Source organism: Adiantum capillus-veneris, chromosome 8 (genome assembly GCF_014529385.1).
Source record: "Adiantum capillus-veneris isolate H3 chromosome 8, ASM1452938v2, whole genome shotgun sequence".
NCBI classification, from domain to species: domain Eukaryota; kingdom Viridiplantae; phylum Streptophyta; class Polypodiopsida; order Polypodiales; family Pteridaceae; genus Adiantum; species Adiantum capillus-veneris.
In genome coordinates this window covers 147,520,589-147,592,677 of record NC_140938.1, presented here as the reverse complement: position 1 = coordinate 147,592,677, position 72,089 = coordinate 147,520,589, and the positions used below count along the sequence as shown (strand labels likewise).

The window sequence follows — 72,089 nt, the reverse complement described above, 5'->3', positions numbered from 1 at the left end:
GGAGCTTGGCGTCATATTCCTGAAGAATCTCGGCCCACTTGGCTTTCCGGCCCTTCAAATCCGTTTGTTGTGTAAACCATTTGATGCTTTCATGGTCAAACACAATCTCAAACTGAGCCGCCATGTTTTTAAGGCAGACACTATTGCATAGAGTTCGCGCTCATAGGCAGAGTAGTTCTGCAGAGCTGCATCAAGCTTCTTGCTTTCAAATGGAATTGGCCGTCCGTCTTGTAACATGACTACTCCAATAGCACGGTTACTGGCATCCGTTTCCAAAACAAATGGTTTCTAAGGATCTACAATAGCTGTAGCCAAAGCATCCTTGAGTGTATCGAAACTGTGATGTTCAGCGGGTCCCCACTGAAAAGCTTTGCCTTTGCCTTTCAGTTGATCCGTCATGGGAACAAAAATATTAGCATAGTTTTTAACGAACTTGCGGTAAAAACCTTCAAATCCTTAAAAAATCTGTAACTCTTCCATATTTTTAGGAGAAGTCCTTTGCCGGATTGTATCCACTTTGGATTGATCCATATATAGCCCATTAGCTGAAATAACATGCCCTAGATAGTGAATTTCTTCTTTCAAAAAATCACACTTAGATTCATTGGCATATAATTTGTTTGTTCGTAACAACTTGAACACCTGTCTGAGATGTTGTAAGTGTTCTTCTTCAGAAGCACTATAGACTAGAATGTCATTGAGGAGAACGATGACAAATTTGCCCAAGTACGGCTTCAAGACACTATCCATAAGTGTCATGAATGTTGCGGGCGCATTGGTTAACCCAAAGGGCATCACCAAAAACTCGTAGTGTCCAAACCTTGCTCGGAATGCAGTTTTGGGTATATCAGCAAGTCGAATACGGACTTGTGATAACCTGACCGCAAGTCTATTTTCGTAAAAATGCAAGCATGAGTGAGTTTGTCAAAAAACTCATCTACTCATGGCAATGGGTACTTGTTCCTAACCGGAACCGCATCTAAGCCACAGTAGTCTACACACATGCGCATACTGCCGTCTTTTTTCTTCACTAATAGGATAGGAGAAGTCCATGGTGAAGAACAAGGTTGTATAAACCCTCTGCTAAGGTAGTCAACAAGCTGACATTCTACCTCAGCAGCTTTATAATAACTCATACGGTAGGGCGGTTTACTGGCAGGTTTACAGCCTGCAACCACATCGATGCTATGTTGCACCGATCGTGTCGGTGGTAATCTTGGTGGCAAATCATTAGGAAAAACGTCTTGAAATTCCTTTAATAATTTCTGTAACTCACTAAAAACATTTGCTTGTTTGGAAGTAGCCATTCGTGTAAGAGATGAGAGAGAAGCATGCGGCGTTGAGGAATGTTCAACAAATTCAATGTTAGAGAGAAAATGAGACAGTGAGTAACACAAGAAAACTTGATCTATTTCATTATCAGAAACGAGCTACATAAGCTCAGTTGTGCAAATCAATGGTGAAGAAGGTACATCCTTCTCTCCTAACAACAACACATGTGCACCATGGGATTCGAACATCAAGCTGTTGTGCTCATAGCTACGCTTCAGTGATGGTCCTAGGCTATGAAACCACTCCCTACCAAGGACCACGTCTGCCCTCTCCATGTTCATAACCTGAAAATCCAAGGATGTGAAGTAACCTTGTACTTCCAACGGAATAGCTCGGACTTGAGTATCCCAGATTTTGGTATCATGTCCATTCATCATTGCTACCTTGTAGCGGTGGGTACTCGGAGTGTGAGGCAATTTGAGTTTTTTCACCAATTCGTAATTGATGAAATTGTGAGTAGCACCGTCATCTACCAAGATGCACACCTTGTGCCCTTGCAGAGATCCGTGCATACGTACTAACTCACGTGGTCCGAAGTCATCTACCAAGATGCACATCTTGTGCCCTTGCAGAGATCCGTGCATACGTACTAACTCATGTGGTCTGTTGCCACATGGAAGCTGTGAGACAACATTCATGCACCACCTCGGTGTGTGTTACTTCCACTGTAGAGAATTGTGAGGAAGACTCAAGAGGCAGCAGTTGCACCGTGTGCACTGCTTTCTCCTTGCCATGTGCAACAGATTTTCCCTTGGGACAATCCTTTTTGCCATGACCGCTTCCTAAACATTGAAAACATAATTTCTCTTTCTTAGCTTTATCAAAGTCCTCGGGAGAGAGAGGACCTCTACACCCCTTGGGTTTTTTAGATGCTTCTGAATTGGCTACTATAAATTTCCTTTTATTGTGCCCATACTGCGTGTGTGTATTACCATGTGTATTAGCAGGCACGTGAATATTGTGTGCTTTCTTTTAATCTGGATCATCCTGAATATGTGCTTTCACTATGGCTTCCTCAAGTGTTTTAGGGTCTTGGGTCTTGACGTGCTTCTTAAGCTCTAGTGTCAGACCACGTATAAACCCCCGTACTTGTTGAAAGTTATCTAATCCTTCCAACTTGAGGATAACATCCCGATAGTGAGATATATATTCAAGCAATGATCGGTATTGGCACATGGAAAACGTGTCCCAAGCCGTCCAATTCCGATCTGCCTCATTTGTAGGCAAAAATTCTTTGCGAAACATAGCTTCAAAAGCTGCCCAACTCTATGGTATGATATTCTTCTCCTTGAGAGACATCCACCATTTGTAGGCCTTGCCTTTCAGAGTTAAGCTCGTTTGCAGAGCTTTGACTACGTCCGGAGTACGCTGTAAGGTGTGAATTCCATCCCACTTGCTGAGAAAGATATTCACTGCATCCTTATTGCGATCTCGGTCTTCTCCCTTAAAAGTCGGTGGTTTGGTGTTTTTCAACAGCTCATCCACCTCTTTTGCAGTTAGAGTGTGCAAAGTATCAGCAGTTGGGCCTTGCCCTTGATTAAAAGGGCCTTGACCTTGATTAGAAGGGCCTTGCCCTTGTGTAGCAACGTGCTCATGCATGTGCGTGTCAGCAGGATCCTTGGACTGTTGTTGCATTAATTGAATCACTAATGTGGATAGTTTAGTGACATTTTCAATTAAAGCTTTAAAATTTTCGTCCATGACTGACATGTGTGTCTGAAGTGCACAAAATTCTTGAATGTCGAGCAATTCATAAGTGTCATCACCTACTGTAGCGTCACGGGTACTCTCCTTGAGAGGATGCGATTGTGGGCCATCATGGGCAGGATCAAGCGTATTTTGCTCAAAATCAAAAGTCATATTGATATTTGAATCCATGGCGACACAGTGCGGTGCAAGGAATAGTCAGAAAAATACCTGAGATTGAGAGCACTTGCAAAGTTTAATTAGCCTTGCTAATTCCGTCAAAGTCGATATTATCCAGGTGGAAATCCGTCCGAAATGTCCGTCGTATAGGGAATTCCTTAATCCCTTGTAGCCGAATCAATTATGCATTCAACCGTTGATTGATTTTGAAAAATAATGTCATTTGGAACTCCCCTCGAGATGCTTTTATTAAATTTTTGAGTTTCTGCCAATAATACGCAGAAAATGTGTGTGTCGAAGTACTTGCCGATCGTGTCGATATGCCGAGCCTTGCCGAACCTTGTGGAAGCTGCACAAAGAGGAAGGTGGGGCTACCCCACTATGGGTATCGTCCCTTGTGTTGAAAAAAAACTTTGGCCACTAACCCCCAAGGGGTTGCGCGCCCGTCGGGTGTGGGTGTGTAATTGGAATAGCTCAGCGGCTATGGCCGCTTGCAGACAGTGCAAGGGGTTGAGGCAAGCTCCCCCGGCCTCGTATGGTGCTCGCCTCCGCCTGCTCTGCAGGCACGTGAAAGTGCCGTAGAGCCCACAAGGGCGTGCTTTGATGCAAGTCGCCGACAGGTGGATTCTCCTTGCAAGGGCTGTTGCCCACGCCTTCGGGCTTTTTGTCCTCCTCACAGGGAGTGAGATCCACGCCCCCTTGACCCCAACATGTAAAAAAGCATGCACAATTGTGTGGCTCCCCTCCTCCACGACTGTGCCTTTCCCAAAAAAGGAACCTTGCTCTTGATACGAATGTTAGAGAAGGGGAACTGAACCTAGGAGTCCACCTCCCAACCACCCACTATATAGCATGGATCCTATCCCTTTGCCCTAGTTGGACTCCCTTTCCACACTGCCTAGCCCGGCCTTGTCGTTGTCCTGACATTTATTCCTTTCATGTTTATATATGGCTTTCAACCAAGGTCACCAATTATGGTGGGATTAGTGACTCAAAAGCTTCAGTAGGTCAAGGCTTTCCTCCAAGATTGATGGGTTAGTCGATGCGGAAGCGTACTCCCTAATCACCAATGGTTAGTGTTAGGCTATGGAGGGTGAAGCCTTAGCTTAACCATGGTGTTAGTGTTAGGGCTAGAGAGATGGTGATTAGGGTTGGGTTATGCCAAAAGCAAGAGCACACACACACACACACACACACACACAGAGAGAGAGAGAGAGAGAGAGAGTATAGACACAATGATAGGAGTCAAAGTGCAATTTATTGATAAGAAAGCAGCCTCTAATGTAGGCTTGGTGCTTTACAATCATTGGTTAGAGAGGTTGCATCCTCTTGCTATTGGACAATCTCATCTTCCTAGGTGGCTAGAGGTCTTCCTCACATGGTGCCACAACTTGGGCTTACCCTTACAATCACCCCCTTAAGCCAAACTTAGGCTTTTACAAAGACTTCGTATGTTTTGGATCACATGTCTTACACATAGGTTTTACATAGATAAGGGTATTGTTGCACATAATACAAAAGTTATTGCACTCACACAAACTATCTCCCCTCAAACACAAACAAGGATGAAGCTATGCAAATTTGCATCCCCTTTCACAATGGGTGTAGGCACACAAACTTCTCCTCACACGTCAGGGTGTAGGTCTTGCGGTGCAACAAACCCCGCACCGTAACAAGCCTCCCCTGCCACAAAAGAGTAAGCATACAAGTCTCCCAAACACAAGGATAGAAACACAAAGCTTCCCTATCATAAATGAGGGTGACACACAACTGAGTGCATGCAGATTCACATGGTTATTGTTGTTTGTAGTTTGAAGGAATTTCTCCCCCACATAAAATTGCAACAGGTTATTTGTTTGTTGTCGTCTTCTTCTTTATTTTCATGTGTATGTCAATGTTCTGCTTTGGTTTCTCGATTTTTGTTGGTCCAATTTGTTGAGAGTGCGGCCTTCTTGGCCAATGGTGCAAAGCATGCATACATAGAAAATGTGGTGCACATCTTGTGTGTGCTCATGTTTATGGGCAGTCTTACCGTATACATGATGTATAGGCAATGTCTAAAACCCACTTACATGTGTGTAGTGCCTTGAGAGTGCCTCTATGCACATGTCTTGCATACATATCAATTATGGTGCACATTGTGCACGTGTGCTCATGTGTGTTGTGCTTCCATACACATATATCTCATACATCCAACATCATTTGGGATTTGTTTGGTCTCTGGAGACTTGAGTCGAGGATATCGGACTTTATTGGCTCTCTACAAGCAGTAGAAACAATTGTCAATGAGAGGCTCTGTAGACATTCCGTGAGAAGGACCTCTAAAGAGGAGCTTGTGTCTTGGAGGTGCTAAGCCTTGGAGGCTATTGGTTCAAGCTTCTTGCTTGCTGATGATAAACGTCGGCAAGTTATTTTCACAAAAGGGGAAGAGGTAATTTTGCGAGTGCCAGAGCATTTAGAAAGTCTGAAGACTGGGCCAACACCTAAATTATCTCCGAGGTATTGTGGGCCTTTAACACTAGAATGGTAACAGGACACTTTTATGTCCTTGGACACTTTTGTGTCCTATTAAGTGACCATTTTGCTTGAATTATTTAAAGAGTATGAAAATGAATTTCTAGGTGCTATATATCCACAAAGTTGCCTTATGAGCTGAAAAAAACTTAGCTTTTTTTTTTTGAGTATCGATCTCACCATTAACCTTACTCTTGCACAACATTTTTGAACCTAAACTGTGTGAAAAAACGGGTCCTGTTTTTGGCTTTTTTTTCAATTTTTGGCAACTATACCACTCTAAACTTCATGTTTGTGAGGTTTAGATGGCTAGAGGTTAGGCCTTCATAGTTCTCAACATGTTTTGATGCTCGTAGGGAGAGCTAAGTGTTAAAATTGAAAGTTATGACCAATTTACAAGAATTGCATAATCCCGTTTTTTGGCCAAAATTAGCACTTTTATGATTTTTTTGGTGGCTTTCTTGACATCCAAATTCAATTTTGATTGTGTAAGTGTAATGTATAACATAAAGCTAATCTTCCTTGAGTTTTGGGGGTCTATATAGCATAGTATATGATGATGGTTGAGTTTTTTGATTGCTGAAGAATACGATACATTTTAGAGTAGCAAGTATAACTTTCTCAATATTGCTAGTTTCTTAGGCCAATTGTGTGTATTTTGTAGGTAGTAACCATATCTAATCATAGACTACAAACTTGGCTAGATATTGAGTAGTTTCTATGGGTTTCTAGAGGTCATAATGCTAAACCCAGTTTTTTCATGTTTGCTGTATTTAGCAATTTATCATTGCCCCCAAGGTTCCAATTGTAAGAGATCCATTATCCTTTTGACATGGTCCATGGCTCCTTTTGAATCCAGAGGCCCAAAGGGAACTAAGAAAACATGTATATAGTATCTGTATTGAGCGTAACTATAGAAACTTTGATGATAGGTCCGTAGAATGGCAAAAATGTAACTTTTTTGTACCTATTTTTTTTGCCCAAAAGAAAATTAATGAGGTAAAAGCAACCATATGTTTTGGTCACCAACCCATTGAAGTTAACGGGGCATTTTATCTCATGTCCTACAAAAATCTCCACTCTTATTTATATGCAATCAACCATAAGAAATTGTTGTTTTAGGCAAAATGCAGTGGTCCATCAACTTTGGAGGCTTGTAGTGACCAAGGGATGAGAAAAATTACAAGTTTCTCATTTTTTCCATACGTAGTAGTTATTGAACTATAAGCTCATGAAAGGATTTTTCAAAATGAGTGGATCTACTTTGGTTTTGGAATTTTTTCCCAAAACCCTGAAAGGACACTTTTATGTCCTGTTAGGTTACCATTCTAGTGTTAAGATACTCAAGCGAGTTGGTGATATGGCCTACAAATTCTCATTCCTACACACTCTTGCATTCATCCAATATTCCATGTAAGTCGTTCATCTAAATACTTACATAAGGACGACAATGTTATCGATCAACAGATTTTGGTTGATTTCATTGAACCTCCTACCCAACCGCATGAGCTTGAGCATATTCTCAATTACCATGATTTATGTACGCGTCATCCTGTACATCAACAAGCCTTAGCCAAGTGGAAAGACATACTTGAGAAAGGTGCCACGTGGAAAAACATTAGTGCTCTTAAAAAGAAATTTCCCCTTTTGTTTTCGAGGAAGAAAACACTTCTCCAAGGGGAGAGTAATGTTAGGCCAAGGGCCAGAGGCAACGGGTTAGTCTAAACGTGGCTTCGGGGTGTCTATAAGAGGCTATGACTAGGTGGAGAGTTGGCATTCATATCTCCTGCAGTCTCATAGGATCCAACTATATGTGAACTGAGGAATATAGTGAGGAGGAGGATGGATCCACTATATGCAAACTGAGGATGAAATTGAAGATATGGTGTTTGACCATGAGTTTTGATGCTTAGATATTGTGGCACATACCAAAGGATGTGCAGGTTCAGAGAGGGTGGATGTCATGGTACGCACATAATGTGAAATAAAAACATTCACCTCACTTTTGATACTTCTTGATGTATGGGGATAAAAGCAATAATGTACATATTATGATATACACGAAAGCGACTACTAGGATTGTTGTATGGCACCATTGTCTATTTTCTCACTTCATATCATGTTTAATTTGGTTTTAGAATATACATATGCAAAGTGTTTCGTGCTGGCACACTCGTCTCGCCTACAAAGTTCAATGCGAATAAAACTACCAAAAGTAGGAACTAGAAAGCGCGACTATCACACATGTGTTGAGTGATCATGACAAGTGGAAAATTGATGTTCAACATTAGATTTGATCTTTAGGGGAGTTTTCCATAATAGTAGGAATTTTTTCTCAGCTCGTTTGGGTTTTTAACGCTAAAAAACAATCAAATTTTGAACAAAAATGGCAAAAATAGCTATTTTTGAGAAAAAAACACTAAACATTTGACACATTAGCAAATTTTCACGAGTTTTTAAGCAAGGGGACTGCTTGCTTATGGTGGAAAATTCACAATTTTCCCCCTTATGTGTATTCACTTCATGGTTGCTCTATGAATGTGTAGTGCAGTCCCTTCTCTCTAGTATCTTGTATCTAAGCTTGTGAGAGAGTTTCCCTTCATCAAAATGGTGTGTGGGCTTCAGTATGGAAGCTCTTAATTCCCCGCAAAACCAGAAAATAGTTGATGTGAAGGTGGAAGCTTGGGATTTCCTTTCAACAGTTTGAATTTACGACTATGTAATTAGAGGCGAGGCTACGAGATTCCATGATAAAGGTTTGGGTTTTGAATGGGATTTGTGCTTGTATGTGAGTTGAAATTTCATGGCTGAAACTTAAGTGTTTTTCATTGCTCTTTTTAAAATAAAATTGGTTGTGAGTTTGTGATCCTTTAATCACGAACTCACTTAACAAAAGAAGCAGATTCCAAGTACAATAGGAAAGAGGGTTTGGAACTTCCTTATCACGAACACTCTTAGATTTTAAACCATTTTAAGGAAAAAGATTGTTGACTTTGACACTTTTTTATGAAGTGTTTGTGACTCTCATCACGACCTCTCACAGTCAAAGGTTTTGCACCTTCCTAGCTAGACCGCACACTTTTCAAAAACATTTGATGTCGAAATTCTACATGCAAAGCAACTAGATCGTGACTATCTAAATGCTGCTCTTCCTATTGTTATGTAAACACATTAAATCAAATGAGCTAGAACATTGTATGCTCATACACATAGAGGTAGTTATTAATGTTTGGTATGCAAGCCCTGGTGATCAATTGTCATCTGCCTGTGGGAACACCGCTTATAGCATGCAAATAAGAGTCAGTCCAAGTTTAGTGTGCATGGCAACTTTGTGGTCATATATATGTAATAGACTTTAATACATAAGCATAGAGCGTGAGTTTGTTTTTCCTGGCTGCTGTACCGAGTCTCTCTCTATATCACGTTTCTGCACCTGCACCTCACAATGTATTCCTCTAGCCGGTACCACCCACCATAGCTTGCTCCCATCAACTGGTATGAGAGCAAAGGCTGTTGGGGTATAGGCGCCTGTGCCTTGCCCGACCGCCCAGAGTCTGGGCGCCCACTGACTTGTATACCTTATACATAGCATAAGTGTATAGGGGGCTGCTCACTCTTTTGAGTCTCCCCACCCATATCTGTGTGTCGTGTTTCTTCTCTCTCTCTCACTCTCCGTCTGTGGTGCTCCCCAATCCCCTTCAATTGGTATCAGAGCTATGGTGAACGCGGAGAGCACGACGGCTTTGAGAGCTTCGAGGCGATAGCTCGCTCTCTCTCGACAGTGGAGAGATTAAGAAAGCTTGGAAGCTTTGTGAGAATGCAATGGGAGCTTGTGAGCTCAGTTGAGAGTGATGTATGCTCTTGTGGAAGCTCAGAAAGGAGTGTGGAAGATTGTGTGTAAGTGAAGGTGCTGCCCTAAAACTGTGTGCGTAGCAGCACAGTTTTCAGATTCGTTTTTCTCCTTGTAGAATGCAGATCTGAGAATTCTGCCCATGAGGCCCATCCGTTTCGACGTGGTCTACAACTTTGCAGAAGAAACTTTTTGCAAATTCCTCACCGTTTTGCTGATATTCAGCTCAGACTGACTGTATATAGAAATTCCATATTTTCTGTTGTCGCATTGTGTGCGAGTTTGATGCACTTTTGGAAGCACGGGAGATGCTTGAAGTTGAGTGCATAAATTCTGAGCTGAAGATGCAATTGCAGCTTGTGTTAAGCTTGTGGTTTGAGGGTTTTTGGTAGACTTGGGCAACGAAGTACGGAGGCGTTTACACACCACCGAAGCGGTCTCTTGAGAGACGCAGGTTTTTGGAGCACACAGGTGGAGCTTCTTTCACTGGTTTTCACAGGATACTTTGGCAGTGATTTTGTGCTTGGATTCATGGTCTTTGCGGATGGTTTGCATATGGTTATGGCACATGGTTGATGCCCATTATATATGCATTTTGGCGAGCACTTTCAAGTGCCGGTAAGCTCTCTTGAGAGCATTGTTTTCGCATTGAATAAGTTTCCGGATTGGCCATTGTGGCATATATTATTGTCTCTTTGAGGTTTACTGTTGAGATTTTGCTCCAGTTACAAAGGAGACTCTGCCAAAATTTTGTCAGATATTTATGCGCGATTAAGTCATATTGACTTGTGATTTTGTGCAAGGTTTTGCACGGTTATTGGTGCAACTTTGCATCAGGTTTTGAGCCATATTTTGCAGACTTTTGTTGATGCGATTCGAGCCAGTTTAGGGCTGATTTGGTTGACATTTGCTACTCATTGTTGGTTGCTCTTTTGAGAGCATTATGGCTGATTTTTCATTTGACTTCCAGCGTTATGGTCTGACACAGTTTGATGGTGTAGATTTTGTTTCTTGGAAGGAACATATGCTTGTTGCATTGGCGGATTTGGGGCAGGATAAACCCTTTCGTGGTTTATCGGCGAAGCCCAATTCTATGCGTGATGATGATTGGCAGGATCTTGATGAGTTAGCCATGTCTACGATTTGTTTGCATCTGGTTGAGTCTGTTTACTGGCAGGTCTCGAGGGAGACTACAACTCATGCTTTATGGCAGAGTTTACATGCTATGTACGCGACATCCATGTCTACAGGGAAGTCTAGTCCCACTTCTATGTCCATGGGAGAGATTGGTCCCACACGCAAGTCTCGACGGCATAGAGACTTGACATGTTGGCATTGTGGACATAGACGTTTCAGGCGTTTGAGACAACGGAGGCGACAGATGTGTGATGTAGATTTGGGCATGACAGATGCTAGTGAGATTAGTATGGTGGTTACTGAGTATGCTTGTGACGGTGATATCACATTTACATCTAGCTTGTCTTCAGACGATCTTATGTCTACGGATTGCATATCAAATTGCACATTGTCTTCACATTGGTTACTAGATTCAGATGCTACTTTTCATGTCACGTCGCATCGTGAGTGGTTTAGCACGTTTTCTAGTGGGAGACTTGGTTGTGTACACATGGCTGATGGTGTTGTGTATGACATTGAGGGTACAGGAGACGTATGTTTGTCCTTGCCCAGTGGTATGAGATTTACCCTGCATCATGTGCGTTATGTGCCAGATCTGAGACGGGATTTGATCTCAGTCAGACAGTTACGGGATAGTGGATGTCAGATTTCGCTACGAGAGCGAGATTTTGTGATGCATTTGGGTTCGCTAGTGATTGCGAGAGGTGCCAGGAGTGGTACAGGTTACCCATTGCATGTGGATAACGAGAGAGACGGTGTTGTCTCTGTGATCATGCAGCCAGGTAGAGAGCGAGAGAGCAGGCGAGTCTCTTTTGCTTGTGGGTTGCAGGATGCTTTGCATGGAGTGCAAAGTAGTGAGCTCGTTGTGCACACAGTTGGGGCACAACTTGAGCAGTCACACAGAGAGGTGACAGAGTCAGACATGCATGCTTTGCTAGTGACTGAGCAAAGCAGAGAGTCAGTCGTGCGAGATACTTCTATGCAGGATAGACAGGTAGAGCGGTCTTGCTCTAGTGAGTCACGACAGGAGGACGTTGTGCAAGAGTCTATGCATACGGAGTTAGAGCATGAGAGCTCTAGTGAGTCACAGCAGATTGAGTGGTCATGTTTGCAGTGGAGGCTAAGATGTCAGCGATTATGCAGTCATTCCTTTCTATGCTCGAAAGTGAGCATGGGGATATAGTTGTGCAGGATATGTCTTCCAGCAGACACCTAGAGCAGCTGGTTTGCTCTGAGATTGCACAAAAAAGTGATGCGTCTTTTGCGGACAGTCAGGAGATGCATGTGGCTGACACGCCTTGTCAGTCAGAGATGCCTATTGCCAGGGATATATATGTTGATGCATGCTCCGTAGAGCTAGCAGGGCCCGCTAGCATTGCATCGGCATTCGGTGGTCTCATGTATGAGATGTTGATCTTGAGACCGGATATCGCAGCTACAGTGGGAGCATTTGCAGTTGGGGTTGTCAGTTGTTTGTTGACTGATGATGGCATAGTGCACGAGGGAGATATGCAGGTATTGCGTACATACTTGCAGTACGTGTGCGGTACGTCTGGTGGTGTATGGACTTACACGGGAGTAGGACAGCCGGATGCACACGATCACAGCCAGCCAGTGGGTATCGGTTGAGAGCGGTTTTCTCTCACCTTTTGTAGTCTTTAGACTAGGTTCTCTTGCTTAAAGGCACAGTCGCCTTTAAGTGGGAGGTTGTTGGGGTATAGGCGCCTGTGCCTTGCCTGACCCCCCAGAGTCTGGGCGCCCACTGACTTGTATACCTTATACATAGCATAAGTGTATAGGGGGCAGCTCACTCTTTTGAGTCTCCCCACCCATATCTGTGTGTCGTGTTTCTTCTCTCTCTCTCACTCTCCGTCTGTGGTGCTCCCCGATCCCCTTCAAAGGCCTGGTCTTGGGATTGTGCAGCTTGAAGAAAGTCAAGATAAGGTTGAGAAGGAGATTGAAGAAAAAGCTACAGCAAGCGGGCAACAGATCGGTGTGTGGCAAAGAATCCTCAAAGGGCGGCTCACTTGAAGACGAGCCAGAGCATCGGGGCTCGCTCTTAGGCGGCAGTGAAGAAGGGTGTTTCAAAAGGCATGCAGAATCTAGCCTCGTCATCGTCCTCCTCTTAGGGGATTGTGCAGAGACTGAGGCCAACTCGGGCGGTGGCATCTGCAAAGCCTTAGGCGCTTTAGACTCAGTCTCATCCATAGTGCAGTGAAGCGTGGATTGCAAGCTTATCAATTCGTCCTAAAACTCTGCTCGCTGCTCGCAGTGCTTTAGAGCGACTGCTGTCTGCAGATTACTCGTTTTAAAAAAAAAAAGGTTTTGCTTAACACCCCCCCCCCCCCCCCCCCCCCCCCCTATTGAAGCTAGGGTTCACACACAATGTGATAATTCACTAAGGTCATTCACACCCCATTATTCATCGTCCATGGACAAGTAGTATTCGGCGGCTTTGTAGAACTTAAAGATTTCAAAAGGGTTTGCATATTGACATTGTTCAATGCAAGATATTGAAATCAAAGACAATAAAAGAAGAGAAAATATGTGACTCCACAATCAAAGTTTATCAATAAAGAAAGCAAGTGAAGAACGTTTTCAAGCACTCGATACATCAACAACTGCTACACATCTCACATGAGTATCTGCTTCGCGACTACAATACAAGTTTTCAAAACCAATTTAGTGTCACAGAATTGTCATCTTTTTGTCTATTGTCATAACAATAATACAAAGTCTTATTTCAGCCTTCCATTTGTCATTTATTGTCAATTCAAAATTTTGTACAGGGTTATAGACACTGCCACAAATAAAGTGGTAAGACTACCCTTTGCTGTTTGGTCGAGTTCTAGTTTGTTTCACACTAATAATTGTTTGAGGGAAGTGCACACACACACCTAGGTTATTGTCAAAGGGGGGGACTTCTACTCATGGTTTCAAGTGATTGGACTCTGCCATAGTCTGTCTCGAGTCCATTGTTGGGCATGCAAGCCCTGGTGATCAATTGTCATCTGCCTTTAGGAACACCGCTTATAGCATGCAGATAAGAGTCAGTCCAAGTTTAGTGTGCATGGCAAGTTTGTGGTCCTATATATGTAATAGACTTTAATACACAAGCATAGAGCGTGAGTTTGTTTTTCCTGGCTGCTATACCGAGTCTCTCTCTATATCACATTTCTGCACTTGCACCTCGCAATGTCTTCCTCTAGTCGGTACCACCCACCATAGCTTGCTCCCATCAATTAATACAACCTGATAGAACTTGTATAAACTGCCTACCTTGGTGTTGCTCACGGGCCTCCCCTTTTGCTTTTATTGAAGTGAGGTCGCTCTACTTGGGCTTATATTCACGCTCAAAGGCACCATGTTAGCTCGTCTTGAAAAGCACTAGGTTCGTGTTTTGATAAATCATCAAATATCACTATTATTAATTATTTAATTCCTGGTGATACATGGATCACTGGGCTTCCAACAGTCACTCGAACACCCGAGAGCGTTTCGATAAAGTATAATCATTTAACCCCTGGTGACACGTGGATCACTGAGCTTCCAACACACCCGAACACCCCTAGAGAGTTACTAAAAGAAGTTTGCCATCATCAACTTGCCATGCAACACTAATCGACAAGCTTTATCCAAGATGCAGAATCGCTTCTAAGAGTTCAATGCTTTACTAAGGTGCTGTGTAGGCCCAAAAACTGACCTAGTCAAGAAGCTTTATCCAATTGTCAACAATTACTCCCAAGAGTTCAATGCTTTACTAAGGTGCTGTGTAGGCCCAAAAACCGACCTAGTCAATAAGCTTTATCCAATTGTCAACAATTGCTCCCAAGAGTCCAATGCTTTACTAAGACCCTATGTAGACCAAAAACTGACCTGCCAAATGCATAGGCACCAGCAATTGTCAAAACCTTCATATTCTCTCGCAGGCAGCTGTTCATCAGGATTCCAGACACCATGACTGTGAAAGCTGTGGCCGTTCTCTCTGGTAGCCCGGGCGTTTCTGGTGTTGTTCATTTCTACGAGGATGGCTCAGGTACGTAGGTGCAGCTTTCTGTTTCTGTGTGCGTAGGCTTGTTGTGAGTGTCTTTTCTGTAGATGCATCTGCCTTGCCCAGCCCTGCGTACACACTGTGTATGCGGGTGGTTGAGATGCCTCTTGCTGGGAGTGTTGTTTATTTTGGATAACTAGGGAACGGGTGAGTGGACTCATTGACCCAAAAACTTACGACACACAAGCACCAGACGTAACGGTGGAAGTTCTGTGCACAGGGCGTCAAGGCTGTGTGGCGAGAGTTGGATCGCTGCAGCTGGCCTCTCTCAACTGTGTCGCTCTTCCTCTTCCAACACCGTTCGGATGAGGTGACGGCAGACTTGCACCAAGCTTTTCTTCCTCCGGCCTCATCTGACCCAGCCTTAGATTGTCAAGAGGCGGATTACTTGGCGGTTAGCTCAGCTGAGGTGAAATCGCAGCCGCATGATGCGAGCTCCGACTCTCGCTGGCAACTGAGTTGCGAAATTGGCTTGCGGCTCTTCTACTATTGGCCCTTGCTTTTGATACACACGATCACGCTTATTAATGCTGTTCTTAGTCTATGAACTGTTGATCCCGCCAAGCCTTATGCTGCAAATATCTCTTGGTCCTCCCTATCGATTGCGCCTGTCCATGCTCAAAAAAGGAACAACATGGAGAAAAGGCACCGGGCAATTGCTTAGGGGTCTTTTAATATGGCCCCTTTACCCTACCTCTTAAGGTTACTGACATAAAAAGATCTCTCTCTCTCTTTTCTTTTCTCAAGATAAAGCATGTGTGTGTGCTCCATCCATTGGGAAAGGACAAAAATCCAAAGTAACAAAATGTGGTCGTGTGGTAGGGAGGGAGGGAGGGGGTGATCCAAGGGAGGCCAGGATACAAGATACATGGTATATGAGGAGGAGGAGGGAGGGGGGGGTAGAGCTCTATCTCTAGGAGGTATGGGTGCACATCTACATGCTTAAGGAAGTACAATCATGAGATGTTGAGTAGCGCCATCCTATGCCAAACTCGGGGTGCAAGATCTAGTACACGGGTGCTTGGCGGGTGTAGTGTTAGGGTTGCACTTTGGATCTGCAAGCATCTGAGCAAATCTTTCTTGGGCTACTTGGTGTTAGATTTAGACCACTCTGCTGCTTCACATAGATACTTGTACGGCTTGTATGTCTCCAGGCTGTCCACCCATGTATAGGTTGCACTTTTGTCTGGCTGTCCAGGTTTGGGGCGGCTGCTCACCTAGAATGGGCTGCTTGACCCCATATATATGGGGCCAAGAGGGTGCCCATTTCACATAGAATGAGATTACATTGCACAGGTCTTATGCTCTGGTAGTCAGGGGGGTGATCACCCCCTCTTTCCCTATAGAAGCGTTTGTGTTCTTGTTAGGTGCAGCGAAATGAATGTCTACGCTTTGCTCAAGATGAGTGCTCGGAACTGTGCTCAAGGTTCCTTTTGTTCTTATGGAAGGGAGAGCCTTCCGTTCTTAATGAGAGAATGCTATGATCACAAACAAAGTGAATGGACACAGTGAATGGAAGTGCATGAGACTGAGAGATAGAGAAGAGAATACGACACCATAGACGTTGTAAAATGCTCCTCCGAAGGCCCCACTCTCTATGGCGAGAGCGGTCTACTTATGATTGCACAATCTGGTGCAAAGTGAATACATGTGACTGATGCAAGTCTAGGCTATGTCGGCGATGACGACGAGACCGACACTAGGGCTGAAATCTGCAATCTTTCTATTGTTGTCCAAAAACGCTATGGGTTGAAATCTGCGACTAGCCAAAAAACGCTCATTCTGGGACTGTTTTTGTGGGTCTTTGACGTTGAAAATCTGCAAGTCTTATGGCTGAAAACTGAGGTTCTTAAGGCTGAATATTGTTGGTCTTTCCGGGCTGAATCTGCTACCTTCTTAGGGATTGATCTTACAGGTGCTTTATTGCTGAAAATGCTGCATTGCTGTGGCTGAAAACTGTCAAAACGCTAGGTATGTTGAACTTCGCAAAAACGCTAGCTGAAGGAATCTGTGGCGATGACATCCAGATGCAAAAACGTGTTAGGTGCAGCAGAATGAATGTTTGCGCTTTGCTCAAGATGAGTGCTCCGAGAACTGTGCTCAAGGTTCCTTTTGTTCTTATGGAAGGGAGAGCCTTCCGTTCTTAATGAGAATGCTATGATCACAAACAAAGTGAATGGACACTGTGCGTGCAAGTGTATGAGATTGAGAGATAGAGAGAAGAGAGATACGACACTAGAGACGTAAAACCCTCCTCCGAAGGCCCCGCTCTCGTTGGCGAGAGTGGTCTACTTATGATTGCACAAAGTGGTACAATGACGATGCAATGGACTGAGGCAGCCTGGGACTATGTTGGTGAGGACGACGACGACTTTAGGGCTGAAATCTGCGACCGTCTATCTGTTGTCCATAAAAACGCTATGGCTGAAAATCTGGGACCGATTTCGGTGGCTGAAAATGATTGTTTTGGCTGCATTTTTGAAGGCTGAATATGGGGTTCTTCTGCAATTCTCCAAGGCTGAATCTGCTGCTATCCGTGAGGCTGAAAAATGCTGAACTTCCTGTTGCAAAACAGATGGCTGAAAATGAAAAACGCAAGGTTGATTGTAGCGTTAGTGAAAACGCTGGGCTTCTGTAGAGGTTGGCGATGTGGTCATGCTGATAAACGCTAGCTTGGGAACTATGGCAATGATGAATACCCAAACTGAAAACGCTAGGCTTAGGGCTGGGAAAAACGCCAAGGTGCTTAGGGGTTCTTGCTGAGAAGATGCCTGTTGAGCGGGGAGCTCGTGCTGCCTCTTCTGCCATTTAGTGCTAACTTGGGTTTGCTTATATACAAACTTAGCAAAATTGCCCTACCTACTTTTGTTGGAAAGTCACTTAAATTAATAAGTGAAAAATGTCAAAAATAGGGAAAATAGGCTAAATGCACTGGAAAAATCCCGTAACTGATTCTAATGGATTTTGATGGGAATACTGATGATCATGCTGTGTGCAACCAGAGGATATGCATCTACACTAAGTGACTGGGCATGCATGGTCTACGAATAGACTCACAAAAGTGCCAGATCACTTCTAAATCTAGATTGACTAGTGATCTAAATCTAGATTGACTGGATTGACTGAACCCTTGTCTTGCTATAGCTTGTCCATGGACACATAGGGTTGGATGTGTCACGTGACATCCCCTCCTTTTCAAAGTAAGGTACTTGTACCGAACTGTATGGCGTCGAGGGAGATCGCCAATAGCATCTGGAATCCTGGAAGGGATTCTTCCATAGTTACATGGGACGGCGGGTCGGGGTTGGAACGTGGACGGGGATGGCGACGGGACGGCAAAAGTCGGGAAACGGAGACGGGGTCAGGATGTAAAAAAAGAAGAAGAGTTTTTTAGCATTTTTTAACCTATACACATGCCACACACATAGAGCATCACTTTGACCACAAATTTATACGAAATAGACCAAAGAACATGAGTCATATAGACGCAAATGTGCGAATAAAACATCGAGAAATGAGGACCCAAAGGGTGGCTTTTACAGCCATTGGTGTGCTTCAAAGTTCAAACATATGGCTATTGGAGAGAAACTAGCCTCTAGAAATGATCAGGTTTCAAATTTTAAAAAAAGTCCCCTCCCATCCCTTGCCGTCCCCTCCTTCCCCTGCCGTCCTCGAGACGTTTTGCCTGCGTTCCCACTTGGCAGCCCTTCTTCCATCCGTCCCCACCCGTCCCTGTCCTTGAAATGGGCGTCCCTCGTCCCTAGGGTCCGTCCCCTCTGTCCCCTGTAACTATGGATTCTTCGCCGGCCCACTCTGATGTGTGGGTCGTGCGGTACTTGAACTTCATAAAGGTCTGCAACGCCTGCTTCTTTGGGCCGCGCCGAAAGTGACAGTCTTCTGTGGCTCCTTCAATGCTTCAACTTCGTAGAGAGTCGTGCTTCTTCCATCTTCAAGAATCTCTATGGTTGAAAATTCCTGAAACCATTTCCAACACAAAACCATGAACATACCTATTCCATGTAAAGCGAATGGAAAAAATCGTGTCTTTCTCAAAGACTGTGCATGCAATGTAGATGAACAAATAGACAGAGTGACAACCCGTTCATCAAACACATGCACACAATGAGATCGAATCTTTCTCTTTTGATCTAGAGCAATCAATTGTGGCAATTCACAAAAGAAATGTCTATGCTTGGTGCTTATACTTTCATGTGCTCGTTCTACAAATGTGTCATGCCAAGGAAGAGACATGGAATGTGACTTTCCTTACATACATACTGTTCAACTTTTCATGAACATTTTGCATACATTCGTGCTCATTCATGAGAGAAACGTGCTCAACATACAATATGTCCTACCTAGGAAAAGGGATCACATAACGATGCTGACTAAAATACAGGAAACGATCACGAATGAAACACTCGAACAATGCGTGCGTATCAATCATGCGAACACTTAATACTTCCTGTGAGGGTTCTTTGGACTTAGGCTCGAGAGCCAAGATCGCTTCTTCCTAAATGATCGAATCGTCTTGTGGGGGTTCTTTGGACCTCGACTCGAAAGCCAAGATCGGTTCTTCGTGATTGATCGAATCTACAACGATCTACAACGAGGTTAGCTTCGCTAGAAAAAGCATCAATTAACACATCATCCTTGTGAACAATCAAATCATCTTCATGCAACTCATCATACTTGCGAGAAATCACATCGTGATCATGCAAATCATCATGCTTGTGAGAAATCACATCTTGATCATGTAAAGCATCATGCTTGTCATTGGAATCCAAATCATCATGCTCATCATTTTCAAGCAAATCATCATCATGCAAATCATTGTCATTCAAATCATCATGCTTATCATCATCATTCAATTCATCATGCTTCTCACAATCATGCAAATCCTGTGTGTCATGCTTTGGAGAAGAAGAGACTGTGAGACTCTGCGTCTCCTGAATCTCTTGCATCTGTGCCTGAACTTGAGAAAAGAGTCGCAAGAACTCTTGCATTCTTGCTTTGTTCTTGCGATCAAATCTTGCTTCTCTTTCTTTGTTCTCACGATCAAATTTTGCTTCTCTTGCTTTTGCTTCCAAGCCTGCTTGCTCGCTCTCACGCGCTATGGCTGCCATTCTTTCTTGGTATTTGTGCTCTATGGCTGCTATTCTTTCTTCGCATTCTAACTTCCTGTCCATCATCCTCTTGTTGAAAGCCTCCATAGGAGTTAGTGCAATCCTTGTTGTAGATGGTGAAGGGGGAGGGTCGGAAAAACCTCCTTGTGGGGAAAATTCTTCTTCGCCTCTCTCATGCTCATCACCTGTATGCGAAGTATTCATTCCGCTTCGAGTGATGACCATTCTGAAGTCGTGGGTTCGTGTGGTCTTGGGTTCTTAAGTTCACGAGGAACTTGGGTTCTTGGGGGTCTTGATTCTTGGGGTTCTTGAGTTCTTGAGGTTCTTGAGGTTCTTGAGGTTTTTTTTCGCTTGCAAACCATGCTCGAGAAGGATCTTCTCTTCACCCGAGTTCTACTCCTTTCTGCGGGCGCACCCCTTGGCGGCCTTGCGCTCACACCAAGGTTGCTTTTTCCCACCTCACGTCGATTGGCCGGCCGCTAAGTGCACGGTCTGCTCTCAATGAGTGAAAAGAGGCACAAGGGGAGGTTGGACAAGCCCTTCTTTCCTGGGATTCTTGTCACTATTCAATAAACACGATTAGGAATCGACACGCCCAAGCGAACTTGGGTTCGTGCGACCTCAACAAGCAAAAAAAATTCTTGTGATTCTTGTGGTTCTTTCCTTGAGTGATACAGAACACTGCCAAAGCTCCTATACCAATGTTAGGTGCAACGGAATGAATGTTTGCGCTTTGCTCAAGATGAGTGCTCCGAACTGTGCTCAAGGTTCCTTTTGTTCTTATGGAAGGGAAAGCCTTCCGTTCTTAATGAGAGAATGCTATGATCACAAACAAAGTGAATGGACACTGTGCGTGCAAGTGTATGAGACTGAGAGATCGAGAGAGAAGAGAGATATGACACCAGAGACGTTGTAAAACCCTCCTCCGAAGGCCCCACTCTCGTCGGCGAGAGTGGTCTACTTATGATTGCACAAAGTGGTACAATGACGATGCAATGGACTGAGGCAACGTGGGACTATGTCGGTGAGGACGACGTGATGACGACGACGACTTTAGGGCTGAAATTTGCGACCGTCTATCTGTTGTCCATAAAAACGCTATGGCTGAAAATCTGGGACTGATTTCGGTGGCTGAAAATGACTGTTTTGGCTGCGTTTTTGAAGGCTGAAAATGGGGTTCTTCTGTAGTTCTCCAAGGCTGAATCTGCTGCTATCCGTGAGGCTGAAAAACGCTGAACTTCCTGGTGCAACAGATGGCTGAAAATGGAAAACGCTGGGCTGATTGTAGCGTTAGTGAAAACGCTGGGCTTTTGTAGAGGTTGGTGATGTGGTCATGTTGATAAACGCTAGCTTGGGAACTATGGTGATGATGAAGACCCAAACTGAAAACGCTAGGCTTAGGGCTGGGAAAAACGCCAAGGACTTGAAGGTGCTTAGGGGTTCTTGCTGAGAAGATGCCGGTGAGAGGGGAGCTTGTAACAGACTTGGACACTCCAAGTCAAGAATCAACCCCGACAGCACCAAATAACCACTTCAAAACAATTCACAGATCACAATAGATTTGCACTGGCCCGACGGAGTTCCGTGCCTAGAGATATTGGCCCCAAAGACTAGCGCCCCTTTCGGTATTTCTTTTTATATTAATCAATCATCAAAGTACAAAAGAGCGGTTAGGGTTTCACTCTCAGACTCTGCGTCCAGATGCTCTGAGAAGTGAGACCCTCACCACTAATTTAAAGGTTACAAGGGATGCCCAAAAGCAGAGCCCCAAAAGCTTCAAATCAAAAGCAATTGCTCTCTCTCTCTCTCACAGAGAGTCAAAACATGAAAGCAAAAGCATTCTCTCTCTCTTTCTCATTTAAGTAGAGAAAAAGCGAAATTTGTGTCGCTCATCATTTTTCATTTTTTTTTTTAATAATAAATTTCAGCCTCCGCGATTTCCGGAAATTAGGGTTTCTGGCAAAAATTAGGGTTTGCAGGAATTTTAGGGTTTCTGGCAGAAATTAGGGTTTCTGCTGTCCGCCACGTCATCACTTTGTGACATACCCCCCTCTTGAAAGCATTGTAATCGACCGCGATTACGCCTGCAAAACCGACAAAAGCCATAAACCGTCTTATGAGACACTGACTGTTAGTACCTACGTACTAGGAACACACATCTAGCACATGTACAAAATCGACAGTCACATCACACGACATCACAGGACATCACCAGACATCACAGTACATCACATGACATTCAACATTCATTCGGATCTTAGACCATGATTTATCGGCAATGTAGCTAGCAATCACATCTAGGTCCAATCGGGACCTCATCGATGTCCGATTGACTAACCCCTATTGCAACCATGTCTATTCGAGATCAATCAGACCAAAATGCTGTAGTCATTTCGGCTATCAGTTCCTGCACTCACAAGAAGTCAAGAACAAATCAGTATCATAATCAGGAATTCCATTTCATAAAGTCATCCAGTAGAATACTGTCAGCTCTCAATATCCCTGAAGCTCAAAGAGACATCAGTGACTTTAGTATCAAAATCGAGGCATCTGTTGACAAAGGAGCGGAGTAACTCCCCTCTTGTGCATCCCACTGCACCAGATCTTCGGCCAAGCTGAGTTTCTGGGTTTCGTTTGGAGTAGACTATGCTAAACCAAAAGATCGAGGTAAAGTTTCACAATCCGAGGAGTATCTGCTAGGTCCTCCTCCTCCATCCACTTCGCATCAAATGCAGGAAAGTTCTTGAACTAAACCAAGAACCGCCTTCGGACTTTACCTTTCTTCGTATCATTATGTGCCAAAATCTGTTTAGGAACAAGGATCTCCTCGTTTTCTTCCACTGCGGGTTGCTCATCAGGCTCCCCATCATCAGGCACATCACCCTTAAAAGTTTTCAAGAGACTCACATGCAATGCATTGTGAATTCTCCAAGTATTTGGCAGTTTCAATCGGAAGGAGACATCATTTATCTTGTCATTAATCTGGAAAGGTCCGTAGTATCACATACTAAGCTTTGGAAAAAGCCTCTCCTTTCCCTTTTTCTTTCGTAGGCGTGCCTTCTCAAAAGTAAGAGCACCCAATCATCCTCCTTCAGTTTCAAGTCGCGACGATGGCAATCCGCTGCCTTTTTTTGTCGTTCTTGAGACTATTGCAAAGTCTCGCGAACCTTGGCAAAAGCCGTATCCAAATCTCGCGAATATTCATCCGCTTCAAATATCTAATCTTTCGTGCTCAGGAAGGATGGAACCTTCGCAGCACTTTCAACAATCTCACATGGCGTCTTTCCCGTCGAAGAGTGTATCGTGTTACTGTAGGCAAATTCCACCAAAGATAGGTTCTTTTCCCATTGAGTCTTCTGATCCGAGATACAAGACTTCAATAAATCTAAAGTCACTGAATTGGCAATCTCAAATTGCCCGTCAGTCTGCAAGTGGAACGATGACGAGAACTGCAACTGCGTGCCAATGTTCTCCCAAATTGCCTTCCAAAACAAACTCATAAATCTGGGGTCTCTGTCGGAGACAATCGTCTCATACGTGCTATGTAATCGGAAAATCATCGTGATCATTCTGTGTTCTTGGGAGATCAAAAATGAAATCCATTGCAATACTTTCCCAGGGGTGGGTGTGTAACAAACTTGGACACTCCAAGTCAAGAATCAACCGCGACAGCACCAAATAACCACTTCAAAACAATTCACAGATCACAATAGATTTGCACTGGCCCGGCGGAGTTCCGTGCCTAGAGATATTGGCCCCAAAGACTGGCGCCCCTTTCGGTATTTCTTTTTGTATTAATCAATCATCAAAGTACAAGAGAGCGGTTAGGGTTTCACTCTCAGACTCTGCGTCCAGATGCCCTGAGAAGTGAGGCCCTCACCACTAATTTAAAGGTTACAAGGGATGCCCAAAAGCAGAGCCCCAAAAGCTTTTAAAATCAAAAGCATCAGTTCTCTCTCTCTCTTAGAGAGTCTTTTCTCTTTTTTTTTTATAAAAAAAAAGCAAAAGCAAAATTCGCGTCGCTCATCATTTTCCAAAAAAAAAAAAAAAAAAAATCCGCCTCCGCGATTTCCGGAATTTAGGGTTTTTGGCAAAAATTAGGGTTTGCAGGAATTTTAGGGTTTCTGGCAGAAATTAGGGTTTCTGCTGTCCGCCACGTCATCACTTTGTGACATACCCCCCTCTTGAAAGCATTGTAATCGACCGCGATTACGCCTGCAAAACCGACAAAAGCCATAAACCGTCTTAGCAGACACTGACTGTTAGTACCTACGTACTAGGAACACACATCTAGCACATGTACAAAATCGACAGTCACATCACACGACATCACAGGACATCACCAGACATCACAGGACATCACATGACATTCAACATTCATTCGGATCTTAGACCATGATTTATCGGCAATGTAGCTAGCAATCACATCTAGGTCCAATCGGGACCTCAACGATGTCCGATTGACTAACCCCTATTGCAACCATGTCTATTCGAGATCAATCAGACCAAAATGCTGCAGTCATTTCGGCTATCAGTTCCTGCACTCACAAGAAGTCAAGAACAAATCAGTATCATAATCAGGAATTCCATTTCATAAAGTCATCCAGCAGAATACTGTCAGCTCTCAGTATCCCTGAAGCTCAACGAGACATCAGTGACTTTAGTATCAAAATCGAGGCATCTGTTGACAAAGGAGTGGAGCGACTCCCCTCTTGTGCATCCCACTGCACCAGATCTTCGGCCAAGCTGAGTTTCTGGGTTCCGTTTGGAGTAGACTATGCTAAACCAAAACATCGAGGTAAAGTTTCACAATCCGAGGAGTATCTGCTAGGTCCTCCTCCTCCATCCACTTCGCATCAAATGCAGGAAAGTTCTTGAACTTAACCAAGAACCGCCTTCGGACTTTACCTTTCTTCGTATCATTATGTGCCAAAATCTGTTCAGGAACAAGGATCTCCTCGTTTTCTTCCACTTCGGGTTGCTCATCAGGCTCCCCATCATCAGGCACATCACCCTTAACAGGGTTCAAGAGACTCACATGCAATGCATTATGAATCCTCCAAGTATCTGGCAGTTTCAATCGGAAGGAGACATCATTTATCTTGTCAGTAATCTGGAAAGGTCCGTAGTATCACATACTAAGCTTTGGAAAAAGCCTCTCCTTTCCCTGTTTCTTTCTTAGGCGTGCCTTCTAAAAAATAAGAGCACCCAATCATCCTCCTTCAGTTTCCAGTCGCGACGATGGCGATCCGCTGCCTTTTTCTGTCGTTCTTGAGACTTCTGCAAAGTCTCGCGAACCTTGGCAAAAGCCGTATCCAAATCTCGCGAATATTCATCCGCTTCAAATTTCTAATTTTTCGTGCTCAGGAAGGATGGAACCTTCGCAGCAGTTTCAACAATCTCACATGGCATCTTCCCCGTCGAAGAGTGTATCGTGTTATTGTAGGCAAATTCCACCAAAGGTAAGTTCTTTTCCCATTGAGTCTTCTGATGCGAGATACAAGACTTCAATAAATCTAAAATCACTGAATTGGCAATCTCAGATTGCCCGTCAGTCTGCAAGTGGAACGATGATGAGAACTGCAACCGCGTGCCAATGTTCTCCCAAATTGCCTTCCAAAACAAACTCATAAATCTGGGGTCTCTGTCGGAGACAATCGTCTCAGGCGTGCCATGTAATCGGAAAATCATCGTGATCATTCTGTATTCTCGGGAGATAAAAAAAAATGAAATCCATTTCAATACTTTCCCAGGGGCGGGTGGGTATGGGTAAAGGCTGTAACAATCCCTGTGCCTTATGCCTGTCAAACTTGACCTTCTGGCATACCAAGCAACTGCGCACAAAATCTTCCACATCCTTCTTCAGTCTCCGCCAAAAGAAATCTCTCTCTACCCCTTTCATGGTGGTAGCAATGCCGCGGTGACCCGTAAAAGGTGGACAGTGGCAATCAGTCATAACCTTTTCCCTCAACGGCTGTGTAACGCACAACATAGTCTTTTTCATCAAGTAGCCTTCCCGAAGGGAGTATCCAGCTACTGTCTCCCCATCCCGTATCCGTGTGAAAATATCTGCAAAATCTGTATCTGTGGCACACTGATCGACCATATCCTCGAAGCTCCTATGATGTATCGCGGAAATAGCCAGAACCAACGGTTTCCGAGACAAAGCATCTGCCACCACATTCTTCTGTCCCTGCACATGGACAATCTGGAAGTGAAACTGTGACAAGATGTTCGCCCACCGCATCTGCTTTTCCGAAAGCTGCTTCTGTGACAAGAAGTAGCGCAAACTCTGATGGTCTGTAAAGACAGTAAAATCCGCTCCGAGTAGGTAATGCCGCCACTGAGTAAGAGCATGGATAACCGCCAAAAGCTCTTTCCCATAGATCTGTGCTATCATTTGCGGCCTAGAGAACAAACGGCTCTCGTAAGCTATGACATGGCCTTCTTGCATCAAGACCGCACCCAGACTACGACCACAAGCATCACAAAATACTTCAAATGACTTCTACAAGTCCGGCAAAGTCAAATCTGGTCCTGTAGTGAATTTCTCTTTCAATGTCTAAAAGGCAGTCACCTCTGTGGGTCCCCACGAAAAAGGTACTCCTTTCTGTGTCAAGATATGCAAAGGGGAAGCAACCTCTGCAAACTTTCGTATGAACCGCCTGTAGTACGAACACAGTCCCAAGAAGCTTCTAACTTCATGGACATTCCTCAAATCGGGCCAATCACGGATAGTCTCTATCTTGGCCGGGTCCATTCGCACTCCTGCTGCTGACACAATGTGTCCCAAAAAGTGTATCTCTAGTAGGAAAAATTCACTTTTCTTTGCATTAATCACTAACGTGTGATCTCGTAATGCCTGAAGGACTTGAAGCAGATGATCTCTGTGTTCTGCCTCATTCTTGGAGAAAACAATGATGTCGTCAAAGAAAGTGCCAACAAATAGCCTGTACTCTCGAAAAATCTTGTCCATCATCCGGTTAAATGTCGCAGGAGCATTGGTTAAGCCAAAAGGCATCACCAAAAACTCAAATAACCCAAAAGTCGTCCGAAAGGCTGTCTTGAAGACATCTCCAGGTGCTATCCTGATCTGATGATATCCACTCTTCAAGTCAATCCTGCTAAAGCACGAGGATCCCTGTAACCTGTCGAGTATATCATCGATCCTAGGAATCGGAAATCTGTTCTTGATGGTGATTTCGTTGAGAGTGCTATAATCGATGCACATTCTCCAAGATCTGTCTTTCTTCAAAATCAACAACACTGGAGAGCAATACGGTGAAGTACTAAGCTGGACAAGACCCTTTTCCAAGAGGTCTTTCACTGAGTTCATAATCTTTTCATTCTGTACTCGGCTCACACAATAAGGTGGCCGATTCGGTGGTGTGCTTCCAGATATCAGATCAATGGTATGATCTTCAGGCCCTCTCAAAAGCAATCGGCATGAGCGTGGAGAAAAAAAATCTTGGCGTTCTTTTCTTCAGGTCAAAACATATTCAATTTTTATCCATGGTTCAGTTCTCCCAAAAGAATGAGTAAGAAAACTGAAGTTCATCAAGTACAATCTCTAAGCCCTTCATTTATCAAAGTCGCTTTCTCGGCCCGGTAGTCAACCACGGCGTAGTTCTTGTGGTACCAAGGGATCCCGAGTAGAACGTCACTCGCGTGCCCTGAACACCCCTGTCATTGCAAACAAAGTTTGCCAATGCTCGGTGTAATGGCAACATCCCATCCGGGTGCCAGTCGAACTACCTCCGCCAGTGGCGTCAGTCTGTCGGGCGCAGTTCCAAATCGAGCCGCCAATTCCAAGTGAAAAGAAGTTGGCCTTGGCTCCTTCAAAAGAGCTTCTTGATCCTTCACTTTGCCCCAAAAAAAAACGGCAAAGTTTGTACTTTCATTCATTTGATTCGGTGCAAGTCCCACGCCATGTGGTACCAGTTCTGCTTTTCTATCTGCCTTTTCTGCCACATTCCTCAGCTGCTCTCGAACTCTCAGACCTGTCGTCGTCTTTATCATTCTGTTCTTTCTGTGCCTTATCAGGGCACTTTGCGGAAATATGTCCATGTTTCCCGCATCCAAAGCACTTCCCCTCTCTGATGAAGCGAGCTCTCTCCTCAGGAGTAAGCTTGGGTCGTGCATCCTTTTTTTTCTCTAGGTTGCTCTTTTTCATTCTACTTTCATTCCCAGAAGTCTGTTCGGCTCGTTGTGTCATGGCCTCATCTGTGGGGTAGGTCAGACTGCTAGAGTGAATGGCAAAGCCCCGCTTCGCATGACTCATCAACTCTTGAATAGAAGCTGACTTCTGTTCCAAGCAGTGGTCTCGGATCTCTGTAGGTAGACCCAAGGTAAACCGCTCAATCTGTTCTCTGAATGAGATCTTCTTGAATGAAGATGCGGGTAGAAAAGAGCTCGAGAATCTTTCACAATAAGAATTCACTGTATCGCTCTTGGTCATCCGGAGATGGTTCCAAGCAGCTCGCATATCTCGCTCAAACTCTTGAGTCAACCAAGAAGAAATAAAAAGCCTCTTGAATTTCAGCCATGTAACTGGCACAATCTTGCTTAATAGAAGCGTGGACCACCAAGTACGAGCATTCCCCTCAGAGTAAGAGGCAGCTCTCCGAATCTTGGAGTGCTCTGAATAGCGTCCTCCCGCGAAAGCGATGTCAAACTGCTGTATAAGAGACAAAGCCTTCGAAGCATCTGAGTATCCTGAAAAAGTATCAAACATGATCGAGTGGCCACCTTCCTTAAACTCTCGGACTTTCTTGCTGTTATCTTCGAGAAAGTCATACTGGTTGGCTTTGTAAAAATTCTTCTTGTTCGCATAAAACTTTCCGTCATCGGAATCTGAGCTGTCTGTAGACAAGTCCTCAGTAGAACTGTCAGTCTCTGGGCGAGATGTAGCCTTCTTTGCCTTTTTCTTGCCCGTTCCGAAGCTTTGTGTCTTGCTTCGCTTTTTGCTTTTTTTTTTCTGTCTTCTTCGCTCTAATCCGAGGAGCTAGAAGAACTGTCAGAAGAAGAAGAAGAAGAACTGGGTACTCCTTCAAATCGAACACGCTTCTTCCGTTTCTTTGCTTTGTCGAATGTCGACTGACGACCCAAATATCCCGGGAAGTCAGTACCTTTGTTCTGCTTTTTGCCGTGCTTTTTGCCTTTCTTTTGCACGTCGAAAAGCTGAGCAATCCGTGCATCAACCACGTTCTCCAGTTCCTTCTCCGTATATTTCTTGGAGGCAGAAGGTTTCTTGAGAGCGGGTTTCGGGAGTGGTGTTGTGGTTCTCTGCCACTCTGTCTGTACCTCTTCCAAAGAGGTCTGATTCATATATTTTGCCATCTTCGGGTCCTTGGCAAAATTGAGCATCATCTTTGTTGCATCACCAATCAATTGACGACGCTCCATCTCTCTTTGCTCCGCCTGAGTAGGCCGAGGCGGGCCATACTCTCTGTCTGAATCTTCGTTGTGATCCCAGCCCGCATCTCCAGATGCAGAGGGAGTCGACTGATCATTGCCTGAAGCCATAGGTGCCGCGGAAAAAAAAATTCGGGGATCGGATTTCCCGTAGAAGAGAAATCGGCCGTGCTCTGATACCACTGTAACAAACTTGGACACTCCAAGTCAAGAATCAACCGCGACAGCACCAAATAACCACTTCAAAACAATTCACAGATCACAATAGATTTGCACTGGCCCGGCGGAGTTCCGTGCCTAGAGATATTGGCCCCAAAGACTGGCGCCCCTTTCGGTATTTCTTTTTGTATTAATCAATCATCAAAGTACAAGAGAGCGGTTAGGGTTTCACTCTCAGACTCTGCGTCCAGATGCCCTAAGAAGTGAGGCCCTCACCACTAATTTAAAGGTTACAAGGGATGCCCAAAAGCAGAGCCCCAAAAGCTTTTAAAATCAAAAGCATCAGTTCTCTCTCTCTCTTAGAGAGTCTTTTCTCTTTTTTTTATATAAAAAAAAAGCAAAAGCAAAATTCGCGTCGCTCATTATTTTCCAATTTTTATTTTTTTTTTATTTTTATAATAATCCGCCTCCGCGATTTCCGGAATTTAGGGTTTTTGGCAAAAATTAGGGTTTGCAGGAATTTTAGGGTTTCTGGCAGAAATTAGGGTTTCTGCTGTCCGCCACGTCATCACTTTGTGACAGGGTGGGTATGGGTAAAGGTTGTAACAATCCTTGTGCCTTATGCCTGTCAAACTTGACCTTCTGGCATACTGAGCAACTGCGCACAAACTCTTCCATATCCTTTTTGAGTCTCGGCCCAAAGAAGTATCTCTCTACCCCTTTCATGGTGGTAGCAATGCCGCGGTGACCCGTAAAAAGGTGGACAGTGGCATTCAGTCATAACCTTTTCCCTCAATGGCTGTGCAACGCACAACAGTCTTTTTCATCAAGTAGCCTTCCCGAAGGGAGTATCCCGCTACTGTCTCCCCATCTCGTATCCGTGTGAAAATATCTGCAAAATCTGTATCTGTGGCATACTGATCGACCATATCCTCGAAGCTCCTATGATGTATCGCGGAAATAGCCAGAACTAACGGTTTCCGAGACAAAGCATCTGCCACCACATTCTTCTGTCCCTGCACATGGACAATCTGGAAGTGGAATTATGACAAGATGTTCGTCCACCGCATCTGCTTTTCCGAAAGCTGCTTCTATGACAAGAAGTAGCGCAAACTCTGATGGTCTGTAAAGATAGTAAAATCCGCTCCGAGTAGGTAATGCCGCCACTGAGTAAGAGCATGGATAACCGCCAAAAGCTCTTTCTCATAGATCTGTGCTGTCATCTCCGGCCTAGAGAAAAAACGACTCTCGTAAGCTATGACATGGCCTTCTTGCATCAAGACCGCACCCAGACTACAACCACAAGCATCACAATATACTTCAAATGACTTCTGCAAGTCCGGCAAAGTCAAAATAGGTCCCGTAGTCAATTTCTCTTTCAGTGTCCGAAAGGCAGTCACCTCTGTGGGTCCCCACGAAAAAGGTACCCCTTTTTGTGTCAAGGTATGCAAAGGGGAAGCAACCTCTACAAACTTTCGTATGAACCGCCTGTAGTACGAACACAGTCCCAAGAAGCTTCTAACTTCATGGACATTCCTCAAATCGGGCCAATCACGGATAGTCTCTATCTTGGCCGGGTTCATTTGCACTCCTGCTGTTGACACAATGTGTCCCAAAAAATGTATCTCTGGTAGGAAAAATTCACTTTTCTTAGCATTAATCACTAATGTGTGATCTCGTAATGCCTGAAAGACTTGAAGCAGATGATCTCTGTGTTCTGCCTCATTCTTGGAGAAAACAATGATGTCGTCAAAGAAAGTGCCAACAAATAGCCTGTACTCTCGAAAAATCCTATCCATCATCCGGTTAAATGTCGCAAGAGCATTGGTTAAGCCAAAAGACATCACCAAAAACTCAAATAACCCAAAAGTCGTCCGAAAAGCTGCCTTGTAGCCTGCTAAAGCACGAGGATCCCTGTAACCTGTCGAGTATATCATCGATCCTAGGAATCGGAAATCTGTTCTTGATGGTGATTTCGTTGAGAGTGATATAATCGATGCACATTCTCCAAGATCCGTCTTTCTTCAAAACCAACAACACTGGAGAGCAATATGGTGAAGTACTAGGCTGGACAAGACCCTTTTCCAAGAGGTCTTTCACTGAGTTCATAATCTTTTCATTCTGTACTCGGCTCACACGATAAGGTGGCCGATTCGGTGGCGTGCTTGCAGATATCAGATCAATGGTATGATCTTCAGGCCCTCTCAAAACCAATCGGCATGAGCGTGGAGAAAAAAAATCTTGGCGTTCTTTTCTTCAGGTCAAAACATATTCAACTTTTATCCATCGTTCAGTTCTCCCAAAAGAATGAGTAAGAAAACTGAAGTTCATCAAGTACAATCTCTAAGCCCTTCATTTATCAAAGTCGCTTTCTCGGCCCGGTAGTCAACCACGGCGTAGTTCTTGTGGTACCAAGGGATCCCGAGTAGAACGTCACTCGCGTGCCCTGAACACCCCTGTCATTGCAAACGAAGTTTGCCAATGCTCGGTGTAATGGCAACATCCCATCCGGGTGCCAGTCGAACTACCTCCGCCTGTGGTGTCAGTCTGTCGGGCGTAGTTCCAAATCGAGCCGCCAATTCCATGTGCAAAGAAGTTGGCCTTGGCTCCTTCAAAAGGGCTTCCTGATCCTTCACTTTGCCCCAAAAGCGGCAAAGTTTGTACTTTCATTCATTAGATTCGGTGCAGGTCCCACGCCATGTGGTACCAGTTCTGCTTTTCTATCTGCCTTTTTTGCCACATTCCTCAGCTGCTCTCGAACTCTTAGGCCTGTCGTCGTCTTTATCATTCTGTTCTTTCTGTGCCTTTTTTAGGGCACTTCGCGGAGATATGTCCATGTTCCCCGCATCCAAAGCACTTCCCCTCTCTGATGAAGCGAGCTCTCTCCTCAGGAGTGAGCTTGGGTTGTGCATCCTTTTTCTTTTTTCTCTGGGTTGCTCTTTTTTCTTTCTACTTTCATTCCCAGAAGTCTGTTTGGCTCGTTGTGTCATAGCCTCATCTGTGGGGTAGGTCAGACTGCCAGAGTGAATGGCAAAGCCCCGCGTCGCATGACTCATCAACTCCTGAATAGAAGCTGACTTCTGTTCCAAGAAGTGATCTCGGATCTCTGTAGGTAGACTCAAGGTAAACCGCTCAATCTGTTCTCTGAACGAGATCTTCTTGAATGAAGAGGCGGGTAGAAAAGAGCTCCAGAATCTTTCACAGTAAGAATTCACTGTATCGCTCTTGGTCATCCGGAGATGGTTCCAAGCAGCTCGTATATCTCGCTCAAACTCTTGAGTCAACCAAGAAGAAATAAAAAGCCTCTTGAATTTCAGCCATGTAACTGGCACAGTCTTGCTTAATAGAAGCGTGGACCACCAAGTGCGAGCATTCCCCTTAAAATAAGAGGCAGCTCTCCGAATCTTGGAGTGCTCTTAATAGCGTCCTCCCGCGAAAGCGATGTCGAACTGTTGTATAAAAGACAAAGCCTTCGAAGTATCTGAGTATCCTGAGAAAGTATCAAACTTGATCGAGTGGCCACCTTCCTTAAACTCTCTGACTTTCTTGCTTTTATCTTCGAGAAAGTCATACTGGTTGGCTTTGTAAAAAAAAAAAAAAATCTTCTTGTTTGCATAAAAGTTTCCGTCATTGGAATCTAAGCTGTCTGTACACGAGTCCTCAGTAGAACTGTCAGTCTCTGGGCGAGATGTAGCCTTCTTTGCCTTTTTCTTGCCCTTTCCGAAGCTTTGTGTCTTGCTTCGCTTTTTGCTTTTTCTGTCTTCTTCGCTCTAATTCGAAGAGCTAGAAGAACTGTCAGAAGAAGAAGAAGAAGAACTGGGTAGGTCTTCAAACTTGACGCGCTTCTTCAATTTCTTTGCCTTGTCAAAAGTCGACTGACGACCCAAATATCCCGGGAAGTCAGTACCTTTCTTCTGCTTTTTGCCTTTCTTTTGCACGTCGAAAAGCTGAGCAATCCGTGCATCAACCACGTTCTCCAGTTCCTGCTCCGTATATTTTCTTGGAGGCAGAAGGTTTCTTGAGAGCGGGTTTCGGGAGTGGTGTTGTGGTTCTCTGCCACTCCGTCTGTACCTCTTCCAAAGAGGTCTGGTTCATATATTTTGCCATCTTTGGGTCCTTGGCAAAATTGAGCATCATCTTTGTTGCATCGCCGATCAACTGGCGACGCTCTCTCTCTCGCCGCTCCGCCTAAGTAGGCCAAGGCGGGCCATACTCTCTGCCTGAATCTTCGTTGTGATCCCAGCCTGCATCTCCAGATGCAGAGGGAGTCGATTGATCATTGCCTGAAGCCATAGGTGCCGCGGAAAAAAAATTCGGGCATCGGATTTCCCGTAGAAGAGAACTCGGCCGTGCTCTGATACCACTGTAACAGACTTGGACACTCCAAGTCAAGAATCAACCGCGACAGCACCAAATAACCACTTCAAAACAATTCACAGATCACAATAGATTTGCACTGGCCCGGCGGAGTTTCGTGCCTAGAGATATTGGCCCCAAAGACTGGCGCCCCTTTCGGTATTTCTTTTTATATTAATCAATCATCAAAGTACAAAAGAGCGGTTAGGGTTTCACTCTCAGACTCTGCGTCCAGATGCCCTGAGAAGTGAGGCTGTCACCACTAATTTAAAGGTTACAAGGGATGCCCAAAAGCAGAGCCCCAAAAGCTTCAAATCAAAAGCAATTGCTCTCTCTCTCTCACAGAGAGTCAAAACATGAAAGCAAAAGCATTCTCTCTCTTTCTCATTTAAGTAGAGAAAAAGCGAAATTTGCGTCGCTCATCATTTTCCAATTTTTTTTTTTATAATAAATTTCAGCCTCCGCGATTTTCGGAAATTAGGGTTTCTGGCAAAAATTAGGGTTTGTAGGAATTTTAGGGTTTTTGGCAGAAATTAGGGTTTCTGCTGTCCGCCACGTCATCACTTTGTGACAGAGCTCCTGCTGCCTCTTCTGCCATTTAGTGCTAACTTGGGTTTGCTTATATATAAACTTAGCGAAATTGCCCTACCTACTTTTGTTGGAAAGTCACTCAAATTAACAAGTGAAAAATGTCAAAAATAGGGAAAATAGGCTAAATGCACTGGAAAAATCCCGTAACTGATTCTAATGGATTTTGATGGGAATACTGATGATCATGCCTTGTGCAACGAGAGGATATGCATCTACACTAAGTGACTGGGCATGCATGGTCTACAAATAGACTCACAAAAGTGCCAGATCACTTCTAAATCTAGATTGACTGGACTGACTGAACCCTTGTCGTGCTGTAGCTTGTCCACGGACGCATAGGGTTGGATGTGTCACTTGACAAAAGGCTAGTGGCTGGAACTGCCTGACGAGGATGCCTGCTGGAACGCTAGGAAAGGGGTCTTCAAAAACGCTAGGGGAGGTTCTTGCTTCTTGCTTGGAGGAAATCCACCAAGGGGTCTTGATGGAGAAGTTGCCTGCTGAGCTTGGCTCCTGTTGCCTCTTCTGGCAAATAGTGCTAGCTCTAGTTTTCTTATATACAAACTAATTTGCCCTACCTACTCTCCAATAAAAGTCACTTAAAAATAATAAGTGAAAAATGTCAAAAATAGGCTAAATGTACTGGAAAATTCCCTTGATGGAATCTGATGGGAATGCTTATGATCATGCTGTGTGCAACCAGAGGATATGCATCTATACTAAGTGACTGGGCATGCACGGTCTACGAATAGACTCACAAAAGTGCCAGATCACTTCTAAATCTAGACTGACTTCTAAATCTAGACTGACTGGATTGACTGAACCCTTGTCGTGCTGTAGCTTGTCCACGGACACATGGGGTTGGATGTGTCACGTGACATCCCCTCCTTTTCAAAGTGAGGTACTGGTACCGAACTCTATGGCGTCGAGGGAGATCGCCAACAATATCCGGAATCCTAGAAGGGACTCTTCGCCGGCCGACTCTGATGTGTGGGTCGTGCGGTACTTGAACTTCATAAAGGTCTGCAATGCTTGCTTCTTTGGGCCGTGTCGAAAGCGACACAAAGTCTTCTGTGGCTCCTTCGATGCTTCAACTTCGTCGAGTGTCATGCTTCTTTCTTCAAGAATCTCCATGGTTGAAAATTCCTGAAACCACCTCCAACACAAAACCATGAACATTCCTATTCCATGTAAAGTGAGTGGAAAAAATATTGTCTTCCTCAAAGACTGTTCATGCAATGTAGATGAACAAAGAGATGGAATGCCAAACCGTTCACCACATATACGCAAACAATGAGATTGAATCTTTCTCTTATGATCTAGAGTAATCAACTGTGGCAAAACACAATGGAAATGCCCATGCTTGGTGCTCATACTTTCATGTGTTCGTTCTACAAATGTGTCATGCCAAGGAAGAGACATGGAATGTGACTTCCTTGAATGCATACTTTTCAGCTTTTCATGAACAATCCGCATACATTCGTGCTCATTTATGAGTGAAACGTGCTCAACGTACAATATGTCATGCCTAGGAAAAGGGATCACATAAAGACGCTGACTAAAATATAGGAAACGATCACGAATGAAATACTCGAACAATGCGTGCGTATCAATCATGCGAACACACAATACTTTCTGTGAGGGCTCTTTGGACCTAGGCTCGAGAGCCAAGATTGGTTCTTCCTGAGGGGTCGAGTCGTCCTGTGGGGGTTCTTTGGACCTCGACTCGAAAGCCAAGATCAATCCTTCGTGATTGATCGAATCTGCAACGAGGTTAGCTTCGCTAGAAAAAGCATCCACTAACACATCATCCTTGTGAACAATTACGTCATCTTCATGCAAATCATCATGCTTGTGAGAAATCACATCTTGAACATGCAAATCATCATGCTCATCATTATCATTCAAATCATCATGCTTATCATTGTCATTCAAATCCTGTGTGTCATGCTTGGGAGAAGAAGAGACTGAGAGAGTCTCCTTTTCCCGAATCTCTTGCATCTGTGCTTGAACTTGAGAAAAGAGTCGCAACATCTCTTGCATTCTTGCTTTCGTCTCGCAATCAAATCTTGCTTGACTTTCTTTTTCTTCCAAGTCGTACTGACGCTCTATGGCTGCCACTTCTTCTTCGTAATCACGATCTATGGCTGCCATTTCTTCTTCGTAGGCCTTTCTTTCTGCTTCTCTTCCTTCGTGTTCTAACTTCCTGTCCATCATCCTCTTGTCGAAAGCCTCCATATGAGTTAGTGCAATCCTTGACGTAGATGGGGAAGGGTCAGAAAAACCTCCTGGTGGGGAAAATTCTTCTTCGCCTCTCTCATGCTCATCACCTCGGAGCAAAGTATCCATTCCGCTTCGAGTGATGACCATTCTGAAGTCGTGGGGTCTTGTGGGTTCTTGTGGTCTTGGGTTCTTAAGTTCATGAGAAACTTGGGTTCTTGTGGGTCTTGGGTTCTTGAGGTTCTTAAGGTTTTCTTTCGCTTGCAAACCGTGTTTGAGAAGGATCTTCTCTTCACCCGAGTTCTACTCCTTTCCCGCGGGCGCACCCCTTGGCGGCCTTGCGCTCACACCAAGGTTGCTTTTTTCCACCTCACGTCAATTGGCTGGCCGCTAAGTGCACGGTCCGCTCTCAATGAGTGAAAAGAGACACAAGGGGAGGCAGGACAAGCCCTTCTTTCTTGGGATTCCTTTCACTCTTCAAAAACACGATTAGGAATCGACACGCCCAAGCGAACTTGGGTTCGTGCAACCTCAATAAGCAAAAAAAGAAAAAATTCTTGTGATTCTTTCCTTGAGTGATATAGAACACTGCCAAAGCTCTGATACCAATGTTAGGTGCAGCGGAATGAATGTTTGCGCTTTGCTCAAGATGAGTGCTCCAAACTGTGCTAAAGATTCCTTTCGTTCTTATGGAAGGGAGAGCCTTTCGTTCTTAATGAGAGAATGCTATGATCACAAACAAAGTGAATGGAAGTGCATGAGTCTGAGAGATAGAGAAGAGAATACGACACTAGAGACGTTGTAAAACCCTCCTCCGAAGGCCCCACTCTATGGCGAGAGCGGTCTACTTATGATTGCACAATCTGGTACAAAGTGAATGCATGTGACTGATGCAAGTCTAGGCTATGTCGGCGATGACGACGATGATGACGAGGGAGGTGCTTTTGGGGGACATCACTCACAGACAGTCACAGATTGACTTCCGACGCCTAGTGCGGCGGAAGAAGAGGGCATTTTTGGCTCGCCTAGAGCAAGATCTATATAAGCTATTCTTGAGTCAGGACTCACGTGAGGCATGGCGGCTCTTTCAGGAGCACTCTCCCCCCCCCCCCCCCCCCCCCCCCCCTGCCATCACTTCTACAGAGCATTGGGGCCAGTACGCATCATCTCTGTACACAGTTCCTAAGCAGCCCCCCCTTCCCGACCCTCCTGATCCATGCCCACACACATGTGCTTTTTTCACCGCGGAGATGGTGAGGAAGGCCATTGACAGGATGAGGACTGGGAGAGCATACGATCATGATGGTTTAGTGGCCGAGCATTTCATGCATGCCAGAGATCTACTAGCAGAGCTTCTAGCAGTGATGTTTAACCGTGCCATGTGTGAGGGCTTGCCTGATACTTGGAGCCTATCTACTATTGTACCTATCTTCAAGTCAGGAGACCCTATGGAACCTGAGAATTATCTCACTATCATGATTGGACACACATTGGCACGGTTGTACGCATCTATTCTTGAGCAGCAGCTGAGTAGATGGGCAGAGAGGGAGGGGATACGTGCAGCCGGGCAGGTAGGGTTCAGGAGGGGTTTTTCTACTCTTGACCATATCTTGACACTCAGAGCCATCATTGAGGAGGGTAGATCGCGTGGGAGACGGATCTATTGTAGCTTTGTGGATTTCCGCAAAGCATTTGACACAGTGCCCAAAGCTAGATTGATGCGCAGATTACAGCAGATGGGAGTACCCACAGAGCTCATTTGGGGGTCATGGAATTATACTCGTCAGTAGTGGTGCAGGTACGCACCTCAGAGGGTCTATCCACACCGATTCACTCCGCTATTGGGGTGAAGCAAGGCTGCCCGCTCTCTCCTACTCTATTTGGTATGTATGTGGATGAGGTTTCTGACTACATTGAGAGAGATGGTGATAGAGGTGCACAGCTGGCAGGGACACGGATTCCATTATTGTTATATGCTGATGATATTGTGTTGATCCCCGACTCTCCGGAGGGGATGCAACGTCACTTGGATGCTTTGAATAGGTTTGCTCAGGAAAGTGGTTTGTCCGTCAACCTTGGTAAAACCAAGGTCATGGTATTTAATACCACCCCACAGTGGATAAGGAGGTCAACGCCAGCATTCACATACGGCCAGGAGACAATGGAGTATACAAATGCGTACACTTACCTCGGAGTGGTTTTTAGTGGGCCAGCATTTTCATTGAGAAGGGCAGCAGAGACTAGACTGACCAGAGCCCATGCAGCATTGGGTAGATTGGAAAGGATGTGTTCACAGGTTCAGTTTCAGAAGCCTCGGACGAAGCTCTGGCTCTTTGACACTCTGGTGGCTTCTGCATTGCTTTATGGAGCTGAGATTTGGGGACCTTCATTGGATCATCACGGAAGGACAGGCCGCAGTGATGGATGGGGGGACATGGAGAAGCCTCTGGTCTCTATGATCTCGCGGCTCACTAGAGCCAAGGCTTCAGTACCACGTGCTATTGTCCAAGCAGAGCTAGCTGCCCCCCCACTAGTGGTTGAGGCGCTCACCAGGTCTGTCTCCTTCATACACCGCATCTGGGAACTTCCCAGAGACAGATATGCCCGCCTTGCACTTGAGTCCTCTCGACAGTTAGCCATGCAGGGAGATAAAGCATGCTGGTATGGGTAGATGACATCATGGTTTCAGGCGCATGGGTTCAATATAGACAGATTGCCTCCCTTCCAGTACTCACTGGATGCACCCTCTCTGATACTTACACAGTCCGAGATCACCAGGCTCATCCGCCAGGACTTGACTCAGCTAGACACCAGGAGGACATGGATACAGCTAGCACAGGAGCTGGGCACGAAGATGGCTTTCTACAGAGAGCATCTCTTCCAGCTTACGGTTGATGGTTTTGTGACGAGGCCCAGATACATGGATACCCACTTGTCTCATGGGATACGATGTGCTATCGGCCAGATACGCACATCTTCACACCAGCTGCGGATCGAGACTGGGAGATACAGCGGAGTACCAGCAGAGGCCAGGACATGCCCCCTGTGTGACATCGAGCCCGAGACAGAGTTGCACTACACATGCCACTGTCCCATCTACTACGAGATATGAGGCCGCTTCCATTGCTTGTTCAGAGAGGACTTTGGACCATTCTCCAGTGTCATGCAGTACGAGGATCAGAGATGCTTGGGTTTGTTTTTGCTTGAGCTACGCAGACACAGAGAGAGCCTGATGCAAGGAGAGGCTAGCCAGTCTTAGAGACATATCACAGATTTCTTTCGAGTTGCCACTGGACACCCGGAGGAGTTACTACCACAGCAGAGCTCGTCGCCTCACACCAGAGGCACACTGATCGATCGGGCGACTGAGCTGGGGAGATCCAGACGCCCACGACTGCGGAGGACTACACAGCATCGACGGAGGCTGCATCAAAGGATTCGGATCACTTTGGCTCGACATTCACGACGCCGGTCAGACTACTGACCATGGAGGAGATTGATGAGATCCGCCAGCGACCGATGTTGGATCTCTTGTGATCTAGCTATCCCAGTGTCACGTGACACATCCAACCCTATGTGTCCGTGGACAAGCTACAGCATGATCAAGGTTCAGTCAATTCAGTCAGTCTAGATTAGAAGTGATCTGGCACTTTTGTGAGTCTATTCGTAGACCGTGCATGCCCAGTCACTTAGCATAGATGCATATCCTCTGGTTGCACACTGCGTGATCATAAGCATTCCCATCAGAATCCATCAGATTCAGTCAGGAGAATTTTCCAGTGTGTTTAGCCTATTTTCCCTATTTTTGGTATTTTTCACTTATTATTTTTAAGTGACTTTCCAACAGAAGTAGGTAGGGCAATTTTGCTAAGTTAATATATAAGCAAACCCAAGTTAGCACTTTTTGGTAGAAGAGGCAGCAGGAGCTTCCCGCTCAACAGACACCTTCTCAGCAGGAACCCCCATCAGCACCCTTGGCGTTTTTGGTCTCCATCCTCGCCATAGATACCCCAGCGTTTTTGGTTTCCATCAGCATCCCCACCTAGCATTGGCGATTTCAGCCTTGATCATCGCCGACAGTCCCAAATTTCAGCCTTGCTTGATCGCCATAGTCAATCAGCCCTAGCGTTTTGTTCTCCATCAACACCTAGCCCTCGCATTTTTGCATACCCTCAGCACCCCACAGCCCTGGCATTTGCAGCCATTCCATGATCGCCAGCAGACCCAGAACAATCAGCGTTTTTCACTAACGCTAGAGAGGCAGCCCAGCGTTTTTGGTTTTCAGCCATAAATGCAGCAGTTGCAGCAGCGTTTTCAGCATCCCCCACAGTAGCAGATTCAGCCCTAGAAGCATTGCAGAAGGTCTCCATTTTCAGCCTCGAAAACGCAGCCGAAATAGTCATTTTCAGCCACCGAAATAGCCCCGAAATTCAGCAGTTAGAAGACCACAGATTTCAGCCCTAAAGTCGTCGTCGTCATCACCGTCGTCGTCATCGGCATAGTCCCAAGTTGCATCAGTCCATTGCATCCGCATTGTACCACTTTGTGCAATCAATAGTAGACCACTCTTACCGACGAGAGTGGGGCCTTTGGAGGAGGGTTTTACAACGTCTCTGGTGTCGTATCTCTCTTCTCTCTCTATCTCTCAGTCTCATACACATGCACGCACAATGTCCATTCACTTTGTTGTGATCATAGCACTTTCCATTAAGAACGGAAGGCTCTCCCTTCCATAAGAACTAAAGGGAACCTTGAGCACAGTTCAGAGTACGCATCTTGAGCAAAGTGCAAATATTCATTCCGCTGCACCTAACATTGGTATCAAAGCTTTGGCAGTGTTCTGTATCACTCAAGGAAAGAACCACAAGAACCACCAAAAAAAATTTGCTTGTTGAGGTCGCACGAACCCAAGTTCGCTTGGGTGTGTCGATTCCTAATCGTGTTTTGTTGAAGAGTGACAAGAATCCCAAGAAAGAAGGGCTTGTCCAGCCTCCCCTTGTGTCTCTTGTCACTCATTGAGAGCGGACCGTGCACTTAGCGGCCGGCCAATCGACGTGAGGTGGGGAAAAGCAACCTTGTGAGCGCAAGGCCGCCAAGGGGTGCGCCCGCAGAAAGGAGTAGAACTCGGGTGAAGAGAAGATCCTTCTCAAACACGGTTTGCAAGCGAAAGAAACCTCAAGAAAAACCTCAAGAACCTCAAACTCCTCAAGAACCCATGAACCCAAGAACCCAAGACCCTCAAGAACCCAAGTTCCTCGTAAGCTTAAGAACCAAGGATCATAGTGCTTGGTCGTCACCCGAAGTGGAATAGATACTTCGCATACAGGTGATGAGCATGAGAGAGGCGGCGAAGATTTTTCCCCCACCAGGAGACTTTTTCGACCCTCCCCCTTCGCCATCTACGCAACCAAGTGTACCAAACCCTATGGAGGAAATGGTGAAGCAGATGATGGCCATGATGGGCAAACAAGAAGCAAATCGCCTTGCTAAGGACCGCGAGCAAGAAGCAAATCGCCTTGCTTTAGAACGCGAGCGCGACGCACACAAAGAAAGAAAACAACAAAGAAAGGCAGAAGAGGCAGCTCAAAGAGCGGCCTTGGAGATTGAGCGTGAGGCTCAAAGAGAACTACGAACTCAAGAATTGGTTCGACAGGTACTTGCCTCGAAATCTGAACCACCCAAGGATCGTGGGAGTTCATCAAGTGACGCAAGCCACGATGCGGATTCCAACTATCCAGTCACAGAGAAGTTGACTTTCAGTAAGTATGACGATAAGATGGATGCTATGGTTATTCATTCTTGGTTGCATCAATTTAATGCTTATTTTGCGACAACTAAGAAGACAAAAAATAGCAAAGTTTTGACGGCAGCTATGTACCTTGCCGGTGATGCCATCAATTGGTACCACGCATGGCAAGAGGCACAACTAGCCGTGCACCTAGAGGAAGCCGACGGATTCACGCCCCTTTTCTTCAATTGGGCTGATTTCCAAGACAAGCTCAAGGCGCGGTTTATGCAACCTCAGTACCTTGCACGATTGAAGGATGATTGGCGCTCTCTCAAGCAAAATGGTATGCCAGTCGCGTCTTTTTCTAATCGTGTTTTGCAGCTAGGCACTCAATTACGAAAATCGGACGATGAGCGCAAAGAGGCTTTTCTCTTTGGATTGGACGAGTATATCAAGTACGATGTCGAGGTGTTGGATCCAATCGATCTTAACAAGGCGGTAGTGATTGCTCTCGCACAAGAAATGAAGCACAACAAGGGAAAGCCTAAGGAGAATAAGACTTCCACAAGTACCTCGCAGACTTCTCAGAACGGAAAGAACGGTAAGAATGGTAACTCTTCTAACCAATCTTCCAAGAGTCTCTCAGAAAATAATTCTTTCAATGAATCTAAGGGTAAGGCTAACACAATGGCTAAACCTAAGCTTACTCCAGATGAAAAGGTAGCACAAGGAATTGTAGGAGGATAAATCACGTCAGAAGAGCAAAGCACTTATTCTAAGGAAGGTCGTTGTTTTCATTGTCACATTAAGGGTCACATAAAAAGAACATGTCCTAAGCTTGAAGCGAATGAATCTAAAGAATCCACAGAACCGACTTCCTCTGTCAATGCAATGAATGATAACAGGAGTGTGCCCCAAGTTTCTCATGACCCTCCCATTGATGATTCTCTCATTAAATGTTATGGTCGTACGTCGGGGCAGCGTTTTGTCATATTGTTTGACCCAAGTAGTATGCATGATGTGATCAGTTCCTCTCTTGTTGAGAGAGCCCGCTTCGAAGTTAGTCCGAGATCTCCTATCGAGGTCTCTGGCTTTCGTCCTGGTAAGGACGCTCTCATCACGGAGGAGTGCCTTGATGTATTGTTTGGAATTCAAGAAGCTATCTTCACTAGAAGATTTGTTTTCTCCTCTCTCAGGATGTGATATGATTTTGGGCATTCGATGGTTTCGTGATAATGACGCTCTCATTGATTTTAAGACTAACACTATAACTCTCAATGCCACAAGTGATTCTCCAATTGTCATTCATGGAGAGGACATTGTTCATTCTCCATCTCTCATTGCTAATATGCAGGACAAGATTGAAAGGATTCAGGAGAAGGAGACTCTCTCAGTCTCTTTTTCTCCAAAGCATGACACACAGGATTTGCATGATTATGAGAAGCATGATGAGTTGATTGACAATGATGAGCATGATGATTTGACTGATGACAAGCATGATGATTTGCATGATCAAGATGTGATTTCTCACAAGCATGATGAGTTGCATGAAGAAGATGTGATTGTTCACAAGGATGATGTGTTAGTGGATGCTTTTTCTAGCGAAGCTAACCTCGTTGCAGATTCGATCAATCACGAAGAAGCGATCTTGACTCTCGAGCCTCGGTCTCAAGAACCCTCACAGGAAGTATTATGTGTTCGCATGATTGATACGCACGCATTGTTCGAATGTTTCATTCGTGATCGTTTCCTGTATTTTAGTCAACATCATTATGTGATCCCTTTTCTTAGGCATGACATATTGTATGTTGAGCACGTTTCACTCATGGATGAGCACGAATGTATGCGGATTTTTCATGAAAAGCTGAAAAGTATGCATTCAAGGAAGTCACATTCCATGTCTCTTCCTTGGCATGACACAGTTGTAGACAGAGCACATGACAGTATGAGCACCAAGCATGGGCATTTCCATTGTGAATTGCCAAAGTTGATTGCTCTAGATCATAAGAGAAAGATTCGATCTCATTGTTTGCATGTGTTTGATGAACGGGTTGTCACTCCGTCTCTATGTTCATCTACATTGCATACACGGTCTTTAGAGAAGACAAGATTTTTTCCACTCACTTTACATGAAATAGGTATGTTCATGGTTTTGTGTTGGAACTGGTTTCAGGAATTTTCAGCCATGGAGATTCTTGAAGAAGGAAGAAGCATGACTCTAGACGAAGTTGAAGCATCGAAGGAGCCACAAAAGACTTTGTGTCGCTTTCGGCGCGGCCCAAAGAAGCAAGCGTTGCAGACCTTTATGAAGTCCAAATACTGCACGCCCCACACATCAGAGTGGGCCGGCGAATAGTCCCTTCCAGGATTGCGGATGCTATTGGCGATCTCCCTCGATGCCATACAGTTTTGTACCAGTACCTCACTTTGAAAAGGAGGGGATGTCACGTGACACATCCAACCCCTATGTGTCCGTGGACAAGCTACAGCATGATAAGGTTTAGTCAATCTAGATTATAAGTGATCTGGCACTTTTGTGAGTCTATTCGTAGACCGTGCATGCCCAGTCACTTAACTTAGATGCATATCCTCTGGTTGCACACCGCATGATCATAAGCATTCCCATCAGAATCCATCAGATTCAGTCAGGGGAATTTTCCAGTGCATTTAGCCTATTTTCCCTATTTTTGGTATTTTTCACTTATTATTTTTAAGCGACTTTCCAATAAAAGTAGGTAGGGCAATTTTGCTAAGTTAATATATAAGCAAACCCAAGTTAGCACTTTCTGGCAGAAGAGGCAGCAGGAGCTTCCCGCTCAACAGGCACCTTCCCAGCAGGAACCCCCCATCAGCACCCTTGGTGTTTTTGGTCTCCATCCTCGCCACAGATACCCCAACGTTTTTGGTTTCCATCAGCATCCCCACCTAGCATTGGCGATTTCAGCCTTGATCATCATCGACAGTCCCAGATTTCAGCCTTGCTTGATCGCCACAGTCAATCAGCCCTAGCGTTTTGTTCTCCATCAACACCTAGCCCTGGCGTTTTTGCACACCCTCAACACCCCACAGCCCTAGCGTTTGCAGCCATTTCATGATCGCCAGCAGACCCAGAACAACCAGCGTTTTTCACTAACGCTAGAGAGGCAGCCCAGCGTTTTTGGTTTTCAGCCATAAATGCAGCAGATGCAGCAGCGTTTTCAGCATGCCCCACAGTAGCAGAATCAGCCCTAGAAGCATTGCAGAAGGTCTCCATTTTCAGCCTCGAAAACGCAGCCGAAACAGTCATTTTCAGCCACAGAAATAGCCCCGAAATTCAGCAATTAGAAGACCACAGATTTCAGCCCTAAAGTCGTCGTCGTCATCGTCATCGGCATAGTCCCAAGTTGCATCAGTCCATTGCATCCGCATTGTACCACTTTGTGTAATCAATAGTAGACCACTCTCGCCGACGAGAGTGGGGCCTTCGGAGGAGGGTTTTTCAACGTCTCTAGTGTCGTATCTCTCTTCTCTCTCTATCTCTCAGTCTCATACACTTGCTCGCACAGTGTCCATTCACTTTGTTGTGATCATAGCACTTTCCATTAAGAACGGAAGGCTCTCCCTTCCATAAGAACTAATAGGAACCTTGAGCACAGTTCGGAGCACTCATCTTGAGCAAAGCGCAAACATTCATTCCGCTGCACCTAACACCCAGCTAGCTGCTTAGTTCACACCTAGCAGTTTAGGATTCCATAGTATTTTATTTTGTCATTTGTCATTTCATTTTTGTCATCTTGTTACTCTGACTTTGTATTAGAACCACCACATTGTAACTTTCTGGTCTCATAGGTCACTTTGGCCTTTGAAGACGTTAATATAACATTTCATTTCATCTCTCTCTCTCTCTCTCTCTCTCTCTCTCTCTCTCTCTCTCTCTCTCTCTCTCTCTCTCTGCCCTGGCCGGTCAGCCCTCTCTCTCGCGGCAGCAGCCCTAGCTCACACCGTCGCCTGTCAGCCCTCTCCCTCTCTCAGCGCCGCCCTCAGCCCGTCAGCCCTCACCTCCTCCTTTTCTGTTTCCACAGGCAACAGAGAGAGAAAACCCTTTCCTTTCCCCCTCCCCAAGGGCAAAGGGGGCCCTTGGGGGAGAGGGCTCACCTAGCACCCCTGTGTCAGCCCTAATCATATCCAAATGGCATTAAGGAAAACTTTTGCTGCTTCCCTAACCCAGCATACCACACCCCCACCACCCATATCAAAGCAGTCACCATGGGAGATGTACCTGCTACAGGACATAAAGAAACTCCAAAGCGAGGTAACCTCTATTAAACGAGAACTTGCCACAAAGGATCAGCAGATAACAGACTTACAAATTAAACTACAAGAGGCAGAAGCAATACAAGCAGCCAGCAACAATACCATGGAGAATACTGCACAAGAACATGGAGAGACGGCTACATCGCCGGTAAAATCTCAGAATTTTGCAAAAGAAGTCTTGTCAATTATTCATGAGACGAAGAGAGTTAAAAAGGTACAAAAATACATCAAAGTGGGTGGACTCCCTTAGGGATGGGAGAAGCCTGGCCTGGATGAAGAATATTCTATAGCAACAGATGTCTTAACAAAAGAACTGTCCAAGGCAGTCTTCTTCATCGATCGAGGGGATCCACTGAGTGTGGAGGTTAAAGGCAAGCAGGCCAAAAATCCTTATTTTGATATGAAAGAAAAGATAGCAGTCATGAGACAAACAAAATCACTAAAAGGTACTTCAGTGTGGATCTCAGATTAACTCACCCCCCTTCAGCTTACAACCGAGCATCTGAATTAGCCAAAGTCAGAGAAGCTAGGAAGAATGGGAAGTGGGCAGTATATAGAGAAGGAGAAGCTGTGCTACGAGACTTTCTCACCAAAGTACCACCGACCTAGCCTATTGATTAAGGCATCATGATTGTATATCTCATTTTGTTCGCACACTGTGGATGATACATGTTTGTAACAATAAGCTCATGACCATGGAGCTCTAAGCTACTAAGTGTCTAGATTTTCCTTTTATGATGTGGAAACACTAAATTGATGTACTCGATTGGTCCCATAGGTTGATTTCGGCCTCCAGCGGACGTTAATAAATCTCTCTCTCTCTCTCTCAAGTGTGGTAGATTGGTTATGTCATTTCCCTCTTGTATAAGAGGTCTTGAGTTCAATTCTCCTCGTCGGATAGGTCTTTAAGGTCTCTTGCGATAGTTTCCTACAACGTTAAAACTCTCTTCTTCTTCTTCTTCTTCTCTCTCTCTCTCTCTCTCTCTCTCTCTCTCTCTCTCTCTCTCTCTCTCTCTCTCTCTCTCTCTCTCGCGGGTGCGCACGCTAGGCATTGCAGGTGGCCTGTGGGGGTTGTCCAACCAGGCATAGCTGTGAGCTGCGCAGGCCACGAGCTACCCCTCAGCAGGGAGCCGTGCGCTTTACTGTTACACCAGAAACAGCGCGCACAGTGGGGCTGTTCATTGCGCTCTCAGATGGGAGAGATGCCGCCTGTTGCTACCCTACCAGGGGGCTACGGGTCTTGATACTTACAGCAGGACAGAGGAGACATCAGGGGCCGTTTATCTATTGTCATTGGCGCCCAAGTTGGGTTTTTACGCAGGGCCTCGTTGCTAATCCAGTGGGGGCGACAGGTCAGCTATACACAGTAAGCCTCAGAGGGTGTTTCTTGATTGTGCAGGCCGCGAGCCTACCCACTGTGGGGGCCGTGTGTTTTTCAGTTTTATTAACAGGTGCAGGTGATAGCAGCATAGTGCAAAGGGGCTGAGCCTCCGTGACTTTGGCGGTACTAGTCAAGCGCCCGCAGTGGTCAAGCGCCCGCAGTGGGCTGTGGATGTGAGGATACCCGCATTCGACTTGTGGTGTTTTGGATTCTCCGCCTGGACTCAGCCGAGCGAGGGCGTCGAGTGTGTTGGATACTTACATCGGGTTGTGGTTCTTTGGTTTCTCCGCCTGACTCAGCCGAGCTAAAGCGTCGAGCTATACCCGCATCGCCAATGGAGGCCATGAGCGCTTCGCCAGCGGAGGCAATGATCGTTTCGCCAGTATGTAAGCCCCATACGAAGGCAACCTTTGTGCTTACAAACAAGTGGATAACACAAATGGAAAGGGAGATGAAAGAATGGAAAGTAGAGACGGAGGGATGGTGAAAAGAGAAGGCCAACCTTCTTCAAATGTTCCTCAACGAAGGCGCGCAATGGAAGAAGGAGAAAGAGGACTTGCACGCAGAGCTACAAGCACTTAAGGCGGATTCACAAGCACTTAGAGAAGAGGTCACATCCCTCAAGCCAGAGCTTGCGGACAGAGTAAGCAGTGGACTAGAAGAAGGGGAATTCCAGCCCTCAGTGATAGAGGAGATCAAGGTCATCAAGGAGCAGGTACGTATGATCACAGAGGAGGAGAAACTGAAGGTGGTAGAGACATCTTCGTGGATGGATGTGATCACGAAGACGCAAAAGAATGCGGATGAGGCCGAGAAATGGATAGAAGTTGCTAAGAAAGGGAAAGGGAAAGAAACCACATCCGTCCCCACTCCTATAATCATCAACATGACTCTAGAAGAAGAGCAGCGAAGGAAAACTAGAGCCTTGCATATAAGAGTAACCGGTCTAAAAGATCGAGATGATGTGGAAGGGGAAGTCGAAGAACTTCTCCGCATGATGGGTAGTGAGGCTACTCATACAAAGGCATGGAGGATAGGGAAGAAGACACAAGGCAATGGGGAGACTTCAAAAGGGAGAGCTTTAATCATCCGTTTCCCATCCATGGAGGCAAAGAAGGACTTCTTGAAGAAGTGCCCTACACTAAAGAAATCGGGCATATTCCTTGGAGATGACCTCACTCTCACACAGCTTGCGCATATGAGGGAGGTATTGCCAAAGATTCAAGCGGCAAGGGAGAAGGGAAAGACGGCCTTCTACAGAGATGGTCGGGTGGTGATTGTAGAGCGGCGCTCCACATGACGGTGCGAGACCTATGGGACCACACTCAAAGTTGCTAGGTGGAATTGTAATGGATCTATGCGCCTTGATGTGGATGCTTTTGAGGATAGTTTTACGGGAAGAGACATCGTCTTCTACTCTGAGACACATCAGGCCCCGGGGCAATCTATGCCTCACATTAGTGGATATAGATGGGAGACAACCTGTAGACAGGAGACACGATCATAGCACAAAGGGTCGGGCTCAGGAGGAGTGACAGTGTTATTCAGGGAGGAGTTGCAGCCATTGATACATATAGCCCGCAGGGATGAGCAAGCTAGGTACATGTGGGTGAGATTGAGAGCAGAGACAGGCAGATATCTTTACATTCCTATTTGCTACGTTCCCCCGAGTACGTCAGTTTATGCACCACCCAGAGGACAGTCCCCCTTCTCTATTTTGGAACTGTCCTCCTTCTCTATTTTGGATGATGACATATGGGAGTTTTCTAGAGATGGTGACATCATCATTCTAGGGGATTTCAATGCTAGGACTGCCAATCATCAAACACTACTTTATGATACTTCAGAGGAGATGCTGAGAGAGTTGGATGTTGTAGAGACTGGCCTATCCAGACTATCACAGGATGGAGAACACACTGAGTATGGACGACACTTGATAGACATGGGGACTGCACATGGATTGACCATCTTGAATGGCCTATAGAGATTTCGCGCTGCGGGGGGTTTTACATGCTTTCCACATAGACACGGAGCCAGCACAGTGGATTATGTCATGGCACAACCGAGCCTCATCTCTAGTATCCAGGATCTCACGGTTGGACCCAGACCTGTTGGTGTGGCAGTGGACCATGCTCTTGTGTCGTTGACCATCTCTTTTTAGTTTAGTGTAGCACACAGGCTACGGGCAGTAGCCCCTACTCGCTACACCTTCACGTGGGAGACGGACTCTATATACATAGATGGGATCTACAGACGCCTGTGCACAGAGGAGCCAGGGCGACCTCTGGAGGAGCTTACTACTATACTGACACAGACACTACATGATGCAGCAGCAGAGGCATACCCACATACCCAGCCTGAGCAGAGACGCCGTTCGGGGAGCATGCCCCAGAACAGTTGGTATGATGAGGAATGCCGGGACACTAGAGCTAGACTTCAGAGGGAGGTGCTTTTGGGGGACATCACTCACAGAAAGTCAGAGATTGACTTCCGACGCGTAGTGCGGCGGAAGAAGAGGGCAGTTTTGGCTCGCCTAGAGCAGGATCTATACCAGCTACTCTTGAGTAAGGACTAACGTGAGGCATGGCGGCTCTTTCATGAGCACTCTCCCCCCCCCCCCCCTCTGCCATCACTTCTACAGAGGCATGGGGCCAGTATGCAACATCTTTGTAAACAATTCCTGAGCAGTCCCCCCTTCCCGACGCCCCCGATCCATGCCCACACACGTATGCTTTTTTCACTGTTGAGATGGTGAGGAAGGCCATTGACAGGATGAGGAATGGGAGAGCATATGATCATGATGGCTTAGTGGCTGAGCATTTCATGCATGCCAGAGATTTACTAGCAGAGCTTCTAGCAGTTATGTTTAACCGTGCCATGTGTGAGGTATGCCTGATACTTGGAGCCTATCTACTATTGTACCTATCTTCAAGTCGGGAGACCCTATGGAGCTTGGGAACTATCGCACTATCATGATTGGACACACGTTGCCACGATTGTACGCATGTATTCTTGAGTAGCAGCTAAATAGATGGGCAGAGAGAAAGGGGATATGCGGAGCCGGGCAGGCAGGTTTCAGGAGGGGTTTTTCTATTCTTGACCATATCTTGACACTCAGAGCCATCATTGAGGAGGGCAGATCGCGTGGGAGACAGATCTATTGTAGCTTTGTGGATTTCCACAAAGCATTTGACACAGTGCCCAGAGCTAGATTGATGCGCAGATTACAGCAGATGGGAGTACCCACAGAGCTCATTTGGGGGGTCATGGCATTATACAGGTCAATAGTAGGGCATGTACGCACCGTGGAGGGTCTATCCACACCGGTTTACTCCACTATTGGTGTGAAGCAGGGCTGCCCGCTCTCTCCTACTCTATTTGGTATGTATGTGGATGAGGTTTTTGACTACATTGAGAGATGGTGATAGAGGTGCATAATTGGCAGGGACATGGATTCCGCTACTGTTATATGCTGATGATATTGTGTTGATCTCCGACTCTCCGAAGGGGATGCAACGTCACTTGGATGCTTTGCATAGGTTTGCCCAGGAAAGTGGTTTGTCCGTCAACCTTGGTAAAACCAAGGTCATGATATTTAATACCACCCCACAGTGGATCAGGAGGTCAGCGTCAGCATTCACATACGGCCAGGAGAAAGTGGAGTATACAGATGCTTATACTTACCTTGGAGTGGTTTTTAGTGGGCCAACATTTTCATTGAGGAGGGCAACAGAGACTAGATCGACCAGAGCCCATGCAACATTGGGTAGATTGGAAAGGATGTGTTCAAAGGTTCAGTTTCAGGAGCCTCGGACGAAGCTCTGGCTCTTTGACACTTTGGTGGCTTCTGCATTGCTTTATGGAGCTGAGATTTGGGACCTTCACTGGATCATCAAGCCGCAATGATGGATGGGGGGACATGGAGAAGCCTCTGGTCTCTATGATCTCGCGGCTCATTAGAGCCAAGGCTTCAGTACCACGTGCTATTGTACGAGCAGAGCTAGCTGCCCCCCCACTAGTGGTTGAGGCGCTCACCAGATTTGTCTCCTTCATACACCGCATGTGGGAACTTCCCAGAGACAGATAAGCACGCCTTGCACTTGAGTCCTCTCGACAGTTAGCCATGCAGGGAGATACAGCACGCTGGTATGGGGAGATGACATCATGGTTTCAGGCGCATGGGTTCAGCATAGACAGATTGCCTCCCTTCCAGTACTCACTGGATGCGCCCTCTCTGACTCTTACACAGTCCGAGATCACCAGGCTCATTCGCAAGGACTTGACTCGGTAGACACCAAGAGGACATGGATACAGCCAGCACAGGAGCTGGGCACGAAGATGGCTTTCTACAGAGAGCATCTCCTCTAGCTTACGGAGAATGGTTTTGTGATGAAGCCCAGATACATGGACACCCACTTGTCTCATGGGATACGATGTGCTATTCGCTAGATACGCACATGCTCACACCAGCTGCGGATCGAGACTGGGAGATACCGCGGAGTACCAGCAGAGGCCAGGACATGCCTGAGACAGAGTTGCACTACACATGCCACTGCTCGTAGGGGCCCGAGAGGAAAAAACGCAGGTGTCCTTCCTGAAAACGCAGCCAGATGCCCCGAAGACGCTGATGAATCTCCAAACGCTAGGGATGAGGTAAAAACGCTGATGGGGTGTTGATGATTGCTGGCCTAGTGAAGAATTTTCGTGATGGAAATACTCTATAGGCTGGTCGTTGGCTGTGTGTGGGCTGATCGATGTAGGATGAGCTCCCCAACGCTAGAGTTGATGCCCGAAAATGCTACTTGGCTGAAAATGCTGGAGGAACTGCACTTCTTCGCGATGAAAAGCTGCAGAATGCCTAGCGCTAGCCCCAAACGCTGATGGAGGTGCTCCCCAAACTCTGGCGATTGATACCATGTGAGAGTGCATGTGTGCGGAAGCGTGAGAGAAATGAAATGTTATATTAATGTCTTCAAAAGGCCACAATTACCTATGAGACCTGAAAGTTACAAAGTGGTGGATCTGATACAAAGTCAGAGTAACAAAATAACCTAACAACAGTACAAAACAAAGATATATACTATGGGGTCTTAAGTTGCTCGATGTGAGTCAAGCAAAAACTAAGCAGAATAATGGGCGGTTTGTTGGGATAGCTGAATCACAAGAGATCTAGCATCGGTCGTTGGCGAATCTCATCAATTTCTTCCATGGTTAGTAGTCTGACTGGGCGTCGTGTATGCTTGGCCAGCGTGCTCCGAATTTTCTGTCGTAGCCTTCGTCGATGCTGTGTAGTTCTTCGCAGTCGCGGGCGCCTGGATTTCCCCAGTTCAATCGCTCGGTCAATCAGTGTGCCTCTGGTGTGAGACGGGGGGGAGCTCTGCTGTGGGAGTGGCTCTTGTGGCTGTCCCGTGTCTGCTCTGAAGAAGTCTGTGATCCGTCTTTGAGACCGGCTAGCCTCGCCATTCATCAGGCTATCTTTGTGTCTGCGCAGCTCGAGCAAGAACAAACCCAGGCATCTCTGATCTTAGTATCCCATGACTCTTGAGAGTGGTCCAAAACCCTCTCTGAACAAGCAATGGAAGCGGCCTCGTATCTCGTAGTAGACGGGGCAGCGGCATGTATAGTGTAGCTTTGTCTCAGGTTCCATGTTACACAAGGGGCATGTCCTGTCCTCTGCTGGTACTCCGTTGTATCTCCCAGTCTCAATCCGCAACTGGTGAGAAGATGTGTGTAACTGGCCAATAGCACATGGTATCCCATGAGACAAGTGGGTATCCATGTATCTGGGTCTCGCCACAAAACCATCTTCCGTAAGCTGGAGGAGGTGGTCTCTGTAGAAAGCCATCTTCGTGCCCAATTCCTGTGCTGGTTGTATCCATGTCCTCCTGGTGTCTAGCTGGGTCAGGTCTTGGCAGATGAGCTTGGTGATCTCTGACTGTGTAAGAGTGAGAGATGGTGCATCCAATGAGTTCTGGAATGGTGGCAGCCTGTCTATGCTGAACCCATGTGCCTGAAACCATGATGTCATCTCCCCATACCAGCATGTTGTATCTCCTTGTATGGCTAGCTGTTGAGAGGATTCAAGTGCTATGCGAGCATATCTGTCTCTAGGAAGTGCCCTTGGGCGGTTTATGAAGGAGACTGATCTGGTGAGCGCCTCCACTACAAGTGGGGGGGCCGCTAGCTCTGCTCGGATAATGGCTCGTGGTACTGATGCCTTGGCTCTAATGAGCCGCGAGATCATAGAGACGAGAGGTTTCTCCATGTTCCCCCATCCGTCTGAGCGACCCGGCCGCCCGTGGTGATCCAGTGAAGGTCCCTATATCTCGGTTACATAGAGCAATGCTGAAGCCACCAAGGTGTCAAAGAGCCAGAGCTTCGTCCGGGGCTCTTGAAACTGAACCTGCGAACACATCCTCTCCAATCTACCCAATGCTGCGTGGGCTCTAGTAAGTCTGGTCTCTGCTGCTCTTCTGAGTGAGAATGCAGGTCTGCTAAAAACCACTCCAAGGTAAGTGTAAGCGTCTGTGTACTCCACAGTCTCCTGGCCGTATGTGAATGTAGGTGCTGACCTCCTGATCCACTGTGGGGTGGTATTAAACACCATAACCTTGGTTTTACCCAGGTTGACAGACAAACCACTTTCGTGGGCAAATGTATGCAAAGCATCCAATTGACGTTGCATTCCTTTTGGGGATTCGGAGATCAACACTATGTCATCAGCATATAACAAAAGTGGAATCCATGTCCCTGCCAACTGAGCACCTTTATCCCCATCGCTGTCAATGTAGTCAAAAACCTCATCCACATACATACTGAAAAGAGTAGGAGAGAGTGGGCAGCCCTGCTTCACCCCAATAGTGGAGTGAACCGGTGTAGAAACTTGAAAGTCCCTCCGGGGTGCGTACATGCCCTACTATTGATCTGTACAATGTCATGATCCCCCAATTGAGTTCTGTGGGTACTCCCATTTCTTGTAGTCTGCGCATCAGTCTAGCTCTGGGTACCGTGTCGAAAGCTTTGCGGAAGTCCACAAAGCTACAATAGATCCGTCTCCCATAGAGATCCTTCTTCGATGATGGCCCTGAGTGTTAGGATATGGTCAAGAGTAGAGAAGCCTCTCCTGAATCCTGCCTGCCCAATTGCACGTATCCCTTCCCTCCCTGTCCATCTACTCAGCTGTTGCTTGAGAATGGATGCATACAACCGTGCCAGTGTGTGCCCAATCATAATAGTGCGATAATTCCCAGGCTACATGGGGTCTCCTGATTTGAAGATAGGTACGGTCGGAGATAGGCTCCAAGAGTCTGGTAGGCCCTCACGCCCGGTTAAACATAACTGCTAGAAGCTGTGCTAGTAGGTCTTTGGCATGCATGAAATGCTCAGCGACTAGGCCATCATGATCATATGCTCTCCCAGTCTTCATCCTGTCAATAGCTTTCTTCACCATCTCAGCGGTGAATAAGACACATACGTGTGGGCATGGATCGGGGGGGTTGGGGAGGGCCGGCTGTCCAGGTACTGTGTACAAAGATGATGCGTACTGCCCCCATGTCTCTGTGGAGGAAATAGCGGGGGGGGGGGGGGGGTGTCAAGAATCGCTGATAAAGATCTTGCTCGAGTCGAGCCAAAAAAGCCCTCTTCTTCCGCCGCACCATGCGTCGGAAGTCAATCTGTGACTGTCTGTGAGTGACGTCCCCCACCAGCACCTCCCTCTAAAGTCTGGCTCTAGTCTGGCGGCACTCCTCATCGTACCAGCTGTTCTGAGGCATGCTCCCTGATCGGCGGCTCTGCTCAGGCTGGGTGTGTGGGTATATGCTTCTGCTGCTGCCTCATGTAATGTCTGTGTCAGTATAGTAGTTAGCTCTTCCAGAGGTCGCCCCAGGTCCTCAGTGCATAGGTGTCTGTAGATTCCGTCCATGTATACAGAATCCGTCTCCCGTGTGAATGTGTAGCGAGTAGGGGCTGCTACTCGTGGCCTGTGTGCTACACTGAATTGGAAGGAGATGGTCATCGACACCAGATGGTCATCAACACCAGAGAGAGAGAGAGAGAGAGAGAGAGAGAGAGAGAGAGAGAGAGAGAGAGAGAGAGTAGAACTGTCACGTGACACATCCAACCCTATGTGTCCGTGGACAAGCTACAACACGACAAGGGTTTAGTCAGTCCAGTCAGTCTAGATTATGAAGTGATCTAGCACTTTTATGAGTCTATTCGTAGACCGTGCATGCCCAATCACTTAGTATAGATGCATATCCTCTGGTTGCACACAGCATGATCATAAGCATTCCCATCAGAATCCATTAGATTCCATCAGGGGAATTTTCCAGTGCATTTAGCCTATTTTTGACATTTTTCACTTATTATTTTTAAGTGACTTTTGTTGGAAAGTAGATAGGGCAAATTGAGTAAGTTTGTATATAAGAAAACTAGAGCTAGCACTAGCAGAAGAGGCAACAGGAGCCAAGCTCAGCAGGCAACTTCTCCAACAAGACCCCTTGGTGGATTTCCTCCAAGCAAGAAGCAAGAACCTCCCCTAGCGTTTTTGAAGACCCCTTTCCTAGCGTTTCTAGCAGGTATCCTCGCCAGGCAGTTCCAGCCACTAGCGTTTTTGCATCTGGATGCCATCGCCACAGATTCCTTCAGCTAGCGTTTTTTCAAAGTTCAACATACCTAGCGTTTTGACAGTTTTCAGCCACAGCAATGCAGCGTTTTCAGCAATGAAGCACCTGCAAGATCAGCCCCTAAGAAGGTAGCAGATTCAGCCCGGCAAGACCAGCAGTATTCAGCCTTAAGAACCTCGGTTTTCAGCCATAAGACTTGCAGATTTTTAGCGTCAAAGACCCACAGAAACAATCCCAGAATCAGTGTTTTCGGACTAGTCGCAAATTTCAGCCCATAGCGTTTTTGGACAGAAGCTGAAGTCTAGCTCTAGTGTCGCGGCATTCCTCATCATACCAACTGTTCTGGGGCATGCTTCCCGAGCGGCGTCTCTGCTAAGGCTGGGTATGTGGGTATGCCTCTGCTGCTGCATCATGTAGTGTCTGTGTCAGTATAGTAGTAAGCTCCTCCAAAGGTTGCCCTGGCTCCTCTGTGCATATATATATATATATATATATATATATAGAGAGAGAGAGAGAGAGAGAGAGAGAGAGAGAGAGAGAGAGAGGTTTAATTTGGGCTTTTTTGTTTGTTACATCTGTGCTATTAACTTGGCTGGACTTCCCTATCTGCTCACGATGTAATGAATGTTCTTCGGCATACAGGGTCAACAGTGGTCAGTGGGAAGCTTTCTGGTCTAAAACCAGGCTTACATGGATTTCATGTCCATGCTCTTGGAGACACTACCAATGGGTGCATGTCAACAGGTGCATCTCATCCTTTGTGCTTTTAAAAAATATTGATCTTGATGTGGATGCTGTGACCACAAGATGTATATATATGATGTGTGGCACATGAGGAATTTTAGGGGAAAAACGTTTTAAGGAGTCATTAATGGGTCGAAAAAAGGTATTCGCAATTGTGTGTGCACATGTATTTTATTTCAAATGAGAAGGGACACAGCATTGTTGTAACAGCTGTCTATTCCATGGTACTAACCCGATTCACTTTGGGCATATTCAGTACATGTATAATACCAGCTGTCTATTCCATAGTACTAACCCGATTCACTTTGGGCATATTAAATACATGTATAGTAGAACATCATTAAATATGAAAATTTTTATGCAATCGAGGTCAGAACAGTGGAACAGCAACTGTGAACCTCACAGATTAGTTATGGCATGCATTGTAATGTCAGTAATTTCTCATTTTGCTGTTGATTTTTGTAGGTGGACATTTCAATCCGAAAGGCAAAGAACATGGGGCTCCTGATGATGAGAACAGGCATGCTGGAGATCTTGGCAACGTTATTGTTGGGGATGATGGTGTGTGTTTGTTTAGAAATATTATTCTCTTGGTTGGTTTAGTTTTCATCAAAATAAAAAGACCAGTTGGCCACATTTGTTTTCTTTTGAAATCTGTTTTATATTTTAGTTTTATTTGTGTATTTAAAGTTAACAGGCAGGGATTTTTCTCTATGCAGAGGCTTCCTTATGAGAACATGGCTTCGCTGTTTGCATGATGCTGCTTTCAAATTCTCTTGGAAAAGTCTTTTAGCTGAAACTTCTTAAACAGATGCATAGAATGAACATAGATGTTTTGCACCCTTTTTCTCTCGCTTATGTTTGCACACTTATAGTTCATGAGGCCCTTTCACAACTCAAGGAGGTCATGCAGGTAGAGCTTGATTCCATCAGAGGAATAACACATGGGCGTTGGTTCTATGGCCATCCAAGCGAAAGGTCATTGATGTCAAGTGGGTCTACAAGACGAAGTACAAACCAGATGGGTCTTTGGATAAGCCCAAAGTACACCTCATTGCCAATGGCTTTTCTTAGAGATTGGGAGCGGACTATAACGAGACCTTTCCGTTGATTGCCCGAATGGTGACTATTCAGACAGTTTTTGCTCTGGCAGCTCATCATTGATGGCCCGTGTTTCATATGGATGTCAAGTCAGCCTTTCTCAACGGTTACTTAGAGAAGGTTTTGCAAAGAAATCTCCCAAGTTTCGCAATTCCAAGATCAAGCTGTAAGGTTCATAGTATGTCCTAGAGTCACCATGGAGCATATTCCTAGTCTATTGGGCATTCTAGGTGGCATATGGCATGTGTAGCATTGCCAGAAGAAGCCTTGGTCATAGGCTATCCTATGTGGAGCATTTCTAGAGCATAATATCACATGTAGGAGTCTTGTAGGCATAAATAAAACCCCCTAAATATGCAAATTCAAGTTTTGATTTTAGAATAGCTTCTTTCAAGTTGTCATGCATGAGGCAAGCAAGAGATACCTCTTATGTGTTACATAAGTACCTCTTTTGTACTCATCTCATCTAAATAAATTAGTTCATTTTGTTCTTACACTCTAGTCAACTTCCATTGAGCAATTAGTGTTGTGATTAGCATGTTGTTAGTATGAATGCAACTCTCTTTTATCCATCTTAAACCTAACTTATAGTATCAGAGCCATAATGAGGTTAGCATCTCTTAATTTCTAATCAATAAGATCCTTAATTTCTCTCTATTAGCATCCTATTAGCTTGCGTGAGCAAGTTCTTGGGCTTGAACCCTTGAGCCACTACTCTTCTAGCTTATTAGAGGACTCATTAGCAAAGGCTTTGTCATTAGATGCATGAGTGTTTAGATTCTTGCATTTCTCATTGCATTTTGCATCATTTTGTGCACACAATTACTCCTATGTATGGAACCATTTTGCCTTACCACTTGTGTAATAAAACTCTACAACTAGATCTTTCAATTGAGCTATTAACCTCTCAAATTGGAGGCCATTTGAGTGCTCTATGAGCACTCTATGCTCTCTAGACTACACACAGTAACACATATTTGTGTGGGCGTGGTCCTCGTGCTGGGAATAAATGCCCTGACGTCACCTCCGGACCGTTTCCACCGTGTAGCTTTGATGGAGAGCTTCACAGACATATTTCTCGTATATTTTTAGCCTACTATTTTGGGATTATAAAGGCATTATACTTCATTTATTGGCCTTTGGGCCACTTGGACTATTTATAAGTGTTCACATTGTCCATTTTAATAAAAGGTCGCAAAACCTTATCGCTTGGAGGGTTTTTGGACTTCAAGAAATTGTGAGTTCTTCTCTGCAGCCAACGCAAAAGAACCCACAGTGCACACTCCTCTCTCTCTCTCTCTCTCTCTCTCTCTCTCTCTCTCTCTCTCTCTCTCTCTCTCTCTCTCTCTCTCTCTCTCTCTCTCTCTCTCTCTCTGTGCATCTGACTCACACACCGTTGCTCAATCTCACCCAACCTGGGTTTGCGATGTTTGCGATTGCTGGGAATAAATGCCCAGACCTCACCTTCAGACCGTTTCCACCGTGTAGCTCTGATGGAGAGCTTCACAGACATATTTCTTGTATATTTTTAGCCTACTATTTTTGGATTATAAAGGCATTATACTTCATTTATTGGCCTTTGGGCCACTTGGACTATTTTAAAGTGTTCACATTGTCCAAGTGGCCAAATGGTCCATTTTAATAAAAGGTCGCAAAACCTTATCGCTTTGAGGGTTTTTGGACTTCAAGAAATCGTGAGTTCTTCTCTGCAGCCCGCGCAAAAGAACCCACACTCCTCTCTCTCTCTCTCTCTCTCTCTCTCTCTCTCTCTCTCTTTGCATCCGACCTGCACACTCACACACCGTTGCTCAATCTCACCCAACCTGGGTTTGCGAATCTCCTTTTTCAATTGGTATCAGAGCCTCGTGCAAATTCTTTGTGAGGAGTTTGTCACGAACAACTGAGTATTTCAGCCCTATATTTGTCACGAACAACTGAGTATTTCAGCCCTATATTCTTGATAAGCCTTCTCTCTCATTTTAGGAAGCTTTCATCACAGGAAGACTCTCCGGTAAGCAAGTTTCCTCTCAAATTCTCATGTTACAGTTCTCCTCTCTCACAATAAGTGCATTTAAAAAATTGTAGCTCTGAGTATGCTTCACTCTTGAGTGGGAGCATGCTTCTTATGCTAGTCACAAGGGACACGTCACGGGACGGGGAACGAGGATCGGGCTCAAATTGATTTTTAGTGTAAAAAAAGAGGGCCAGACAGAAAAGTGGGGACGGGAAGCCCAAAAATGGGCGTCCCTTGTGACTATGTTCTTATGTAAGAGAATTGTGAAAATTGTTGGAAATTTGTAAATATCAAGTGTTTTTGGTCCAATTTTGGACAAATTTCAGTATTTTTTTGTCAAATTCAGCAGTTAAAATTGGGCTTTTTGATGCACATAGCTACACCATCTATCAATTTGTGGTTTGCACCTTGAAATTGTGAAAATCCCTAAATTTTTGGGTGAGAAATTCGAAAAATTCAGCTGCTGTAATGTTTTGCGAATTTTTTGAGAAATTAATAAATTTCTAATTTTTTTTTTCAGAATTTTATAAAATTCGAAGGGAGTTTTTAGAGGTGTTGTATTACCTACCGTGGCACTCGTTTTGCAAAATTTTTGCAAAAATTAGTGAAATTTCAGGAATTATTAATTTTGTACAAAAATTTAATTTTCAGTTTTCTGTGTAAAAAGGTGATACAATGGCCTTCTCCTCTTCGGAGTGAGGAATCTCTTCAAAATCAAGCGATTCAAAGGCATTGGATTCGATTTAGAAAGAATGCAAAGCATCCTTTTCTTAAGTGCGTTGGTGTACTGCAAGATGCAAAGCCTGTAGCTATGACAGATGAGATGTGGCTCAATCTAAACAAAAAGCCTAATGCGTATGTAAAGATGGTTGTTTCGAATGAAATTTTGGTAGACCTTAAGGTTCTTGACACTGCCTATGGTGTGTGGGAAAAGCTGAAGACAACTTATGAAACCAGGACGCCTGCAGCTGAGCACATTGGTGCTTTTGCAGGTATTCTGTCCCAGCTGCAGGATTTAGGTTTGCTCCCTTTTGATGATAAGTTAAGGGCCATTTTCTTGTTCATGACCTTGCTTGATTCTTGGGAGGCTTTGGTGGTCTCATTGTCTAATAACCCAAATCTTACCTTTGATGGAGTAAGGGGTTCTATCCTCAATGATCAAACTAGACCAAAGGCAAGTGGTGAGGCTAATGCCTCGGCTCACATGGTTAGAGGTAGGACTTATGATAGGAATGCTAATGTTGGTTAAAGGAAAAGGAACAGGAACAAGAGCAAGAGCAAGAGCAAAGGAAAGCGATCTGATGTCACTTGTTACCAATGTGTCGGAAAGGCCATAAGAGGCGAAATTGGAGGTACTTTAAGAAAGAGAAAGAAAGGAAAAAGAATGCGGGGGACAAGAACAAAAAGGATGACAAGGGAGATGTATGTGATGGTTCAAAGAACAAGGAGAAGGTGATATGCATGGTATAACACCATTTTTAGTGGTTGGAAGCTCACAAAAGGTGCTATGCAAATTGTTAAGGGCACAAAGAAGGGGACACTTTATTTCTTGCATGCAAAGCATTGCCAGACAGTTGCTATAATAGAGATTGGGTCTCACTTAGAGCTTTGGCACAAAAGTTTAGGCCATATGAGCTAGAAAGGACTTGATGTTCTTTCTCTCGTGTTGATACTAAGGGCTTAATGGTGTGAATGCCAATATGGAAAACAAGTGAGAAATTCTTACTACTATGGTGTCTCTCGCAAATTTGATCATCTTGATCTGGTACATTCCGATACGTGTAGCATGCCTGTCAAGAGTACGGGTGGTGTTGCGTATTTTGTTTCTTTTATTGATGATTTCTCTAGAAAAATATGGGTTTTTTTGCTCAAGAATAAAAGTGACACGTTTGCTTCTTTGAAGATTTTCCATGCATTTGTGACTACCCAAACAGGTAGGAAGCTGAAATGCTGAAATGCTTGCGTACAGACAATGGGGGTTTGACAGATAGAGCCGCAATCTACACACTCAGCAACACTTTTAGTACTACAAAACAATTTAAACAACAGAGAGCGGGTCAGAATGCACGTCGGAAAACACGGAGTGGCGGAGTTCCAAAGGTTGCATCCGTACGTACGTACGGAACCATTCAATATAGTACAACCGTACGGTACGGTACCGTACATACAATACAGTACTATACGGCTAGCTTGAAAAAAATTGGGGGAAATCAGTGCTTAGTGTACGGAATTTGGCGGACAGTCTTGGCGTGCCCTTTTGTGTGGTTTAGGCTTTATTGAAGTGTGTGCCAAGGCTTAAAACTTTCGGGCACACGTGTTACGATTTCTAGAGAGCAGATTTGTGCAGAGACCTTCACAGACAGAGGCTTCTACCTGAGACTTGCGACCCCTTACTCTCTCTGAGGATTTGTTCTCCTCTCCATTTCTCATGTGTGCGCATTGTAATGTTAATTTGTTTACGAGTCTAAATTTTGAAAGGCCTGTGAACTTAATTTCAATATAATATGGTTTTTTTTATAAATGGTACATACCTATCACGTATCTAAAAGGTGCTTCAGTATGGACGTACGTTCCGACGTCCGTACTTACCTTAACCATGCTGTACACTTCGTACCTTTCCACCTTGCCCTAGCCGCACTGGCCCCAAAGAGTGGTGCCCCTTTCGGTATTTCTTTATTATTGCTTCAAGATGGTACAACTCCGAATGGGTTCAGCTCTTCAAGCTCTGCGTCCAGATGCCTCAAAGAGTGGCCCATGGGGCACTTATAAACTTTCAAGGGTTGCCAAAAGCAAAGCCCCAATATCTGCACTTCTAAAAGCATTCAACTTCAAAAGCATCTTCTCCTAAAAGCTTGCGTAAAAACTGCCCAAAACCAGCAGCGTAATTCATGAATATTTGTATAGACGACACGTGGCACTTGTCAACACAAATCTTGGAAAATCCGTACAGGGCTGCCACGAGTCACTATTAGCGCAGATTGCGGGTCACGTCAGCAGAGGTTTACGCAAATTGCGGTAAATCCATTTAAGGCTACCACGTGTCACTGTTAGAGTAGATTGCGGGTCAGTATTGCCGGCCTCGTGAGCATAGGTTACGCAAGGCTTTATTTTGTTAAAACTCTCTAGGAGCCCTTTTTAATGTTTAGGCCCCCCGATAGAACTTAAGTTGGGATCTTTTCAGCTCTTTATCCTCTTCATAAATTTGGTATATAAGCGACACAGCGACCCTGGGGGGGGGGGTTCACTTCTCCAGGCAAGTCAGACCTGCAGGACAAGGACCAAGTACCCTCAGCACCTAGCGTTTTCAAGCATAAGCACCCAGCATATTCAGCCCTCACCCATGAGCGTTTTCAGCCACAACAGATTTCAGCCTTCATCACCGACAATTTGCAGAATTCAGCCCTGATGACCATTGTATCAGCATTTGTGCAATCTAAAGCATAGTCACAAAGGACGCGTCCTGAGGAGTGGGGACGGGGCTCAAATGGATTTTTAGTGTAAAAAAGAGGGCGGGACGGCAAGTGGGGACGGGAAGCCCAAAAATGGGCGTCCCCTGTGACTATGATCTAAAGCAAATACCTCTCTAGCGATAGAGAGGGGGGCCCTTGGAGGGGGGTTTGGGATCCCATCTGGTCTCTCTCTCTCTCTCTCTCTCTCTCTCTCTCTCTCTCTCTCTCTCTCTCTCTCTCTCACTCACAGAACCTTCACTCACAATATCTTTCTCTTCTCTCTCTAATCTTTGCACATCTCTCATGAAGTAAAAGGGACTCTCTCATTCAGTACAAGGAACCTCGGGTATGCACTGAGCACTCATCCTGAGCATTCACTATCAATCACTTCCGCTGCACATATCATTGGACGAAGCTTGACTGGCAAAGTCACAAGGGACGCTGTTCCGAATGGCTTTCGGAACGGACGGCTGTCCGGTACATGGTAAGGAATAGCCGTTTTGGAAAAAACGGGTAGAATTTTAGGGACTGTGCTAAAGTTCTTTTAGGGACATTTTTACCATGGCTTTGGGGCTTCTTTAGAGCCACTTTTGGAGGCCCCCATAGCCTACCAAAGGAGGCCTCTTTATTGCTCAAAGCTCTAGGTTCTATAGACTTTGTTTGGCTCTGGCAGTAGGGTTTTCTGCTAGTTAGATTTCTTTGACGTTCCATCTGTATATGCTATTTTGATGTTCATCTGTATATGCTATGGTATTAGTTGCACAGACGAAGTGGGTTCATAGTTTGCCTCACTTTGAGCGGAATTTGCAATTGGATGAGTGGAAAGAAATCAATGTTGAGGAATGCAATGAGCTATGCTTGCCATATTTTAGGAGGGGCAAATGTAATGGCCCTTTTTTCTCTAATACTGGTAGAAAATTGGGGGACCAAACTGTTTTGAAATAAAATTTTACTGATGTCTGTGGGATATTGTGGCTACCACGTTGATAGCTTACAGGGTGGTACTTGTAGCGAGGCTGAATAAATCAAATTTTTAAGCGTACTTTAAAAAAAATGATTGTCGTTTTGAGATCTATCTCATGCCTATTTGGAAAGCAATTATTATTCCGCTAATTGTATTGCATGATTCAGAATCTTCTCACCAGAAATGGAAAAGGTATTTGGCAGTTTTCAAGTTTTATGGGAGGAACCTTGTGTAGCTATACATACTGCAGAGAAATATTGGCCTTTGTGTGAGATTGCCTCAAAAACGTTTGTTTTTTCGAAGTAATGAGGAGTGCACCATGGCCACGACATTTTGGTCTGCCTTGCATGAAGTGGCTACCTTGCTGATTCATTTTTTTGTGGGGGTGACTGTCTGTAATGACGATTATTGTGTTTAAATTTTCACAGTATATTCTTATATTCTTTCTCTGTGATGGCAGGTTGCGTGGAGATTTCCATTGCTGATGCACAGGTATATTAAGTTCATACTTGAATCCCCTTGCCTTTGAAAGCAAAACCTACCTCATGTTTTGTGAGCATCTTCATTCAGATCCCTCTTACTGGTACGAATTCCATAATTGGTCGAGCTGTGGTAGTTCACGCAGATCCGGATGATTTGGGGAAAGGTATTACCTTAGTAGAAGCTTTTATGCAGATGCTTTTCAAGAGGGGCATATCCTGGGGGGAATTAGACATCCAACATTTTGAGCTATTTTGCTTTCTACAGGTGGTCATGAGCTCAGCAAAACTACTGGCAATGCAGGAGGGAGACTGGCCTGTGGTAAGTTTTGACTTAAGAGCTCATTGTTTATGTTTCAAAGTTGATACTGATCCTTGTCTTCATTGAAGGTGTGATTGGCCTTCAGGCTGCAGCTTAGGAGATGGCCCACGTACGACATGCTGGAACCTACGAATCAATTGCAAGAATTTGATACATTTTTCATTTTGCTCACTGCTGCTCTGTATTAGACCAGGGCCTATTTTATAGCTAAGGTTTGGGTTTCACTGTTTTTGATGAGCATGGCACGATTCTTGCACTCGAATTAGGCATATTCATGGTTTGCAAGACTTGAGAATGACCAATTTGTCAAGTATTCCTGCACCCAACGAAGTGAAGGTTTTTTGGGTTGCTTTGTCTGCTGACAGTTTTTTCTTCCTTGGGAGTGTGTGTGTGTGTGTGTGCGCGTGCGTGCGTGTGTGATGGCCAATATCCTACTGTGGTAGTGCTGAGTGAATATACTGATAACTTCAGTTCTTGGTCATTGTACTATGGTAGAGGACCTTATTTTAGTGATGGTCAAATACTTGGCAACACTTACGACTTTGTATCAATTTCTTGACTAAAGCATCGTATGCTCGACAGGGGCTGGGAGCCTTGGTCAAGCTTTAAAAAGAAGAAAAGAAACGTTTGAACTCCTGGCGCTCATACCGATGCAGATACCCATGTCCTCAAAATTGGCCATCGAGCACCATTTCCATCATTTTTCTTTCACACTCACCTTGTGCTACGGCTACCTGCCCTCCCTCACCAAACACACATGCACACACACATACACGTACTCTCTCTCTCCCCCCCCCCCCCAAAAGGGGCGCGGGCTTGTTGGGGGGGGGGGGGGCGCCCACACACACAGCCTCACGTGCAACATTTCATGCATGCAGTCGAACTTCTTCCTGTCTGATATCTTTAACGCGTGCTCATCCATCGGATTAGCCTTCAGGGTCGACATTGAAAAAACCATTTCAGCCAAGCAAAACTCCTACTTCCAGTAGGGGGCATGATTCAAGCAAGGGGTGTGCTTGAACCCCCCGCACAATCGCTCTCATAATCTCACCTCACACACAACCCTTCCACATCAACACACTGACCAGCACTCCCATACCATACATGTAGATTCTCTCTCTCTCTCTCTCACACACCCCCCCCCCCCCCCCCCCCCCCCCCCCCCCCCCTCCCGAGGCTCCCCCTCTGAGCCTTGTTGCATCTCTTAGAGCCTCTTGTGTTTGAGAGTCTTGCCCCCATGGCCTCCATGACAAGCAAAGTGGCACGGAGAGAGCGTCTTTGCTCAAAGAGTGGATGAAGGATAAAGAGGAATGACATTATGAGGCACAATGGAGAAAGAGAGGGACAAACTCAAGGTGGAACTCACCTCCCTTCAAGACCATCCATCATGTGAAGAAAGGGAGATTGTAGTTGCAAACAAACAAGCCATCAAAGAAGAGCTTACAAAAGCAATCATCGAGAGCATTGAGGGCAAGATGGAGAGCCACCAAAGGATGGGTGGAGGTAGTGAAGTGAAACATCAAGAAGAGACTAAAGACAAGGTTGAGCAAGATGCTAATGTGAATGATAAGAAGAAGAAATCCCAACTCATGCTCACTAACCTTGAGGAGAAGTTGACATGGCGGTTGGCTCGACATGAGTAATCTGCGTAGTAGAGAAGAAAGGCTCCACACCCAACATGGATGGTAGAGAACTACATACCAAACTAGGGTACAAAGAACGAGAGCCATCCCCTTCCAATAGGATTTAGAGGGACGGCAAAGACCTAACAACAGAGGGCTCTCATCTTCTGAAGAGGCATGGCCCTTTTTTTAATTAGGAAAACAGTGATTCTACGAGATCTCACAAAGCCACCCATCTACCTAGACATCACCCTCAAGTAGAATGCAGATTGGGAGTCGTTCTTCTCTTTAGAGGGAAGTGGGAGAGTAGGATATAGATTGTAACATGAGATCTAGCGCCTTGTTTAATTGGGAATCCTCTTACAAATTACATGAGCAGATCATATATATTACACTTGGTTATTTTGTATCCATAGGATCCAAACTGACTACCATTAAGAGGGGGGAGGGTAGTGGGGGGAGTCACCATACACATGCTTGATGGAGGAGATTATGGAGTACTCTTAACTTGTTTTAAATGGGGGAGTTTAATAATTGGACATGTAGCCACCAACGTGAGACTTGTGCTTTTGAGGACCAAAAAATACTACATGTTATGATGGAGGAGAGCCTCATGTGAGCCTTAGCAGACACAGCCCATACCGCTCCCTACTACGGATGTCATTTACTTATATTGCGCTCCCGACCCCGTCTCCTTATATGTAAGGGGTATGGAGGTTTGATGTGCATGTCACATGGAGTGAATGGATTAGATTATGGCACCTACATATCATTCTCTCTTTCACCATCACATCCATCCCAACCATGCTTACCTCTATTTCTTTCAATGGAGCCACCATCTTGTGCGCAGTTGCTACTCCTACTCCACGCTTTCCCATCCACTTTACACGATAACTAGTCCTTGTATACTCAACATAGGTTCATGCAAGCCTTTATTGGCTCGACCCATTTGCATCATTGTCCACAGTCACCTCCCAGATTACCCTCACTTAGCCATTGGTTTTTTTCCTTCATTTGTGTAAAAGAAAATTTAAACCTACAAATGAGAGAGAGAGAGAGAGAGAGAGTTTCTTGTTTTTTATTTCACCTACACTTTAAGCGAGTATTTGATATTGTGATGCTTGGTTGAATTCAAAACAACATTGACATTGTTGAAGATGTTGCTACTTCTTAGATTTTTTTCTATTGAACAATACCTTAGTTGGTTTTTTTAAGCAACGATGTTTACTTGGCCTAATGGAACTCTGAAAGGCTTGATTATTGATTTATTTGGTTTGATCTTTTGAAGAAAAATGGTGTTCCTGTCGTGGCTGAACTTTGAAATGACTTGCAAAACATCGAGTCTGTAACTTGGGTAGCTTGGGGATAACTAGAGAATCTTTTGGAGTCCTTGCCTAATTTGGGAATTCTAGCTTACATCCAATTGGAGAACCAACAATAGTGTGGACAACCAAATCAACGTAATGTACCAAGTACCGTTAATACAAACAATCTCTAAGCTAACTACAAATATAGATGAATTTGCTTGCCTTCAATTAATCTTAACTACAAATAAAAGTGTCTTTATCCCCATGATATTGATACATGATGTAGGTATGATTTATGAGGAGTTGGAGTATATCTTTACTTTTTATTAAAGAGTTTGAAAAAATGTTGAGAGATCTACACTTCCATGTGACACAGTGGTTCGCTTCAAGAAAACACAAAAGCTTCTAAGACATCTAAAATACAAAAGTGAAGGGTAAGATTGTTAAAAAAGAAAAGCCTTGTGACAATGGAAAGTCAAAAGCAAGTTTTCTTTCAACATTTTAACAACTAACACTAAAGAAGCAATTTTATACTCTTTCTTAAAGGGCTTGAAAAATGGATGAATATTGAGCACCTAACCCCCCCCCCCCCCGCCCCGTGCGCACCGCACCCCTCAAAACCCCAAAAAAATGAATAAATCATCAAAGTATGTCTCTACGAAGAGAAAGGGCCATCCACGTGCTAGCCCTAAATGCAACTCAAGTTTGTCAGAGAGAGAGAGAGAGAGAGAGAGAGAGAGAGAGAGAGAGATGGCAAAGAGAAGAGGTTCATGGACAGCCTTGACAAGAGCACATTCACTTGAGTAAATCACTTTTGGGAACGTGGCAAGGCTGCTACCAACATAGGGGTGTGTGTGTGTGTGTGTGTGTGAGAGAGAGAGAGAGAGAGGGAGAGAGATATCCTTAATTTTTGATAAGAGATGGGCAATTCCACCAAAAGCACATTTGACAAACTCTCTCTCTCTCTCTGTCTCTCTCTCTCTCTCTCTCTCTCTCTCTCTCTATATATATATATATATATATGTATTTTCAAAATTTTGTAGGTTTTCTCATCTTCAAATATAAAATTAGAGGTAAATTTCAAAATTTGTAGGTGGGATTACACTAAACCTAGGCACTGACACACTCACTCAAGTCAGGCGTCATTAACGTGGCTCGCAACTTCGGGTCTCCTGCCAATACACCTCCAAACGCAAGCTCGTTGCAAGCGATGCGTTTGTTCATGTAGATCCTTTTTTCCGTCTGGTTCTGTACTTCTAAACGGCAAAACACTTAGAAAATTTTGATACATTGCTAGAATACATAGCTAATAATAAGTAATGGAATGAGGAGTGTAGAAATAGTGGATTACGGGAGGATCCTGAGGTCATATCTGGTAAAATAAAACAAAGTTTTGGATCTGAATAACCATGTATCTGGCCCTATAGCTGTGCATTTATTAGGGAATGACCACCTCTAAACGTGAAAAAATTATTGTATATAGCTGTAGTAATGATTCTTGCTTTATACATGAAGATCAAGTTTGGGTTATACACATAAAAGGAATGTATGCACATCGATTATGGTGTAGGGAATGGTCCCCTGCTGACCATTCCCTGTTTTCAGGGTGACCGCAACCCTTAAAACAAGGAATGGTCAGCAGAAGACCATTTCCGGCCGTCAAATTTCTAGGGGAGGGGGGCCAACAGCTGCGCAGACAACACAGAGGGCAGGCGTCACACAGGGCTGAACTGCGCTCAGTTGGGCTGAGCCGCTGAAATTACGAAGCCAATGATTGGCTGGCTGGCTCCAACATTCCACGTGTTGAGGTGGCGAAGGCTCGTTAATATTTCGATTGCTGACGTGCAATCAAATAATTTGCAAAGCTTGAAATCATTCTGCATGCTGATGTGGCAGCCATCCAAGGTCTGCAACTGAGGATTATGGCCTAGAAATGACAGTAAACGGAGGGCCACGATCTGCAGCCCCCCTCCCCTAGACTTTGACGGATGTTTGCCTGCTGGTAGAATGCGGTGGTTCATCATAGAGGGCATATGGTTGTGGTTTTTTTTGTAACGCACTGCCAGTAGATGATGATTGGTGATATATGATCTTTGAAATTGATGCTAAAATGGGGAATTCTAGTGGCTGTTTCTGATCTAAAAAAGTTCCTAATCTGGTTATTTCTGACCCAGTTGTCGGCTTTTTAGTCTTGAAATGCACCTCTAAAAGTATACATACACACACATACGATGTGGTCTATAGATGCAAAGATGCATGACTGCCCAGATTGTCTGATATTCACGAGGGATACGTGGTCTATGCTGTACAAAATCAGGCATGGGTTGAGTAATGGTGGCTGATGGGAGATTGCTTGATAATGCTTCATAAAAATTATAAGTGGTGTCGTCTTTTCTGTGGTGCATAATCATATAATCTTTTAGGAAATGAAGACTATAGGGAGTTTTCCTTATAATTTATCTGATCATCACATGGTGGTTAACTTGGACTCTTGAGATACACCTCTAAGGGTATACATGCACATACGAGGTAGTAAGGGATGAGTGGCATGGTGGTTAGATGGTCCAAAATTTCTTATAACTATGATGGATCAGATACATATATATCCTTATGCAATAACGATAACCTTATATCCTGGTTAGGATGTTTTGAAATCTTTGAATGTATATCTGGGGATGATTGAGTACATACATAACCTTATACTACGAAAGAGTAACCTTATAATAACCTGGATAGATATTCAGAAATCCTTGATCCCGTGTCTGAGTCAGATTGGGGGCATGCTTAACCGTAAGCAATCATAAGATACTTGAAGAATCCCGATTGGCTGAGGTATTTTAGTTGGCTCTATATGGTACTCACACCCACCTAAGCACACACACATATATGAATGCACACTTGATGTTAGCATCAAAAACTAGTTTTATGGTATTCTGCGGATAATTGTTGTCAGAAAGATGTTGAACACTACATTGGTTATTTTCTTCTTGTGAAAGATGGAAATCACTTTTTTAATATGATCTGGTTTTGTTCTTGAGTAAGCTAACATAAAGTGGTCGGCAGATTTAAGCTGGAATACATTGTATTTTGTTCATTCATATACAAGGAAGCTTGAGCATTTTCATAAAGTTACTTGAAGCAGTGTGAGACTCGTGATGAATGGTTTATGTTTTTTTTGAAATTTTCTTGAAAAAACAAGTAGAACTCTAGCAATTTTTTTAAATTATAATGATTTTGCAAAATCTCATGAAACTCATGCTTGTTTGGTATAGGAATCAAGTAAAATAAGGATGACTTCACGGATTAGAGTGAATATTAACCCAAAGAAAATTAAGGCAATTAATAACAAGTCGCAAATGGCCAGACTAGAGCATAAGTCACGAACAGTAGAACCCTATAGGACTAGAGAATTCCTGCCTAGAAAAGCTAAAGTCTTTCTCGAACCTAT

The 72,089-nt window shown here is 44.9% G+C and overlaps 1 protein-coding gene across 1 annotated transcript; it reads left to right on the top strand.

Annotated features, from left to right (window-relative positions):
- Positions 1-14,567: 14,567 nt before the first annotated feature.
- On the top strand, positions 14,568-66,060 carry LOC147453139 (superoxide dismutase [Cu-Zn]-like). Its single transcript, XM_086518623.1, has 7 exons — positions 14,568-14,735; positions 57,282-57,383; positions 57,849-57,944; positions 65,372-65,403; positions 65,482-65,557; positions 65,659-65,712; positions 65,781-66,060. The coding sequence occupies exons 1-7, from the start codon at positions 14,657-14,659 to the stop codon at positions 65,807-65,809; spliced, it is 468 nt and encodes a 155-aa protein (XP_086374749.1). The 5' UTR covers positions 14,568-14,656; the 3' UTR covers positions 65,810-66,060.
- The last annotated feature ends 6,029 nt before the right edge of the window (positions 66,061-72,089 follow it).

What these genes read in the sequence shown, in the direction of transcription:
- LOC147453139 (XM_086518623.1), top strand. Translation starts at nt 14,657, where the DNA reads ATGACTGTGAAAGCTGTGGCCGTTCTCTCTGGTAGCCCGGGCGTTTCT. An exon ending in CGTTATTGTTGGGGATGATG is followed by an intron (nt 57,945 to 65,371) that starts GTGTGTGTTTGT and finishes CTGTGATGGCAG; the next exon opens with GTTGCGTGGAGATTTCCATT. An exon ending in TCCGGATGATTTGGGGAAAG is followed by an intron (nt 65,558 to 65,658) that starts GTATTACCTTAG and finishes TGCTTTCTACAG; the next exon opens with GTGGTCATGAGCTCAGCAAA.